The sequence below is a fragment of the Euprymna scolopes genome, chromosome 45 (genome assembly GCF_053919585.1).
Source record: "Euprymna scolopes isolate OS-2025 chromosome 45, ASM5391958v1, whole genome shotgun sequence".
In the NCBI taxonomy this organism is placed as follows: domain Eukaryota; kingdom Metazoa; phylum Mollusca; class Cephalopoda; order Sepiida; family Sepiolidae; genus Euprymna; species Euprymna scolopes.
The window spans coordinates 59,552,376-59,624,464 of NC_136526.1; the positions used below are offsets into that span (position 1 = coordinate 59,552,376).

Consider the following 72,089-nt stretch of genomic DNA (forward strand, 5'->3'; position numbering starts at 1 on the left):
CTTTTCCATTTTATGTTATCTGTGCTGGTTCATGTTCCCAGATGGCCTCTCTTTGTTTTATTTTACTTCAGTTGAAGTTCTCAGAAATCAAGGGGCCCACAACCTGGGGCTAACACTTGAACTCTATTTGAGATACATAGATACTCGAATGTTCCATTAAAGTTCTTTATCTCTCAAATACAGAGTTAGTAAAGAAGTTGAGAACATAGAATTAACCATTTTTATGCATTGTATTATATCTTTCATTTTGGTTTCTTGGTCTTACTGGATTCCAGGACAAGAATTTATCTAGTCTGGTTGAGTATCCAGCTTCGTGCTGTTACTTGGGGTAACAATCACTCGGAGAAGGTGCACGATTCCTCAAAAAAGCTAATGTGGCTTCGCCATATGTAGGAGATCTTATTTGGGCAGCAAATACTATGTGATTTTTAACATTTGGTCAGAGTTTACTTCTATGGAAAAAGTATCCTCATGCCAGGTTGTTCTGACAAACCCCTGTACAGAGAGACCTTAGACACTCGAGAACAGTGTCTAGTAGGCATTCAAGTTCTCCCCAGTAGGCATTCAAGTTCTCCCCAGTAGGCAATGTGTTCGTACATGAATGACCAATTTTCACAAGAATATGGTTTCTCTCTTTTTTTTTTGTTTTATTTTACTTCAGTCAAAGTTCTCAGAAATCAAGGGGCCCACAACCTGGGGCTAACACTTGAACTCTATAGAAGATACATAGATATTTGAATATTCCATTTAAGTTCTTTATCTCTCAAACAATCTCTTTTTGTACGCATTCTAGTTCTCTCCAGTGTGTATTCGCATATGTCTCGTTACATTATAGTATAGTGAAAATGCTTTACCACAAACTTTACAAAAATAAGGTTTATGTCTGTGTGTGTTTGCATGTGTGATTTTACATCATGATGATTTGCAAATGTTTTGTCACAAACTTCACAAGAATAACGTTTCCCTTTTGTCACTGTTTGTATGTGCTCGTTAGTTTCAGAATGATTTGAAGATGCCATATCATACACTTTACATGTGTTATGTGTCAGCGTGTTAGTTTTTAAATTAGAAATTAAATTTAAATTAGAACTTGTTGAACATGCTCTCCCACCCTTTTCACAAAAATAAAGAATGAGGCTTATATATGTGTAAGCAACATTAAACCCGAGAGTTGGTTTAAAATGCTTTACCACATACTTTATAAATATATGTTTTTCTGGTGTGTGGTAATTAAGAATTGGTTGAACATGCTCTTCCAATATAATTTTTATAGCAAAATAGTAATTTGAAAACATTTCAAAGGAATTAGTTTTCTCAGTATTGTTTATCTTTTTAAACTTCTTATTGAAAATCTTCAGCTTAGATTTCTACAGGAATAACATTTGTTTTCAATGTCTCCAATTGTATTTTTAAATTAACATGCAACATTTTTAACAAGTTATGTTGCTCCAATATGTGTTTATCAAAATATGTTCTTCAGTTTGTGTTTCATTTCTGTAAGTTGATTCATCTATATTCTTTAATGGGAAATCAGTGATAAGCTCAGTTCAGAATAATAAAATATTCTTTCATGTTAATTATATGAATTATGTCAACTGTAATTTTAACCTGTAAAGAAAAAAGAAATAAAATTATACAAATTTTACATAAAAATAATTGATATGCAATAAATCAAACTAAAAACAAATAATTTTCTGATATCATTAAGGGATTATTAATATTCAATAACTTTTAATCGAAAACATTTAAGTGATTTTGTTGCTCATGAGACTTACAATATCTCAACAACATGTTCAATATTGAGTCAATCTAAAACTGGCAACGTCATAATGAAAACTTACATCCAAAGATTCTAATCTTTATAATATTCTACTTAGTCTGTAAATTATGATTTCCGTAATCAGATATAAAAAGTTTTCAATGGACAGAGTGTATTTGTGAGTAAGGAACTTCTAAAAGAATCACATTGATCAAAAACATGAACAATTTCATCCACAGATTCATCCCAGTTCAAAGCATAAAAATATGGACCACATTCAGCGTTTAGTAAGGTGTTCTAGCTTAATGTGTATTGCTATCATGAGATAATGATCACATCCTATTGCAGAATATAATCATTTTGACGAACAACTATCACGCCATCTTGAACCAATAAAGCAGTCTGGAGACACTGTCATATGTACTTCATGTTGGCAATTTGGTTCGAAGGGCGAGTTCTCTGCACCATTTTGTTTCATATCTGATACCTTTCTGCATCAAGTTATGTAATTTTGCGTCAAAGTGATTCATTTTGGTGGGTCAATTCCGTTCGACTTGGATGCCTCTTCTGCCCCAACAACTACACTTTTGTCAGCTCATTACTCAAGCTTCTGGTTTTTGTGTTCTGATATTTCTATCACCTTCCATTCCTGCCATTCCTACTGTGCTGAGGCGTCCAAGAGTTATTTGGCCCCCTCTCAACGTAGCACCCCCAGTTGGTTGATCGCACTTACACCTAAAACCACATCAACATTACCAACCAGACGATCCAACACCAGGGCTCGTTATCCAATAGGCACACCTTGCACCAGTACTTCTGCTATTGTCTCTCTCAGGCATTTCACCTCCTTGCCATCCATGGTCTTAATACTCCCGGTTTCGCTCCATGATCTAGCGACATTCTTCGTTACCAACGTCGTGGTGCAGCCTGAGTCAACAAGGGTCATAGCTCTCTTCCCATTGACCACTACCGGTAACTGAGGCAACGTTTCGTTGTGCGCCATTTTCACATAGAAGGGGGGGAACCACTGGCGCAATAGCTCCCCTTCACTCGTTTCCCTGGTCCCGTGCAGCAATGCAATAGCGGTTAATGTGCCCCACTTGTCCACATCTGTAGCAGATGACCCCCAGTCTCGGCTCTTTGTAGTCCTTAGCAAGTGAGGACCCTGACACCAGAAGCACTTAATGGCAGGCCTCCCCTTCTGTCGCCTCGCTGCCTGTCTCTCGTCATTCAAGTGGGCCCTCATGCACTTATTTTAACTCACAGCTGCAGCCACAATTGGGCCCTTGACATTCTTGACTAGGACTCTGGCTTGGACCAAGAGGTCGTCCACTTCCGTCGTATTGCTCTCAGTAATTCTCTGCATGTTCGCGGAGATTTCTTCTGTGAAGCCATTCACTAGGTATAGCTTTACCGTCATCTCCAGACTCCTCCCCACATAACCAGCCAATCCTGCCAGTCTTCTGATCTCTGCAGCAAAGACGTCAACAGACTCGCCTGTCCACCTCAAACTTGCAAGCGTGTCAAGTGCTTCAAATGGACTCTCGGCAAAAGCCAATTTCAGTCTTTGCTCCCCTGAGGCAAGGTCTCCCTTATATTCATTGCGCATTTGCTGGTAGATAGTGAGGGCTTCCCCCTCTTAGTAGAGCGGCAGCAGGGTGACCACGTCTTCGATTTTTTGCAACCTTGCCACCATCTTTAATTTTTCCAGCCACCCTCCCCAGTGAAGGGTCTCAACATCTGAGTTGAGTCTCCAGACAGCCATGTTAACCTGCTTGACTCGCCGAAATAGCTTCTAGCATTATAATCAGGATTCGGTTCTTTGTTTGGGAAGGAGTGGCCATCCTTTCCTTCTTTCTCAAAGAGCGATGCAGATACGCCCTGTGCGTTTCTTTTTTTCTTCTTCTTTTCTAACCATATACCCAACAAATACGTTTTTGATTCAATCCTATGCATGGGCGTACAAAACCGGAGCAAGCTGCACTAAGAGTGTCAGAAGTTGCCATTAAAAAGGAGTGATTAATTAGACTCGCTATCTTTCGAAGCTTATAACAACATAAATAATGTAATTTAAGCCTTTTTTCAATAAAAGGAGCAAATACCAAATTTTAAAATGATAAACGGTTTAATCGAAAAATATAATTTTTTAATCGGTTTTCTTTAAAAACAGATTTTACGAATTTCAACTTAATCTAAATCTATATATATATAAATGTAATTTTTGGTTCGTTCAAAGTCTATAGAACCATATTTCTACATTACCAATTTAATTGAAATTTTCAGAAAATCTATTTTTAACGTCAAAGAATGTTTGCATGTTATTAAAATAATTTAACATTGCGAATTATAATAATATTAAATTATAAATGAAAATATTTTTCGTAAGTGCGAGATTGTCCCCATTTCATTTCCGGTAGAAATGAGCTTTTCACTTATTGAGATAAGTATTATTTGTATTAATTTTTATGATACTCATGCAGAGAGTGATCCGTGCTGAAATAATAACGTTATTATTTTAAAAGCCATTCTTAACATTGGGAGGGGAGGATGTTTTGTACCTATTCTGTACTTTAACCTTACAATTGAATAAAAAAAAACATATCGTAAAACTTTAATTAACCGTGGAAATATGATTTAAAAAATAGCGCGGATCACTCTCTGCATTTTTTCCTTTCATTATTCTTAAAGAGTAAAACTTTTCTTATTCATGAAAAGAGTTAAGCCTGCGTAAATAAATAAATAAATAAATAAATAAATTTTTGTATACGTGACAAATTATCAATAAATGGTTTAGTTACTTTTTTAAAAAAATTATTTATGAAAAGAGTAAACGTAAATAGTCTTTGTAAAAGTAAGTGTGAAAGTGCCGTAGTTGTACTCCCATGCGTAATTTCTATACTTATAGGTTTTTGGGAATTTTTTTCACTGGATTATTATTTATTGGACACTAATTAAACAGATTATTAAAAAAATTTAAAAAAGAAATCATTATTTCGACATTTGAAAGTGGTGCTCACTTTTTAGTTACAACGTTCTGATAAATCAGTCACCCATTTTGTAACCAATAAAAACGCGGTATATCAAAACCATAGAAAGTAAAAATAATATGAGTCTCTACCGCATTAATAAGTCAAAGAAAAAAAAAATAGACATGACTTTTTTATTGTTTTTATGAAAATAAAGTTTCGAGTTTTAAACATTTTTTTTTTACTTATTTAGTTAAAGTCAGTTTGTGGGTGTTTTTTTTTTTTTTTTTTTTTAAATAATTTGTTTTTATGAAAGGTGTTTTTTTTGTTTTTTTTCAAAACTTGTTTTTTAAAAAAATTTTTTAAGTATTATAAATTTCACTAGCATGCTGGAGAAATGTTGGTGCTAATGCAGAGAGTGATCCGCGCTATTTTTTAAATCGTATTTCCACGTTTAATTAAAGTTTTATGATATGTTTTTTTATTCAATTGTAAGGTTAAAGTACAGAATAGGTACAAAACACCCTCCCCTCCCCATGTTAAGAATGGCTTTTAAAATAATAATATTATTATTTCAGCACGGATCACTCTCTGCATGAGTACCAAAATGGTATTTGGTATTTTTTTAGATTAGGTCCACCTCCACAATTTTCCTTTAAATGACGACATTTATAGGTTTTCGAGTATGCTGAAACGGAAATCGCATTGAAATTTTGCGGAAATCAGTAGTTATCAAGATATAAAAAGTTATATTATGCATTGTATTCTTTGGTGGCCATCTTTTTACGCGCACACGCGCCATAAACAAATGCATGCGCGTAAAAAATATGGCCGTTAAAGATTACAATGCATAATACAACTTTTTATATCTTGATAACTACTTATTTCTGCAAAATTTCAATGCGATTTTCGTATTCAGCATAGTCGAAAACTATTACAAGTCTATGGCGATTGCCGGGAGCTGGTGTCTTGTTGAAGTAGGAAGTGGGAAATACAGAAATAAAGATTGCTGAACTCACACAAGAATTGGAGAAAATTATGTATATTAAATTGAAAATATTACAAAGAAAAGGTTCTTGCAAAACTAATTGTGTTTGCGGCTTTAGAAGTCCAATAAAAAGTTCTTTATCGTCCAAAAGTCTTGGACGGCTCCCTGAAAAAGTTCAATCAAAATTCGGCGGCAAATTTAGGAGAGATTTTCCATAGTTGTTTATAGGCCGACGATTGATTCAAAAAGAGGGCGAATCTGTTTTTCCAGAATTCTGCTTATATTAAATGTTTGTTGATTGGCCAAGGAGCTTCATCCTAGCCAATCAAAATAGGGCTTTCAGAAAGGAGAAGTGGTCGACATGATTAGTTTGAACAAAGGGGGGTAACTACTTTTTTTTATAAGTCGTCATTTAAAAGAAAATTGAGGAGGTGGACCTAATCTAAAAATTTACCAATAATTTTCCATCCCGTACGCCTCCTGATACATTGCTTTGTCAACATGCGACCATTTTATATCTCTCGAAGACACTTCCGTATTTAGCAAAAAAAAAAAAAAAAAAAAATGGGTGACCGATTTACCAGAACGTGGTAACTAAAAAGTGAGTACCCCTTTCAAATGTTGAAATAATTTTTTTTTTTCAATTTTTTTTTTCGTAATCTGGTTAGTGTTCAATCAATAATAATCCAGTGAAAAAAATTTAAAACACCTATCAGTATAGAAATTTGCATGGGGGTGATGGTTGTATAACTCCGCCACGTAAGTAAATAAATAAAAAATGTTATGTGCACATGCGTTAGCCTTAACTAGGGGGGGACTAAGGGAACGACCATTAAATAATTCTGCGGGTCGCCATGGAAATCAACGCCCAATGAATACCAAAATAGTTTTCAATATATGAAGAATTTTTTTTTCGAAAAGTGGGTGATCACTTTTCCATGTAAATTAAACTTAAAATGAGCACCCACTTTCTGGCCACCCGGGGAAGGGGCATTTATTTTCGTATTTATTGGCTTAAAGGGTTTTTTGACAAGGCAGTTTGGTACATGAGTGCATATTTAACAGTTTTCCTTTATGCTCACGCGTAGCATAAACAAAGGCTACGTTTGTGAAATGGAAAATAGTCCCAGAGTTCAGGGGTTATTACCATGCAAAAGAAATCAAACAAAAAACTTTTTAGCCAAGAAACACACAGAAAAATAAAAAAAAAACATAGCATCCATTTTTTTTCTATCGAATTCATTTGCTGTTTTTATTGAAATTTTCCATTAAGGGCCGTGCGTCTCACATTCGTATATAACAAAAAAAAATTTGTAGGCTTCGGTGTGCTAAAAACGAATCTGCAAACCGTTTCCGTTGCAAAAAAATAGTTTTTATGATATGAAGAAATTACTTTTTCGAAAAGTGGGCGATCACTTTTCCATGTAAATTTAACTTAAAATGAGCACTCACTTTCTAGCTACCTGAGAGAGGGGAGATTTTTTCTCATGTTTATTGGCTAAACAGCTTTCGTTTATGCTACGGCTGTGAAATGGGAAATAGTCCCAGAGTTCAGGGGTTATTACCAAGCAAAATAAATCAAACAAAAAACGTTTTAGCCAAGAAACACACAGAAAAATGCCCCTCTCTCAGGTGGCCAGAAAGTGGGTGCTCATTCTAAATTAAATTTACATTGAAAAGTGATCACCCACTTTTCGAAAAAGTAATTTCATGAATATCATGAAAACTTTCTTTTTGCTACGAAAACGGGTTGCAGATTCGTTTTTAGCACAGCAAAATCTACAACAAAATATTTCGTCATATACGAACGTGAAACGGGCCTTAAAGTAAAATAATACCGGATTTTTTGGAGCAGATTGGCCGTTTAATTGTACAAATATCCTTAAACCAGGTAATCACTAAAAGGGACTTTTAAAAATCGTCACCTGTATCGAGCAAAAGTTTAAAACCACCGATGATATGCCAGCCTACGTCATGATAACATATATTGAGTGAGTTCCTAACAGTATTTTGTATAGTTTTTTAGTTTAAACTCATTTACCCAAAATTTCCCCAAACTTAACGTGTTCGATACAGTCTGCCACCATTTGTATTTTTCAGATATACCGATAAACATTGAATGTTTTTGAACCGATTATACATTACATAAAAACACTAAAATCTTATCCAGTTATGTAGAATATTTACTTTTCTTGCCTTTGATAACATTTATTTGTTATATATTTATTTTTTGACAACTTTTTTGTATCTGTGTTTAGTAATATGAACCCTTTTCATTTAATGTAACGTATAGTCGGCTTGAAAAACAGTGTTTATCGGTGTATTTGAAAGCTACAAATGGTGGCGGACACTGTTGATTACTTTAAGTTAGAGAAAGTGAGTTAAAACTAAAAAACTATACAAAATATTGTCAGAAACCCACCGATTATGCCAGCCTATGTCATGGTAACATATATTTGTGGGGTTTCAGACACTGTTTTGTATAGTTTTTAGTTTTCAACTTACTTTCCCAAACTTAATGTATTCAACAGAGTTTGCGACCATTTGTTTTTCGAGCCGATTAAACATTTTACATTACATAAAAACACTAAACAATTATCCAGTTAGGTAGAAACGTAACTTACCTTACCTTTGCTTTCATTTATTTGTTTTTGGACAACTTTTTCGAATCTGTGTATAGTAACCTCCCCCCATCAACCAAATATTAATTACTAACTCACATTTTTGTATACAGAAAACGACAAAAAAAACCAAAAACATTTTGCGTTTCAACATTTTTTCTATGTTCGGCTTCATCCACTGATTGTTGGTCGAGTCCAAATCATGAATAATTGACAGAAACTCCTGAGGATCCAGATCAAATTTTGCGAAAGTACAATTTTTTTTCATTTTCGCTTTCTTTTTCACTTTTTTGAGTGGATTGCTGTACTAAGAATATAAGAAACATGCATTTTTCTCTTTTTATTAAATTTTTACATTACACCAAATTGAGCCACTGCAACGTGTGGAAGGGTACAGCTAGTATATATATATATAAATTAAAAAAAAATCACTTACCTATATAAAATACTAATCAATGGGTGCTTGCTGCCATTCTTCATTTATAAGAATTTGCCCATATTTATATTTTATATTCCATGTACTTTTTAAATAAAATAATTGTTTAAGCAACCCATGGGAAAACCGCTATTCTATAAGCGATTATCCGGTGTTAGTGAAGCAGAGTTCCTTGCTTACTTGCAGTTATAAAATACAGATGCCTAAAACATTCATAATTAATTATTTTAAAAATGTAAGAACAACACATATGCGTGAAAACTATGGGTCACCATACTTGAAAAATGATCGCATTTCACTTTTCAGTTTTTGCTGTTTAAACAAAATCTACTCGACCAATTTTCCATTTATCTTAAAGAAATACATGGGTTTTTATTTAATATATTTGATTTCTTCTTTATGGAGTGATTTTTTTTAATCTAAAAAAACATTGAATGAAGTAGAAAATATTGTTGTAGGTGTTTAATTTTTTCAGGAAAAAAGGTTTTAAACTTTTGAGTTTACAGTAAAATTTGCACAAAAATATTTTTTTTGTTTTAATTAGATTATTTTATTTATTGGTCTTTTATCTTGAATTTGTGATATATAAATCTGAGGTGAGAAAATTAATTTTCATTTTAGCAGACATTTCAAAATGGGGGTTGAATTAAAAAAAAACGTTTGTCTAGAATATTATATTCAGTTTATTGGAAAGAGCATAAAATTTCACATTAAACCTAAAAATATTGTAAAAATTGAACCAATAGAAAAGTGTTGATAGATTTTTAAATTAAAAAAAATTTAACTCGTAAAATTCATTTCATTACGTAGAAAAAAAATCCATGAGCCTACACAGGCAATTTGTAAACACTGTTTTTCTTTTAAATAAAAAAATCTATTATTTTTCAAAAAACGTTAATAGTTTATTTTTAAAGTATATTCCATAAAGAAATTAACCAAACAACTTAAACAGAAATTATGAGTTTTGCATATTTTATTTGCAGTTTTACGTTAAGGGTTTCAAAAATTCCCCAAAAATTCTGACACACCTAAAGCTACACCCATTCGTACAGATTTTGTATTCGATATAAAGCGATATATTATTCTGTTTACATATAAATTTCACAACAACCAGTTTGATAAGCGTCTTTACATAAGTTTTTTTTGCTAGAAATCTATGAGATATCAGGATTTCTTGCCAAAATGTTGATGGTTCTCATATTTTCTGAGTTAACGACTATACAATCCTTGATGATGTTATATTTCATGAAGCAATCCATTATATAAGCTTCCCCAGATGTTCAGGTTTGTCCTTTATTCGTATTATATATTTCCGAGATAGTTTTATATTTAGCCTGTTCTTATTGTCTTGCCCTATAAGTCACCAGATCAAATGTTTACAATGACATTATTTTGTAATCGATTTTGTCTTTAAAAAGAAACCTTTTTTAAGGACATATTTTAAACACTTCTGACTTAAGGTTACAAATACTACAATCTAAAAGGTTATGGGAAAAGTACATCCGAAAAATGTTATTTAAAAATTTGCATTTTTATTAAATTAGGCTTTTTACACATGATCAAAATTATAAGACCAAGGATATATATTGCTAGATTTATGGTAATTCTAATGCTTTTAATTCAGTTAGAGATTAGCAATCACTGTGTAAAGGTGTTACCATGCTTAAAGCAAGAAAATTAACCAAAGTTGAGTTCTCTCGAATTCAAGGATTCCATAAGCAAGGTTTTTCACAGCGAGTGATAGCAGCTTAGATAAATTGCAGTAAAACAGTTATTTGCAACTCTCTAAAGAACAATGAGAATTATGGAAAAATAAAAAATCCTTTGGTAGCTCCCCCCCCAATGTCTCCTGCATTGATTAGGAGAATCAGACGGGTTGTTATGAATGACAGAGCACTTTATTCTAATCAAATTAAGGCAGTTACAGATGCTGATTGCAGTCCACTAACCACCAGACAACACTTACAACAAAAAGGCATGTTAAATAAAAAGCGTAAACAAATTCCTCGATTGCCTCCACATCACAAAGTGGATCGTTTAAGACTTGGTCATGAATACCAAACCTGGGATGTTGAGAAGTAGAAGAAAGTTCTGTTTTCTGATGAGAAAAAATTCAATTTACATGGTCCTGGCGGCTTCCAGCGATATTTGCATGAGAAAAACATGCCTCTTGAAATTTTTTCCACACGTCCTAGTAGTGGAGGGTTCGTAATGGTATGGGGTGCCTTTTCTTACTGAGGGACGATGGAGCTCTAGGCGGTGCAGCGTCATCAGACAGCAGCTGGTTATGTTAGCCTTCTACAAAAAGCATCTTTGATAATGGAGGGTCATCGTTTGTGTGGGTATGAATGGTTATTAAAACAGGATAATGCTGCAATCTACACTACTAGAGTGACCTAAATCTTTCTACAATAAAAGTCCATATCTTGAGACATCATGCAGGGTAATCGGACTTGAATCCAATTGGAAATGTTTGGGGATAACAAGAGAGGTTTATCGAAATGGTAAACAATATTCACCAAAAAATGAAATTTTTTTTTTTTTTTTTACACAGTGATCACCACTCAGGGATAAGGGTTATTGCAAGTACATTAAGTTAGTGAGGAGATTTGCTGATATGTTTACTTAAGGGGGCGGTTCATTAGGAATTTGTTAACATTGGACTTGAAGACAACCAAGTTGTAGTCCGGAGGGAAGCAGGCAAACGGAACAGAATTCCACAGGCGTGCAGTTCTAAGAAAGAAGCTTTGTTCATGGAATCTGCGTTTTGATTTAGGCACAGATATAGAGTGGGGGAAATTTTTCACAGTGGATTCAGTTAGACGGGTGTTTTTCGTGAAAGATTGGTAAGGGGGGACCAGAGATTGGAGTTCAGACGAGCATCTGCCATGGAAATAACGATAAAACAAGGACAGGCTCGCAACGTCTCTTCTGTGGGAGAGAGGTTGCAGGGTAGAGAAAAGGGCATCCCCCACTAAGCCACGAAGTCTATTTTGTACTCTGTCAAGGCAGGATAGGCTGTTTTTAGCAGCTCCTGGTAAGCGATCTTCAGAAACTGGAGCAGGATCCCCCACACCTTAATAGAAACCCTTATTTATAGCATGCCCCAAAGGACTTTAGAAGTCATAAAAAGCAGTAGAGGAAGAACGTATTAAGTTTTACTATGGAATGCTTTTATACACTTTTTGTAGAATTTAATAGAATTTTTGTCTCTGGTGTTATAATTTGGATCATGTGTAAAAAGCCTAATTTAATAAAAATCTTAATTTTAAAAATAAATGTTTGGAATGTAGCTTTTCGTTTCCATAACATTTCAGTTTGTAGTATTGGTAACTTTCAGTCGGAAGAGTTTAAATCTATACTTAAAAAAGTTTTATTTTTATAAAAATATTTTTAAGTGATCTTAAATTTTTAATCAGCAGTGTGTCTGTATATGTGTAAAGCGGTCACATCTGGAAAATATATGTTCGACTGTATTGCAATATAAAGTTAGTGAAATATTATGATTGCTTCGAGGCATCAGTCTATAAAATTCATAATGTATGTATTCGCATATGAATGACCAATTGGTCTTTTCTTATAAAAGAAGAGCCACATATGTCACAAGAATATGGTTTCTAGCCAGTATGTATTCGCATATGTCTCAACATGTGTTGTTTCCGTGTAAAAGAAGTGCCACATACTTCACAAGAATATGGTTTCTCTCCAGTATGTGTTCGCATATGAATGACCAATGCGTCTTTTCTCATAAAAGAAGAGCCACATATGTCACAAGAATAAGGTTTCTCTCCAGTATGTGTTCGCATATGTATCAACATGTGTTGTTTCCGTGTAAAAGAAGAACCACATACTTCACAAGGATATGGTTTCTCTCCAGTATGTATTCGCATATGAATGACCAAGTCGTGTTTGTGTATAAAAGAAGAGCCACATACTTCACAAGAATATGGTTTCTCTCCAGTATGTGTTCGCATATGACTGACCAGATAGGGTTTCTTTTTAAAAGAAGTACCACACACTTCACAAGAATATGGTTTCTCTCCAGTATGTGTTCGCATATGGATGACCAAGTCATGTTTTCTTATAAAAGAAGAGCCACATACGTCACAAGAATATGGTTTCTCTCCAGTATGTGTTCGCATATGGATGACCAAGTAGTGTTTTCTTATAAAAGAAGAGCCACATACGTCACAAGAATATGGTTTCTCTCCAGTATGTGCTCGCATATGGATGACCAATTCGTGTTTTCTTATAAAAGAAGAGCCACATACTTCACAAGAATATGGTTTCTCTCCAGTATGTGTTCGCATATGAATGACCAATGTGCTTTTTTTTATGAAAGACATGCCGCATACGTCACAAGAATACGGTTTCTCTCCAGTATGTATTCGCATATGTACCAGCATGTGTTGTTTCTGTGTAAAAGAAGAGCCACATATTTCACAAGAATATGGTCTCTCTCCAGTATGTGTTCGCATATGAATGACCAAGTCGTGTTTGGTTATAAAAGAAGTGCCACATACTTCACAAGAATATGGTTTCTCTCCAGTATGTGTTCGCATATGAATGACCAGGTGGGATTTCTTTGTAAAAGATGAACAACATACTTCACAAGAATATGGTTTCTCTCCAGTATGTGTTCGCATATGAATGACCAGGTGGGATTTCTTTGTAAAAGATGAACAACATACTTCACAAGAATATGGTTTCTCTCCAGTATGTGTTCGCATATGTACCAAAAGGTTTTGTTTCCGTGTAAAAGAAGAGCCACACACGTCACAAGAATAAGGTTTCTCTCCAGTATGTGTTCGCATATGAATAACCAAGCTGCATTTTTTTGTAAATGAAGAGCCACACAATTCACAATATGGTTTCTGTCCAGTATATATTTGCATATGCATGGCTAAACATTCTTTACTTGTAAAGTAAGAGCCACATATTTTACAGGAATAACATTTTTCTCCAGTATTTGATTTAGTGTTCATTTTGTAAGTCACAATATTAACGATTGTTTTTAATAAGCTTCTTTATATTTTTTATTATTTTTTGTTGTTAAGAATTAACAGAATGATTAGGAAAAATTTCTGTTTTTTTATTTAAAATTTATATTTTTTCATGTTTAATTCAACATATATATTATATGTTTTTAAAATAATTTTTAATATAAGAATAGAAGAAATACTCATTTGTCATGATTTTTCCATGTATTTTCATAAAATTCTATTTTACAAAAGAAAAACTCGAATAGTTCTGAGGTATATGATTTCTCTTGTTTTCCGGCTTTTAACTTTGTGAAATTTTCATTGTATTGATTGCTGGATATTCTGCAAAATGAAATCAAAACACATTTCACTATTTTCAAGATTTTTAAATGGCTAAATTAGAGATGCACGTCTGCATGAAGAATATATAATTCACTATAATTTCTCTGATATATGATAAAACAAAAATATCTTTTTCACAGAAAAAATGGAAATATCTAAAATGCATGTAATCTGGCAATTCTTTTCCCATGCTATTTAAAACTTTTTCATATTCGTCATCAATTCATTAGTTCATAGATTTACTTGTACTAAATGTTTTTGTTGAAAATTATTTTTCATTTAAATCAAAATGAATGATTTTGAAGAAACAATGAAGACGTCTCACATTTATGTAACAGTTTAATCAAAATTAATAATGACATTAAGTGGAAGTTTAAAAATGTAATAAATCATCATTATTGATGAGAAATATCTTTGAATAATTTAATAAAATATTAAGACACATATGTTGCCATTGAAAATAAATAATTTGACTAGATTGTTTTTTAATTATGAATATATAAATTTAATGCTGCAACCAATTGTAAGAGACAAATCCTATTGGCATAGGGTCGTTTGTGTCATGTATTATGGCTATGGTATCTGTAATAAATATAGGATATTTTGCTTCTATAAAAACAATTGTAATTGAAAACTTATACAATAATTTAATAATGTGGACAAATATTAATCCATTATTGAATAGATTAAGGTCGCTAATCATGTGTGTTAGTTATGTTTGATGAAGAAAATTTACTGTTGGTCTCCATACATATGTTCATGGTTTGCAAATAGTAAAGTGAGAAATAATGGAGTTTTGCATTTAAACAAAAGTCGTATTTACAACATTCATTAGTAGCATTTACTGGAATGTAAAGGGGAAGACTTGCAGCCATATTTCTCTGCAAAGTAGAACATGTTGAAACACTATCGTTATTCTTAGTGCCTGTACACCATATTGAGCAAGAGAATATACTGGACTTGGACAACAAAATAAAACTGTTCAGATGATATCTCTTGGCATTGCAAAGCAGGCATATAGAGTTGGCAAGTGAAAGAAAGGTTATAAATTATAAAATAATTGCGAAAGGCCTGCTTAGCTTAGATTTTCTGATGAAAATAGAACAATTAAAAACAGATTCTCTTCCTCTAAGGGGAAATTTAATTTGCTGAATAAGCAGTTCTAGGATACAAGACACAAGAGATAAATCCAATTAAAGCGAGACAGAATTGTGGAGTGGCTTTTTACCATGAACTAAGCTCTGAGATCCTGTAATGACTACACACGCTGATGGCTGTCAGCAAAAAGCAAAAGTTGTTATTGACTTACTGTTGATGCATAAAATTTTTATACTGATTTTAGCACCAAAAAAATAACAAAAATTAGGCAGTGATCAAATACTGTGCTCCTTTATCTTTGTTCTGCCTACTTTAAGGGGCTTGTCAAAGATCAATTTGGATCCATCATATAGTTTAGAATGGCAATATGTATTACTTATCTCGGGTGGGATTAGCTATGAACATGATTCTACAAATTATGAGGGCTATTATGGGCATAGATTATAATGATAAATCAAGAAAGCAATATCGTAATATGCCTACGACATATATGTGTCACATATGAAACCAATATTTCTGAACACTTGTTACACTTTCAATTATTGCTTCAATAAAAGGTTTTTAGAGATTGGATGACTTTCTATTTCAAAATAGGATGTCAAAAATATTATTCTTAGACGGAAGGTGCATTTTCTCTTAAAACACTCAATATATATCATCCACTACTCTACAACTATCTAGTGGCATACTACACAAGTAACAATTACAAATATGAAGAATTCAGATTATATTATTATAAATAGATTTGCATTAAACAACAGAAACTTCAAAAATGTTATTGCAAGCTTGTGTGTCTACATACAAAATGTCGGGGAAGGAATTGTTGAACTTCATGAAAAACACTAGACATTTCATGATTATAGAATAAATATTGACGATTTAATGATTTTATATTATAAAACGAACACTACAGATTTACAGATTGTATGGCCTGTAGATGCGGCATTATAGTAAACTGACTGTCCTCCTGCAAAAGTTAAAACTATTTCAATAGAGCCACTTATTGACAATTGTAGTTTCTCTGACTTTATTTCTTATAGAATGAACTACTGAAATTTCATGAAATTCAGTACAGATTTCCGAGTTCAATAGGAAGATTCCTAAGTTCAAGATACCTCTAACATTCTTTAGGTGTAAGATCTTTCAAATGTTATGAAAATACACAAAAAATCAGAAATATTACATTATTGTTTTCTTTATCTTATTAAACTTCCACGATTGTATTCTTTATTTTAAAAATTATTATGGACAGAACATTCATAAAGCATGTTGTGTTCAAATTAATTGACTGTAAAATATTTATAATCGAAAATAAAATTCACACAAAATAATCATTAAAGAAATAATGAAAAACATGTTTACAAATAAAAATAATTACCTGTTATTTAAAAATATATTTGAACATTAAGTAGAATGTTTTCTTCTAAAGTCATAAAGCTATGCTTGAGGATTTCACCAATAGATATAGGCAGTTCAGATTTTATGGAATAGGCCTGAAACAAAAATAAATCAAATAGTTTTGGATTAATACAATCTAAAGACGTGAATCATTCTAATTTCTCATTGTTATTAATGTATTCAAAACATCTAAATTTTTATTGTTTTTTTAACACCAAAAAAATAAATCTTACATTGATGAGAACATTCAGAAAAGTTATGATCTTCAAAATATTTGTCCTCACTCATAATTTATAAATGAAAAAATTAAATAAACACAATTAAAATAATCATTAAAAAATAAAGAACATTAAACATATTAATGAAAAAATTAAATAAACGCAATTAAATCATTAAAAAATAAAGAACATTACACATATTACAAATAAAAATAACATCCAAAAACTATTTGAACATTAAGCATGTGGAGAGGTCGTATAGTAAACCCGCTCGAAAAATCAATCCAGCAAAAAGTACACATTAGGGCTGATTGTCAACTTTTTCAGATAATCGACATGGCACTGGTGATGATAGTTGGGATTTGATAAGAACATATACCAAAAATTAGATTCCTATCTTTAACAGAAAATTGAGCATCTAATTTTAAAAATCATATGGAAAAATGCTGAGAAATCCTTCATTTTCATAGCATTTTACACAACACTGACTTTGAAATTTTACTATTTTAAAACAATATTCAATTAAAATTGATATATTTATACGAAATAATTGACAGAAAAATAAATGCATGAATTATAACTTTAATTATGTATCACAACAAGCAAAATATTTCAACTTTTACTGCATTGATTAGACAAAAATTGTAAAAAAAAGCTAATTAGCAACTCTTTTAAATTGATACAAGTTACAGACCAGTGTATTTTAATTTTTATTAAACTTATAATAGAACTAAATTGTTCTGTGTATCTTAGGTTATCTTCTCCTTGAAAAATGTCACCAGCATACTCAAAAAGTAGCCTCTGGTCTTCACTTAAATTGTTTCTTCTGCTGTCAGGTAATGATGATTGGGAAGGGCACTAATGTTTTAGAATTCTACTTGAGGCAAATCTTGATAATTATTGGTACAAAGTTTCCCCAAAGAACCAGTACATGTTGTTAGGCTTCTTGTTGTTCCATCAATTAATTTAAAAAAATGCTCTAAATGGCAGTTCTTCTAGTGGAACCTGAAAATTTTAAAAGTTGCATGTTTAATAATAGAGCCAGAATATATAACAAATACTAATAAATTATTTTATTTTTCACAAAAAAGCATATAAATGCAGGTGAATCTATAGAATTAATTTTAACCTCTTGTAAGGAGGACCAATGCAGACTATGTGCCTTGCTTGACAATTTTCTGTCTGGTCCTTCACTGCAAAGTAATCACATCTGAAGACAGGACGTTTACAGCTACAAGAAGATATATCATACAGTTTGTCTAGCTCTTCTTTCATTCTTTTCAATTTGGTTGCTGCAAGAGCTTTTCTGTCAATCTGTTTGGCCCTCTTATAGCAAAATGTATTGACCTTCTGTCCTATATAACGTTTCCTATACAACGGCAATTGTGGATTAACTGCTTCCCAAATACTAATTATTTCCTTAGCAATAGAAATGCGAACTTAGGTCTCTATTATTTAAAAAAAAACATAATTTTCGTTAACAGTTAATATTTTAATAATAATATATTTTAATAATTGATTATCCTCACTCGTTTTATTTAAAAATGTAGTTTAAAACATATTCTAAAGAATAATTCCATTTTCTTAACAGCACGGATGTTTTGATGATGGGACGTTCTTGACAATTCACAGAAAAACTTTTAATAGCTTCAATTTTTCAACTCATTTCCTCAAGCAAAGATAAGAATTTTGAAAAAAGTATTTCGTGTAGGTCTTTTCTATGTCAAACCCCAACTATCATCAATATTGCATCACCGGTGTTCCAAAATCGACCTGCCTTAGTACCTATGTGAGTGTAAAAAAATAACAATAAAAAATAATCAACCCCTAAAAAAATGAAAAGAGCAGCAAGTACGCATGTGAGCAAAAAAAATATCCGCAGTAGCCAGACTTTAACCTGTAACACTCTGACCCATGGCGCATTTAGGACGTTATGGGCCTTCAAAATAATAACATTAAAACGTACATGGAGGTCCTGAAGTGTGAATGACTTTGCAATAACTTATATTCGTTTTCAGCACACCCGAAAAAACCTGTTTTAGGAAATACAAAATAGGAAATAAAAATGAGGCTTATACACTTTTGATACGATATTTTGGAGATAAAATTCAAGTGTCAGGATTTTTTATTAAATTGTTAGGTGGAAGCACAGAATAGTTACAAAACAACCTATCCTCTCCATAATGTTATTATTTCAGCAAGTGCACAAGTACCAAAAAACAAAAGCCAATAAAACCTTTCCATGTTTAGAAAATTGGGGATTAATTTACTGTTATGCTGTAACTAAAAAGTGAGAACCCCTATCAAATATCTAAATAATGACTTTTAAATGTAAAACAAAATAGAGGGGACAATTACTCTGTTTCTTTGTAAACCTCTGATAAAAATTGCAATAAGGAATTTGTTTTTAACAAAGTAGAAACTGTTATAAAAATTATTAATTAACGCCGATAAAAATGCTAAATAAATAATACAAAAATATTTTAATCCTGTTTAAATGTTAAAACTAAAAAAAATATTGTTGTTGGAAAATAAAGATCACCGTTACCTATACTTGAATGTAAAAACCATAGCTAATTAGGGAACTTCCAAATTCACCGCTCCATTGACCGTTATTTATACGAATTTAAAAAAAATGCTTGACTACATATGCATAGTCTTCTTCCCTTTGTTTCAAACTTTATTTTTATACAAAATAATTAATCGTTTTTTTCTAATTCTCACATATGTGGTTGAGGGATGGCTCGAATTGTAGTGTAAATGAAGACGTAAAGAAAAACCTCTTTATTGAACAAAATTCACAACTACTAAAGCAAGAGAGGAAGAACTCAATCGTGCAAAATCATGTTGCAAGAAACTGAATTTTCATATCGAATATTTTTTCTTTTTTTTTTAAACAGTAACACAAAACAATTTGCATTAGTGTTTCCTTTAAATGAAAATATAACAATCTCCCCCTCTTGTAAAAGAGACTGTAAATAGTTTTTTTTTTTATAAATCCAGTCGTTGGACTGGTCTGTGAATTCTGTTTGATCTGCGTGGAGGTAGTTCACTATTCGAAGGACCGGTGGTCCTCTGGGAAGGTTGGTTCTCAGGGCTCTGACTATTATAGTTAAATTTATTTTCTGTATAAGGTGTAGTACTAAGGGGACTTGTTTCGGTCAACTAGGTCAGGTCTGCATTTGCAATGTCAGGGTTGAATACTTTTAGCAGGATTTTGAGGTCTATCAAGCCTCTCCACACAATAATTTCGAGATTTAGTAGCAATAGGCTTGCAATCAGGGGTCAAGTTTCGAAACAATTTCATAGGAGAACAGCTGATCTTGGTTAGGGCGCAGATTTTTTAAATATTCTGAAGTCGCTCAAAAGAAATAGTGATACCCTGGTGTAGTCTTAAAAAAGGTATTCCATATAGAAATCAGGAAGCACGGTAAAGTCAATTTCTTTATACTCGCAACTATTGAAGGAAATATTCTCAGTGCAATGTTCAAATAGTTTGAGGGAAACAGTGAATGATGCCATGGAAATTACGGAATTACAATCTGAAGTAGACAGTTTCATTGTTTTAACAATACAAACACTGATAAAGTTATCAGAAATACTGGTGTATATGAGGGCAGTTCATTTTTTTCCTTTTAATTAAACAATTTTACTAATGGGAGGGCACCTATCACCACCTTTAGCATGGGCTACCATAATAGCAGAAGTAGAACGTGAATGTGTCGGCATAGTAGAACGGCAAACTTTGGAGAAATGACCAAGTTTACCACAGTTTCGACATACCTTATCACAGACAGGATAATGACAGCGATCATTCTTAAAGTGACGTCTCCCTCCACAGGTTTAACACTTGCCATGAGCAGGAAGGGCAGTAGAAAATTGTACAGAGTCACACTCAATATGAGAACCAATAGAATCAGCAATTTTAGTAATAGAGGCCTCGTCAGTAGGATCAGTACACATTGTTAGTAGTAGTAGTAGTAGTAGCAGTTGCTCCAATCGGGGAAGCATATGATTCAGTACAAAAGTGAGCTTGTTCAAGAGCTCTAGCACATTGAGTAACCTCTTTGAGAGTTTGTGTATCAGTTTAAAGTAGTCTAGCACGTATTACTGAGGACCAGAGACCACATATAAATGCATCACGGACAGATTCATCACTGTAAGTAGTAGCAGTAACATCTTCAAAGTAATAGTCAGTGGCAAGTCAATTCAAGACCTGAAGATATTGGTCGACAGGCTCGCTTTTTTGTTGCAGATGTCTAGCATGAACAACACTTGGAGACTTGTCATAAACACCTTTCAGTAATTCAACAGCGTGTTCAAATCCCAAACAACCCTCGATAACATCAGCAATGGTGAGACTGATGTTTAAATAAATAATTTCGAGTTTATCTGGGTTTAACAAAACAATAGCTGATAAATAATAATTAAAGTTACAATACCACAATCTCCAAAGCCTGAGGGTCCGCAGAAGATATGTCAAATTTGTCCAGACGAATGATCCTCTCCATGAGTGAAATAAATTGTTTAATAAATTGCAGTGCTATAAATAAATGAAGAGGTAAAGAAAAGAACTCGTGCAAAAGCATGTGGCAAAAAACTTAATTTGCATATCTAATTTTTTTTCCTTTTTTTAATGATTCTTTATAATATCCACTTGAGTTGACGACTTTGAAAAGACTGACATGAGAGGAAAACTAATTTACACATATTTACACAATATACAAAAACCTTAGAAAATTACTACTAGTCTATCGTGGAATGAGATGATAACATTTATTGCTGCTAAGACTAAGCTTCTTTCCTTTAACAATTATAAGAAAGCTTTTACTCCTTTTGGAACAAACCCTTTAAAGAAGGTGAACTCCATGTATCATGCTAGAAAAATACCGACACTTGCCAGGATTTTGTATCTCTATAAATACACGATTGGCAAATGAATCGGGGCTGGTGCATCTACAAGAATCCTTACAAGAATTTCCAATCTAATAAATTGCATATAATATCAACCAAACTTGGGCCCCATGACATGAATATCCCAACATACCAAATAGGGAGCAAAATCCTACTGTTAAGTGTATACGTCCCTAGATGCCTAAAATATTTTTTATACAATGGAGTCAACACTTATCAAGGCCCGGAGGCCACTGGAGGATAAGCTTAATGAGGTATGGTAGTCAATGGCAAAATATCATAGTAATCCTTAGTAAATTAAATGACTCATCAGGAATTTGTTCATATTGGACTTGAAGACAATCATATTGTAGTCAGGGGGAAAGCAGAAAAACAGAGTACAGACAAGCCCTTGCTTGGAGCCTCCTCAAGGAGAGAGCCTTTAATTTCAATTGATGACAAATAGGGATCAGACCGTTGATGATGTACAGATAGTAGCTTTATTTTAGATGCATTAAAATTAACCAGCCACCCATTTCCCCATTGCAACATTGACTGTTATGGCTAATAACATGCTACCCAAAAGATTTTTGTTTAAACTATCAACTTAACGTCAACAGCCAACATGAATTGGAATAGATTCTTTCAAAGAAGGTGGATTCCATCTACCATGCTAGAAAACTACTCATATTATCAGAATCCTATATCTCTATAAAGACAAGATTGGTAAAGTAAGGGTGTGTGGTTGATGTATCTACCACGTCTTTTCTTCATAGACAGAATCATAACAAGAATTTCCAATCTAATAAATTGCATATAAAATCAACCAAACTCCAACCCGTATCCCATCGTCATGTTGCATCCATTTGTCTGTTTTACAATTACTTTAATGAAAAGTGCTCTGACGAACTCATAACACTTGTGCCCCTTGACATGAATATCCCAATATACGAAATAGTCAGCCAAAACAAGGCACAGAGTCAACTCGAGGATAAGGGTTGATAAGTGTATGTTAGTCAATAGAAATCGTAGTAATCGTTAGCAGTTGAAATTTTGTAGATTGGATTACTTAAAGGGGTGGCTCATCAAGAACTTGTACACATTGGACTTGAAGACGACCATATTGTAGTCAGTTGGAAAGCAGGGAAACACAACAAAGTTCCACAAGATTGCAGTTTTAAGAAACAAGCTTTGCTCATGGAATTTACGTTTAGGTTTGAGCACGGATAAAGAGTGGAGGAAATTATTGATACAAGGGCCCAATAATATTTTTTGAACACTTTGAAAAAAGTATTTCAAGGTGGTTACTAGTGCCAAAAACTTTTTAGTACGTAGTGTAATCATGTTTTTAGTTTGCCTTTGATAATTTTAGTTTTTTGTGATTTTTGTGAAAATTTGTGCTGCACTATTTTTCAGACGTGACAAACAATCCTATTTTATTAAAAGCTATGTTCATGTATATGTTGCTGTATGCAAATTTTCTGCTTGTACACTTAGCTGTCATCATGAAAATTCTATTCTACTGGCAAACAATTAAGTCTAATGAGGTAAGTTTGGCAGGGAAGAAGCACGAAGATGGCCTCAGCATCAGAAGGATCGTGATGGATTTGAAGCTGTTGCAATCAACGGCTTAATACATGCTGAAGACAAATTCCGAGTGGAAAAAGAAGAGAGGATGGAAAAGATCAATTGGCAAGAAGACCGAAAGGAAAATGAAGAGGACTGTGACACGGCTTTTGACACCTGGAGAAAAAGTTACAGCAAGAAAAATTAAGGAGAAATGTGAATTGCATGTAAACGTCCGAACAGTAAAATGACGCTGCATAGGATTGGTTTGAAGTATGCAAAGGCTAAGAAAAAATTACACTAACAAAGAAACTCAAAGGAGCAAGACTGGAGAATGCTAAAAAGTGGTTAACAAAGCATGTTTTCTTTAAGAAGGTTATATTTACTGATAAGAAGCGTTTCAAGTGTGATGGGCTCGGTGGATAGTGAACTTGGTCAAGAAGGGGTAAGCCTGTTGTACTGAATAAACGACAGGTAGGAGAAGGAATTATGGGTTTCTGGGCTCTTGTGGTTTCAGTGTGAAAGTCAGGAAAATGGGAACCATAGCTTGGAGCTTAGACGAGCACTTGCCATGAAAATAAAGATAATGCAGAGACAAGCTTGTAATGTCTCTTCTGTGGGAAAGAGTTTGCAGGGAAGGGAATAGGGCATTCCTCACTAGGATACTAAGTCTATTTTGAACTTTGTCAAGGCAGGATAAAGTGGTTCTAGCAGCTCCTGATCAGATGTGGCAACCAATAGGAAATTATTCGGTTTTTTTTTTAAATAATAAACGTGGTTTTTCCTATATATTTTTATGCTTATTTGCTAGGCAAATGTCTTACCATTCTTGTAAAAATAAACTTTAATTAATTTTATTCTTTATAAAAAATAATTCATGAGTACACCAAATACAATTTTATCAAACAAAGTCACTTTCGTTTAAGAAAAAAAAAAAGAAGTCAACTTCAGACACGATGTATAATTTGGATTTTTAAAAAATAATAAACGTGGTTTTTCATATGTATTTTTATACTTATTCGCTAGGTAAATGTCTCAACATTCTTGTAAAAATAAACTTTATTCAATTTTATTCTTTAAAAAAATAATTCATGAGTACGCCAAACAGAGATTTATCAAAAAAATTAATTTTGTTTTAAAATTGAAAACATTGACTTCAACTCCATTGTTGGATATTAAAAATAATAAACACGGTTTTTAATATATAATTACATGTTTATTTGCGAGATAAAAGTGTAAAAATAAGCTGGGTTTTTTTTTTCTGTAAAAAGTTGTTTTTATGACGGAATGAAATTTGGCCCGTGGCGTACTTTTTGGCGAGCTGGCGTCCCAAAAAAGAATCACCGGTTAGGGATTATGTTAGAGTACGTAATAATATGTTAATGTTAGGTAATTGCAATGTTTTCAATATAAAAATAATTTTTCAAGGCACTTAAACAAAAAAAAAAAAAAAGAAAAACTTTAAAAACAAAAGTAAACAATAAAAACCCGATTAAAGTGATTTCTATAGTACCATTCTTCGTTTATATGCAATCATGGAATGTTGACTCATGTCTCTATTAAAACAAAGGCAATCATAATGATTTCGACGCGCCCCTGTAGTAAAACAAAGGGAATCATAATGTAATAAAAAAGAGCTTCAAAAGCAATTAAATTAATAAATACTTACTTTTTGTTTGGCAATCTGTTTTTAACAAAGAAACGATTATAAGATGAGTTAAAACGAGACGAGTTTGACGGGTGGAAGTCAAATTTTTAAGATGGCGACCGGAAAAGCAAGTTCGCAGAAAATTAAAAATTTTTTTCATTTTATTGTCATTTCATATTTTTGGGGTGTGTGTGTTAAAGTATAAAATATTCTTTCATTGTTAAAAAATATTTGCGATCACGCAAACTAACTTATTCGTGCCATTACCACACCATATGAAATACTCAATTATTTGGAATTTTTTACCTGGTTTCCACCTTAACATTTTCCTTTAAAATGACGATCTTTCCAGGTTTTTTGATATGCTGCAAAGTGCAAACGAATATTGCATTTAAACTTTCCGCAAATAAGTCTTTCAGATATTAAGCAATGGCATTTCTTATGTTATTGCTCGTGGTCATTTTGGTACGCGCGAGCACGCGCCAGTGAGTTAACACAATTCTGAGACACGAGCGCGAATAGTTTCAACGTGCGTGCGCATGCGTAACATCTCGAATGACAAATTGATTTTCCAAATTTTATTCGTTTTCAGCATACCTGAAAACCGATAGAAATTGTCATTTCAAAGGAAAATGTTAAAATGGAAACCACGTAAAATTTTACCTTTGTTTCAGATTTGCCTTGAAAAAGTTTCATCATTAAATATTATTCAATTATTTATTATTTTCTGACATTTTTAACGCCGTTAACACACAAAAAAATCTATACAATATGTACAATGCACACTGTTAAGTGTAAAGTTTTTTTGTAATTTTTTTTTTTTTCGTAGTAATGGGTGTAATCTTTTACGATATTTTTGGTTGGTTAATTGTTTTTGTTTTACGGCATATCAACCCTTTTCAGGTTATTTAATGCCGAATCTTGTGATTTTGAAGAACGATTTTTTAATAGAGTATATTGTTTTTTGTTTTTTTTTAAGTCAGATTCTATTTAACCCATAGTTGCGTCCCTAACAGGTACTACCACTCCGGGTCAGACTGGACCTGGGAGCAATGGCAATTAAACGGTGGCTCCACACTCCCCAAAGCCCGCAAGCTGCGTCCTCACCATCGGATATAGTTTAAGGTCATACCAAGAAGATTTTAATATGATTAAATATAATAATAATAATAAGAAGAAGAAGACGAAGAAGAAGAAGATTTTTTTTAAATAAAAATAATTTTAATTACACTATGAAAATAAATATAATTTAATTTTTATATTAAAATCTTGTAGTAAAATGATTTAAAAATTAAAATAAAATATAATTTAATTAAAATATAAAAGTAAATCTCATTACGTTTTACTATTAAAAGCTTGTAGTAAAATAATTTCAAAATAAAATATATATATAATTTTAATTAAAATATAAAAAATAAATATAATTTCATTTTACTATAACTTGTAGTAAAATAATTTCAAAATAATAAAAATAAATGTAAATTTCCATTAAAATATAAAAATAAATCTCATTTCATTTTACCATTAAAAACTTGTAGTAAAATCATTTCAAAATAAAAAATATAATTTTCCATTAAAATATAAAAATAAATATTATTTCATTTTACCATTAAAAACTTGTAGCAAAATCATTTCAAAATAAAAAATATATAATTTTCAATTGAAATATAAAAATAAATATACTTTCATTATACCATTAAAAACTCGTAGTAAAATCATTTCAAAATAAAAAAATATGATTTTCAAATAAAATATAAAAATAAATATCATTTCATTATAACATTAAAAACTTGTAGTAAAATCAGTTCAAAATAAAAAAAAATATATAATTTTCAATTAAAATATAAAAAATGATATTATTTCATTTTTTTTTAATATATAATTTTCCATTAAAATATAAAAATAAATATCATTTCATTTTACCATTAAAAACTTGTAGTAAAATCATTTCAAAATAAAAAAATATATAATTTTCAATTAAAATATAAAAATAAATATCATTTCATTTTACCATTAAAAACTTGTAGTAAAATCCTTTCAAAATAAAATATAAAAAATAAATATTTTATTTTACTATTAAAGTTTTAGAAAAATCATTTTATATTAAAAAATAAATATAATTTTCAATTAAAATATAAAACTTAATCTCATTTCATTTTACCATGAAACACTTGTAGTAAAATCATTAAAAAAAATATATTTTTTAATTAAAATATGAAAATAAATATCATTTCATTTTACTATTAAAAACTTGTAGTAAAGTAATTTTAAAATAAAAAAATATATAATTTCCTTTAAAGTATAAAAATAAATCCCATTTCATTTTTCAATTAAAAACTTGTAGTAAAATCATGTCAAAATAAAAAAGATATAATTTTTAATAAAAATATAAACATAGATATCATAGCATTTAACCGTTAAAAACTTGTAGTAAAATCATTTCAAAATAAAAAAATAAATGTAATTTTTTATTAAAATATTAAAATAAATCTTATTTCATTTTACTATTAACAACTTGTAGTAAAAACATTTCTTAACAAAAATATTAAATGTAATTTTCAATTAAAATATAAAAAAAATATCATTTCATTTTACCATTAAAAACTTGTAATAAAATCATTTCAAAATAAAATATATATACAATTTTTAAGTAAAATATAAAAATACATATCATTTAATTTTAATATTAAAAACGTGTAGTAAAATCATATCAAAATAAAAAATATATAATTTTCAATTAAAATATAAAATAAATCTTATTTAATTTTACTATTAAAAACTTGTAGTAAAATCATTTCAAAATAAAAAAAATAATTTAATTTTTTATTAAAATATAAAAATATATTTCATTTCATTTTACTAGTAAAAATCTTTGAACCACAGAAAAACCGATAAGTTAAAATAGAAAATCCTGTACGTTTACAAGGCCACAATTCGCCCATGAATGGAGTATTGTTGCCACATCTTGGCTGGTGCATCCACCACTAGTCTCTCCCTCTTAGATAAAGTCCAAAAACGAGTTGTCAATCTAATCGGTCCCACTTTAGCAACTAAACTCCAGCCCCTGTCCCATCGCCGCAATGTTGCATCACTGTGCCTTTTTTTTTTTACAAATATTTAATGGAATGTGTTCTGATGAACTCGTTTCACTTGTACCCCCTCAACGTATATATCCCCGACAAACCCACTTACTAATAAGATCTCCCCTTTCACTGTTGTCGTCCCATAATACCAAAAAAGCTTTCTATTCTAATAGTTTCTTCCCTCGAACAGCAAGACTTGGGAATTCCCTTCCTGCTACCTACTTACCTGGCTGTACTGATATGCAGACGTTTAAATGTAACATAAACAAATATATTGTAAATCATTCATAGAATTGGTCCCAAATAGTAGTCCTTACGTCCAAGTGGCGATATGCTTTGAAAGGGGTGACCATGAGTAAAAAAAATAAACAAATAAAATAAAAAATTCAAATAATTAAAAAAAGGAGCAGTTCAAAGAATTTTTGAGCATTTATTAATATTAGGCACCGCCAAAACTGGGGGGGGGGGGCAGGTCAGTACTTTTTAAAAATCTACCAAAAATCAGGTAATTATCCGATCAATACGAAATTTTCAGCGATTATTAGGAGAAAAATGAACTTTATAACAGTGTACTTATTTTTCATAAACGATATTTTTATATATATATATATATATATATATTTTTTTGCTTACAACCCCCCCTTGTTTTGAAGTGGGAACAAATATGCTTAAAATAATCATCTGAAACTGAACAAAACATATTGTGTTGTTGTAAGGGACAGAATTATAGACTAAATAAAAAAAAAAATTGTTTGCATACCTTACTTTGACGTCTGAATATCAGAACTTCGATTGTGTTTAATTATCCCGCTTTTGAGTTTTGAAGTGTGAAATTCGGTGAATATGTTAAGTAAAATAATTAATTTAAGTTAAGCAAAACAAAAAAAAAATTTTTAATATTTATACGAAAAAAGCCATTTTAAAATTTTTGATAAATAAATTAACAATTTTTTTAGCGAGCCAAATAATTCATGACCATTATTAAACAGGGCATGCTTTGAATAATCGATACAAAAAAAAATTCGATAAATATTGTGCCCTTTGTGTTAAAAATAGCATCATTTTTTTCGATCCCGTTTTAAAACGTTTGCCGCCTTTCGACTACGGTGGACCAAACGCGCTGAAATAATTTTTTTTATTCTGCTTTAAATTGCCCCCCCCCATTTTGGGGAGCCTGGCCCCCACACACATACACATTAAAAACCAAACTCATACGAATGGTCACCCATCTGGTACTGGCCAGCCTCAGCTTAATAATACATTGAAATTTTCGTCACTGAAAAATAAGTTTTTTTGGCCTGTTTGGTCTTCCATAGTTTTCTTATCATCAAAAGAAAACGTAAACAGAGTCGATCTGAACTCTACGTCGACGCGAAATATTTGGTTACCTATATGAATTAGTGGAATTATTTGAAATTCAGGTACTTATATTATAATATTTTTGCATATTCTCTTAGAAAATCATCCTAAATCTTAGTTAGACAATAAATAAATTAATTAATTATTTCAAAAAACCCCTTTTTTTAAATATTTAAGTACGTTTTTTGTGCAAGACAAAAAATGTCAATTGTTAACTTTTTGGGAAAATTTAACATTTAAAATTGAATTAAAAATAGTAGAAAAAGTTTTACATTCTTCTGTTTTCTATATGATAAAATTCAGGGTTTTATCTTTCTGGAAAAAAAAGTTACTCAGAAATAATGGGTTTTAATAAATGTAATTTAGTTTTAAAAAACAACAACAACTTGATTTTGCGGCCATTTTTGGCGGTGCCTAATAGACAACATATTTTTTAAAAAAATTAAACATTTCAAAGGTTCAGAATTTTTTTTTTTAATTCAACAATTCAAAGAATTTGAATTTTTATATTCAATAGTTAAACTATTAGAATTTTTTTAGAATAATACAGTTCTAAGAATTGGAATTGTTTAAAATAAAACAGCGCAAAAGATTATATTCTTTTTGGTTTTGCCGCCTTTATTCAAAAAGGTTAGATTTCACATTTACCCTGAACTCAGAACGAGGCTGGAATTACGGGCCTCATCTTTAGAAAATTAATCCATTTCAGGTGCACTAATTGAAAACCACTGTCATCTATCTAGCCAATTCTTAAAAAAACGTTTTATGGTGTTCATCGTGCAGCTGCAGCTGACTGCTTTGCAGAAATCCTTTGTAAACAATTACACATGGAACTTGAATTTAAATTGGTACGGCCAAAACCGAAGAAGGGAATAAATATTTGTTAACGACTACGTTAAAAAATATTTATTCCCTTTAAATATTTATTCCCTTTCTTTAAAAATCTATCCAAAAAATCAAATAATTATCCAATCAATACGAAATTTTCACCGATTTTTAAGTGAAAGAATGAAATTTATGATGGTGTACATTTTTTTTCATAATCGATATATATATATATACATATATATATATATATATATATATATATAGATGCAAGCTTGGGAGCACAGCGTTGCCTGGGTGTTTGGAGGTGTATGTTGAGCAAAAACAAAAAAGTGGTAATAAGAACGCAGGCTCGAACACGTACAGCAAAGGAGGAAAAGAACAAGAAAAAAACGTGATGTCTTTGCTGTTACGACTACCACCAAACTGGAAGTGACGTATGTTTAAATTAAAGCTAGACAATCGAAAAGAGAGGATGACTTTCGAAAATATCGGCGAAAAAAGCGACCCCTCCATGTAGAAAAGTGCTCAGTTGAAGGTGGAGAAATTAATGTTTTTAGCCCATCTTTCGATATTTGTCGTCCGAAAGGCTGAGCTTCAAAATGATACTGATCTTGTGAAAATCTGTCGCCTCTGTTGAAAGTTTTAGGCAAATACATACATACATTTATATCTTGGTAGCTCAATATTTCGACCCAAACAGGTTAAAAGCTTGCCCTATCTCTGGATACCTTTTATGTAAAATTCAAATGTTTAGACCAGAAATTGTCTGAGTAATTTGGTAGAGACCGCAGCGGTCAGTTTTTTTTTTTTTAACTTTGACCCCTATTATGGCCACTTAACATTTATGTTTGGGGGCTCAAATCAAGTGATGAAGTTAGATGCATGCCCAAAGAACCTATATCTAAAATTTCAAGTGTTTAGCCCCAAAATTTCCGGAGGAGTTTGGTAGAGTTCTCAAAGGTCAAATCGTTGAACTTCTACCCCTTAACAGCCAAATTTCTGTCCGAAAACTGATTAAAAAGATTTTGTCAAATCTCAATACTCTGTATATCAAATTTCGAGTCTGAAGACTGAACATTGACAGAGTTATTGTGTAGGAAAATGTACACAGATAGACACACACACACAGGCAGACACTTTTACACACACACACACACACACACACACATATATATATTGCCAGAAATTTAATTTCTTTCCTCCTTCATCTCTTTCTTTCCTTCCCTTTCTTGTTTTTTTTTCATGTTGCATTAAGAAGCTGCTGCTGATGACTAAAGATCACGCCATCCGCCATCCGCCATGACGTTTGATTAGCTAAGGGTTTTTACCGCCATTTTTGACAAGAAATTGAAGAGCGAACAACCAGTTTCAGATAAGAATTGGTGCACGTAACACGTCGTTACAAAAGTCTTGAGGAACTCAGACGATACCAGTTTTTAAAATGGAAATGCATTTCATTTTTCAGATGAACGAATAATGATGGTATGCTGGAGTGTTCAAGGAAGATGCTAGTTCCTTGGTAATGCAAAGGGAAAGAGAAAATCGATCTTTTTCAAGTTAGAATCTGATCCTGGAAAGTGACGCACGTGCGGCAATATAAATATCATCTACGAAGCAGTTGAGATGAAAGCTGAATTATGGTCGTCGTGGCGCTATAAAGGATATACCTACTTGTAGTGAAGTAGAAAAAAAAAGAAATAAAAAAATATATGAGACACAGCTGTTCCTTCCAAAACGTCGAGCTCTTCAACGTCCAAAAATAATTCACCATCACAAAAAGAATTCACCCTCACTTCTTCCAACCGTCGTTTCACTCTCTGCGCTCTTCACCCCTGCTTAAAAAAAAGTACCGTTTATATGCTGCCCATTTCTCCACTTATGCAAATTGACTATCAACCAGAGCCATCTAGTTTTCCACTTCTCCAAACAGCCAATTTGCAAAGGGGGACAACTCAAACCACACAGAGCCATCTAGTTTTCCATTTCTCCAAACAGCCAATTTGCAAAGGGGGACAACTCAAACCACACAGAGCCATCTAGTTTTCCATTTCTCCAAACAGCCAATTTGCAAAGGGGGACAACTCAAACCACACAGAGCCATCTAGTTTTCCATTTCTCCAAACAGCCAATTTGCAAAGGGGGACAACTCAAACCACACGCCCCCTTGATCTACACGATCATCACATGTCAACCCATCATGGAGTTGCTCAACCAACATGGCGGCCGTCTCTCTCGCTGCGATCTCCACAGAGCCTCTTCGTGAACGTCGCTACTTGGCTCGACGTCGTTGTCTTCCTCTGATGACACCACTACCGGCCGCATATCAAGGATGTGTCAAGGGATGCCGTCAATAGATACATTGTTTGGGGACTGGACACTTGTCAGAATGCCCCTCCTCCAGCATGTGGTACAGCGAGCATCAGGCGGTTTGATCCACACTTCCTCTCCCACTTGCACAGTCACTCGTTTCTCGCCTTCCTCCGCGGATACCTGTGCAGTTCGGGGATGCCGCCACTCATACTTGAAGACTGCCCTCTGCGGCACTGACTCCACTTTTTGCCCTGACTTTGGAGCCATATTTCACCAGAAGACAGCTTCTGGCGGCAAAAGCTGGCCCCTTTCAGCTATAGCCTTAATGGTCCTGTGATGCCGCTCCACAATTCCGTTTCCGCCTGGTCTATATGCAGCCCTGAAATAGCGCCGCACTCCCCACTTATCCAACACATTCTCCATGGCAGCTGAGTGAAAGGCAGTTCCATTATCCATTAGCACTTCCGTCACTGGACCCCTCTCCAAAAACACCTCTTCCAAGACCTTTGCAATTTCACCTGCATTTTCCGCCTTGATTTCCCTCCAAATGGCTACTCTTCCTGGTCCACAGTCGACCATTGACAGATACGGCCTCTGTCGATAGTGCATTACGTCTATCGCCAACCTGCTCACGTTCTCTGCCACCTGAACCTCACCAGCTTCGTGTCTACTCGGCGCAGGGTCGATTGATTGACACCGGCTGCATCTCTCAACCACTGTCCTAACGGCCTCCTTTGTGATTCTGGGGTCCACCTTCCTGGCCAAGAACAAGGTTCTATCCACTCCAAAATGGTGCATGTCATGCAAATCCTTCAGAGTGTCTTCATTCAAACAACATATTGCAACAGCCGCATCATTCGGCGCCTTTAGCCAGGTCTTCCGCACCCTCATCATCACATCTGCTCTGTTCTTCGCTGAAGGAACGATAGTGACCCTAAGTTGAAGATCAAATTCCCTAATCAGCTCCCTTAACATCATAAATCGATGCTTTACTAGCATCTCGGCAGCGCCTTTCGTCTTCACCCTCCTTTCTCCTGTAGCTTCGGACTGGATCCAAGAGAACACAGTGGCTGAGTCGGTTCTCACCTCAACATTCTGGAGCCCCTATTTCAAGGCTAAGTTGATGCCCTTCATAACCGCATCCAGTTCCGCCACATTTATGTGAGCCACGTCGTCCTTCTTCCGCAACCAAGCAGCATCTTCTGCAGTAACACCACCTATCTCCAAGGTGACCCCCACTGCTATACAGCTTGCATCACACCACACAACACCTTCTGCACTGTTGGGTACTTGCCAAACACCTCTCACTGGATCCTCCCTCTTCACATCTTCAATAATCTCTCTCATAATGTCCACCGTCTCTTTATCAACTTCATCCTCCCACTGCGCTCTACTAGCTCACCTTTTGATATAACTACATGTAGTCCGTAGCCATCCTGCAATAGGGTAATGGCCCACCAGTCTTCCGCATATTGAGAAGAGTTCTCGCCTGCTCAATTTTTCCGACACCTCCGGGATCTCATTTCCCCTCCGGAACACTAACCGTCCTATCTAGTCCTTTCTTAGTTGGAGCCCTAACACAGCTCCTCCCTCCAACGATTCCGGGCGTTTTGCAATTAGCCCAAAGCTGTTGAGGTGTTTTACTACGTCATCCGCAGTTGTTACCGTCTCATCCACCAAAATATCATCAATGTAGGAACTGGTGGCTCTTCTGACTGCGTCCTCCTTGCTTAGCACCGTTTTGAGGATCGCTGCCATGATTTTTGGTGCAGAATTCAGGCCAAAACCCAACCTAGTCAGGCAGTACGTTCGGCCCTTGTATCTGCCCAGCTGGTATATCCAGAATTCCTGTGAAATGTGGATCTGTAGGTATGCAGATTTTAAATCCACAATCGTCGCAGCATTCTGAATCTGCCTCCACTCTTGCATGGTCTCTCCGCACACGTCCATCACCTCGCCTCCCGTGTGACACGCAACATGTACGTTCAGCTCCCTGAAGTCCAGTACTGGCCGAACTTTTTGTTTTGTGGGCTGAACAACCGCCATTAACGGCAGCACACCTTCCACCTTCTCCATCCATGACTTAAAATCCCCTCTGAGATCCATCGGTCCACCTCCTTCTCAAATTCAACTCTTGTGCCTCCTCGCAACGTATGCTCGTAGCATTCCACTCTGTTGTTCAGTATGGGATGTTCTCCCTTCCATGCCCACTTGACTGTCCATTTCTCACCATCAAAGTGTGCAGAGAAATCTTGGTCCTCTATCGTGCAACTTTTGTCTAACCCGGCCGTTCCTGTGACACCTTTTTTCGAATTGCACACCTGCAGCCCCTTGATGTACTCCAAATCTCACGGAGTTCCTATATACCGTAACGCCCCCTAGTGGAGCAATTGCGTCCATCCCTAGCATCACATCGACACCCGTGACAATTTTATTAATAACAATCGCCTGGATTGTTAGTGACATCCCACGTACCATCAACCGAACGATACTTGTGCCATTGCACTTCACCTCTCTGCCGTCAACTGCCGTAATGCTGCTTGCTCCATTGCATGTGTCAACCATGTCTTTGGTGACAATTGTTGAAGTACAGCCCGTGTCGACAAGGGCTTTTGCACTTCGTCCATTCAGGGTCACCTCTACTTGTGGTGACATACCCTGAAGCGTCTTCATCGAATAAGTGGGGTAGCCACCGGCGCAGTGGCTTCTCCCTGTTCGTTTCCCTGGGGACAGAATCTGCTGATGTGGCCGACTTCCCCACAGCGGTAACACGTGACTTCTGGCTTTGGCTACCTGCACTCCCTCACCATATGGGGCCCTTGGCATCGGTAGCATCTGCCAGAGAACCTGGGTCTCTGCCAAAGTCCTCTCTGCTTTGCGTCCTTCACAATTTCCTGCTGCAGTTTGCTTCATTGAGTGACAGCTACGATTCCCTGCTCACTCTCTTTTTTCCTGGCCAGCACCTTAGCCTGTGTAATCAACTCCGCCACCTCCATAGTATTTACACCGGGCAGTTGCTGCAGAGCTATAGAAATATGGTCCGGGAAGCCATTGATAAAGCCCATCTTAACCATATGTCGACGGCCTCGTCGATTGAATCCTGCTAGTCCCGTCAACCTCCTGATATTGTTGGCGTAAACATCGACAGGCTCTCCGGTCCACACCACACGGCTTAGTTTGCCATATGCCACAAACGGTCCTTCGGTAAATGCTTCCTTCAACTTTTCCTCAATGGCGTCAACAGACAGTCGATCCTCCTCCCGCATCTCCAGATATAGAGCCAGAGCATCACCATCAAGATACAGTGGTATCAAGCTGGCTACATCCGCGATCCCGCAACTTAGCGACAAGTTTAACCTTGGTCAGCCAGGTTATAACATCTTCCTCTCCAGAGAACGTCTTAAGCATTTAACTGCTGATCCTCTTTGCTTCCATAGTTCCCGCCGAAATAGCTTGTAGTGAAGTAGAAAAAAAGAAAAAATATATATGAGACACAGCTGTTCCTTCCAAAAGGTCGAGCTCTTCAACGTCAAAAATAATTCACCGTCACAAAAAGAATTCGCCGTCACTTCTTCCAACCGTCGTTTCACTCTCTGCGCTCTTCACCCCTGCTTAAAAAAAGTACCGTTTATATGCTGCCCATTTCTCCACTTATGCAAATTGACTATCAACCAGAGCCATCTAGTTTTCCACTTCTCCAAACAGCCAATTTGCAAAGGGGGACAACTCAAACCACACAGAGCCATCTAGTTTTCCATTTCTCCAAACAGCCAATTTGCAAAGGGGGACAACTCAAACCACACAGAGCCATCTAGTTTTCCATTTCTCCAAACAGCCAATTTGCAAAGGGGGACAACTCAAACCACACAGAGCCATCTAGTTTTCCATTTCTCCAAACAGCCAATTTGCAAAGGGGGACAACTCAAACCACACAGAGCCATCTAGTTTTCCATTTCTCCAAACAGCCAATTTGCAAAGGGGAACAACTCAAACCACACAGAGCCATCTAGTTTTCCATTTCTCCAAACAGCCAATTTGCAAAGGGGGACAACTCAAACCACACAGAGCCATCTAGTTTTCCATTTCTCCAAACAGCCAATTTGCAAAGGGGGACAACTCAAACCACACAGAGCCATCTAGTTTTCCATTTCTCCAAACAGCCAATTTGCAAAGGGGGACAACTCAAACCACACAGAGCCATCTAGTTTTCCATTTCTCCAAACAGCCAATTTGCAAAGGGGGACAACTCAAACCACACAGAGCCATCTAGTTTTCCATTTCTCCAAACAGCCAATTTGCAAAGGGGGACAACTCAAACCACACAGAGCCATCTAGTTTTCAATTTCTCCAAATAGCCAATTTGCAAAGGGGGACAACTCAAACCACACAGAGCCATCTAGTTTTCCATTTCTCCAAACAGCCAATTTGCAAAGGGGGACAACTCAAACCACACAGAGCCATCTAGTTTTCCATTTCTCCAAACAGCCAATTTGCAAAGGGGGACAACTCAAACCACACAGAGCCATCTAGTTTTCCATTTCTCCAAACAGCCAATTTGCAAAGGGGGACAACTCAAACCACACAGAGCCATCTAGTTTTCCATTTCTCCAAACAGCCAATTTGCAAAGGGGGACAACTCAAACCACACAGAGCCATCTAGTTTTCCATTTCTCCAAACAGCCAATTTGCAAAGGGGGACAACTCAAACCACACAGAGCCATCTAGTTTTCCATTTCTCCAAACAGCCAATTTGCAAAGGGGGACAACTCAAACCACACAGAGCCATCTAGTTTTCCATTTCTCCAAACAGCCAATTTGCAAAGGGGGACAACTCAAACCACACAGAGCCATCTAGTTTTCCATTTCTCCAAACAGCCAATTTGCAAAGGGGGACAACTCAAACCACACTACTGAAGAGTTTTTGCAGACTAAGGATTTTACCTAATCAGTGCTTCTACTCGGATTAATTCCTTCATCGAAAATGAACTTTGAAAGAGTTAAAGGATTACGCGTCTTCGGAAAAGCCGAAGAGGATATATGTATATAAGATACACATTTAAAGAAAAAAAAGATGATTATTGAATGATAACCACGCAGTAAGTTTCTATACTTTTCAAAACCTCTGATTTCTGATTTCTCTCTCGTTTGTTAAATTAAGGACAATTCACAGTCGAACTGGTGAACATTTGAACTTGAGTTTATTTTGATAATTGAACTTTGCAGCTTTGCAATTTTCCTTTCTCCCAACTGTCTGTGATCTTTTCACCCCAATAAATGTTATTACTTTCATGTTCTTAAAGTGTCTCTTTGTTATTCATTTAAGTCCTGTTAATATTGCATGCTATTTCTTTTGTATTTTCTTTAAAGCTTAATTGACGTGCGCGCGTATATTTGTGTGCGTGTATGTATGTGACAAGTAATATAGCTTGAGATGTGAACGTGTGTTTTTGTGTGAGACTAGAAAAGGTTGGGGAAGCCATATTAGTCCTGTATGGGGGAGGACGAGGAAGAATGTAGAAAACAAACAAAAGACAGCATACCTTCCAATTCTGAATTTGAGTGTTTTTAAGTTTTCATCTTTTGTGTTTTGGAGTTTATTCTTACTGTATACATAGATTCGAAAAGGTTGTCAAAAAACAAATATATAACAAATAAATGTTATCAAAGGCAAGATAAGTTACTTTTCTACCTAACTGGATATATTTTTTGTGTTTTTATTTTTGTGTGTTTATTGAGCTCGAAAAAACATATAAGGTTTACCGATATATTGGAAAATTTAAAATGGCGCCCTACTCTATCTCTGTTTGACACATTAAGTTTGGGAAAAGGAATTAAAAATAAAAATCTAGACAAAATACTGTTAAAAACCCACCGAATATATGTCAGCCTATGTCACGGTAGCATATATTAAGCGAGTTTCTAACAGTGTTTTGTCAATTTTTTCATTCTTAACTCTTTTTCCCAAACTTAGTGTGTCAAAGAGAGAGTCGGGCGCCATTTTTAACTTTCCAATACATTGGTAAACACTGTATGTTTTTCGAGCTAAATAATCATGTTACATCAAAGAAAAACATTAAACACATATCCAGTTAGGTAGAAAAGTAACTTATCTTGCCTTTGATAACATTTATTTGTTATGTATTTGTCTGTTGACAAGTTTTTCGAATCTATTTGTGCAGTAATACAAACACGTGTTTTGAATTGTGAAATTCGTTTAATATATTATAAATAATTATTTCTTTCAGAGTAGCAGAAGAAAAAATATTTTGATTTTTTTTTTTTACGAAAAACCAACCTTTAAATAATAATTTTAAAAATGCATCGTTTTCTTTTTGTAGATACATGCAAAATTAATAGCTTATGCTTAAAATATACGAATATTTGATTCCCTTTACTTGAAAGTTCACAAAAAATCAGCAAATTAATTAAATTTTCAGTATTTATCAAATAATGATCACGAAATATAATAAACCCATTATTATTTTTTAAATCATAGTAAAAATTTATTATTTTGTTTAAACAAAATAATTTTTACTTTACTTTAACAATAAAAAATAAATAATTTTAAACATTACGAAAAAAATGCCCCTAAAATCTGTATTAATGAATTCGATATAATTTGAAGAAAATCAATTTCTCAAACTACCGATATTGCCATTGAAGTAAGCATTTTTTTATTTATTTTTTTTCACACCAAAAGTTGTCATTTCAAAAACATCGCATCTTTTTTTTTTTTAGATTACATGTTTTTTTAATAAATCTGTAAGTTTCAGTCCAACATAATTCTGACATTATTTTTTTTAATATTAAACAGTTAAACTTCTATTGAAAATTATAGAAATAACACATTATTCTGCTTTTAATATGATAATTTCCTAACACCATAGATTCTACAAAAAATAGAAACGTATTTCGAGGACAAAATTACCTCCCTTGATTGACTCTCTTCTTTTTCTTTTAGTTGTCTTCAACGACCTGACTTGTGGGAAAGAAATTGGTTAAGAAAAAAACATTTTTTTTATTTTACATATCGAAATTTTCTTAATATCAAATAAAAAATGGAAAGAAGAAACTGGATAAAAAAAGTAAGTAATTTTATGACTTTTATTATTTGTTGTGTTAAAAAAATTGATCATAAATTTATCGAAAATATCGCATTATTTTGAATTTGAATATTTTATTTTATAACCTGAAAATTATATAAATTATTATATAAAAAAAAATGTTTAAATTGAGATCAGCATTTTTTACGGGGTTCAAATTAAAAAAAGAAAAAAAACATTTGCACAAATTCTACAATAGAGGTAAACAAAAGCGTCGATATTCTTTTGTTATGGCTTGTCTTTTCTGCTGGTAAGCCACACATTTTTTCTTTGAATGTATGGTGGACCAGTAGGTGTATCAGGAATTTGGGGGAATTTTTGACACTCCTAACACAAAACTACGAATAAAATGTAAAAAAACTTGTAATTTCTTTTTTTTTTTAAATGGGTTGTTTTTTTTTTTCTTTATGGAATATACTCCAAAATAAACTATTAAAGTTGTTAAAAAAATAATAGAAATATTATTTTTTTATAAAAAAAAAAAAAAACCCCAGTGTTTACAAAATGCCTACGCGCGTTCATGCAGCCATTTTTTTACGTAATGAAATCAATTGAATTTTACGAGTTAATTTTTTTTTAAATTTTAAACTTTAAAAATCTATCAAAATGTTTCTATTAGTTCAATTTTTATGATATTTTCAGGTTCAATATGAAATTTTATGCTCTTTCCAATAAACTGATTATAATATTCTAGACTAGCGTTGTTTTTTTAATTCACACATCATTTTTAAATGTCTATTCAAATGAAAATAATTAATTTCTCACCTCAAATTTATATATCCCAAATTGAAGATAAAACATCAATAAATAATCAAATAAAATAAACTAATTTAAAACAAAAAAGTAAGTAATTTTATGATTTTTATTATTTGTAATGCTAAAATTATTGAAAATATCACGTTATTTTAAATTTGAACATTTTATTTTATAACCTGAAAATTATATATATTATTATATAAAAAATATGTAAATCGAGATTAGACATTTTTACAGGGTTCAAATAAAAACAAAGAAACATTTGAACAAATTCTAGAATAGAGGTAAACAAAAGCGTCGATGTTCTTTTGTTATGGCTTGTCTTTTCTGCTGCTTAGCCACGCATTTTCTTCTTTGAATGTGTGATGGATCAGTATGTGTATCAGAATGTTTGGGGAATTTTTGACACCCTTAATACAAAACTGCGAATGAAATATAGAAAAATCGTAATTTCTCTTTTTAAAATCGGTTTTTATTTTCTTTATGGAATATACTCCAAAATAAACTATTAAAGTTGTTAAAAAAATAATAGAAATATTATTTTTTTATTTAAAAAACAGTGTTTACAAAGTGCCTGCGCGCGTTCATACAGCCATTTTTTTTAATGTAATGAAATCAATTGAATTTTACGAGTTAATTCTTTTTCAATTTTAAACTTTAAAAATCTATCAAAATGTTTCTATTGGTTCAATTTTTATGACATTTTCAGGTTCAGTGTGAAATTTTATGCTCTTTCCAATAAACCGAGTATAATAATCTAGGCAAGCGTTTTTTTTAAATTTCACCACCATTTTTAAATGTCTATTAAAATGAAAATAATTAATTTTCTCACCTCAAATTTATATATCACAAATTGAAGATAAAGGATCGATGAATAAAATAAACTAATTTAAAACAACAAAAAAGAACAGTTATTTGTAAATTTACTTGTAAAGTCCAAAGTTTAAAACCTTTTTTAAACCACGTTGAATTTTTTTGTTTTTTTAAGTGAAACTTTATAATCTTGTTATATTGACCAGAAAATTTCGTAGAATTACGACAATTTTTCTATTTCATTCGATGTTTTTTTTAGATATTTACAACAAAAAAAATCATTCGATAAAGAAGAAATAAATTATATTAAATCTAAAACACATGAGAACAGACCCAATAATAATCCACTTGTAGTCATGAGATTATTCATATCCTGTAGCCATCATATCTTATAGAAGCAGGTAAGATAATCCATATCATAACATAACCAATATGTATGAACGTGCTCGTCAATAAAGACGTAGAGTGAACCTCACCTATTTATCCCCATCTTAAGAGAAAAAGAAGTGGAGATTAAAAAAAATGCGTCATATTTATCAGTCAAGGGAAAACATCTCTGTAACATCTCGTTTATTCCTTCTTTTATATTTGATTAGTTTATGTTTTGTTTGTGTGATAACCAGGTGTTGCCATTCAACAATCATCGATTCAATGTTGTTTTTGTAGTTTTTATCTCATTGTTGTTATCCGTCACATTAGCAGTTTGTGTAGTTTTCATCCTCTTCATCTTTTTGTTATCATCCGTCAAATTAGCAGCTGCTGAGATATGTGCAAAGTAACAGCTTTGCACATTACCAAGTTTTAACTGATTACTGCGTGAGGCAATATTGAACCTGCTGTTGAGCAAGAAATTACTTGAGGTTTTCGATTATTAGATTTTTGGTTTGATTTATTGCATATTTTTTCAGAAAATTGTATAATTGTATTTCTTTTTCTTCACAGATAAGAGTTACAGTGGATAAATAAACTCATATAATTGACTTGTGATTCTGATGAATCAATATTCAGAAATGAAACAAAAACTAGAGAACATCTGTTGATGAACAGACATTGGATAAAAACAACTTATCGTAAAAAGTGTTGCATTTTCATTTAAAAATACAGTTGGAGACATTCAAAATAAATGTTATTCTTGAAAAAATCTTAGCTTAGCATTTTCAGTAAGAAGTTTAAAAAGATAAACATTACAGGGAATTTTTTTATCTTTTTGGAATGTTTGCAAATTACCTTTTTTCTATAAAATCTAATATTGGAGGAGCATCTTAATAGAGCTGAACGGGAAAAGATAACAAAATATCAGGACCTAAAAATGATCTAAAAACAAGATAATCTCTGAAAGAAAAAAAACATACCAGTTGTGACAGGTGCAACTGACCTAAAAATAGAATCTTCAGAAATGCTTAAGAACAATCATTTGAAGACCAAGCTTTAAGGAAATACAGATAGCGGCCATAAAGGGAACATGGTCTATTCTTGAAAGAGCCCTCGGATATAAATTGTAACAGAATCAATTGTTTGCCCCATGAGGGAGCCTCTTAATCTCTTCAACTAACAAAAGTAAAATAAATGAAAAATAAAAGAGAGAAACCTTTTTATTGTGACGTGTGTGGTAAAACATTAGCATGGAAAGCTAATGCTATCGCACACATGCGAACACACACTGGAGAGAAACCTTTTTATTGTGACGTGTGTGGTAAAACATTAGCATGGAAAGCTAATGCTATCACACACATGCGAACACACACTGGAGAGAAACCTTATTCATGTAGAACTTGTGGTAAAGCATTTGCACAAAAAAATAATGTAACAAGACACATGCGAACACACACTGATTTTAAAAAAAGAGAGAAACCTTTTTCTTGTGAAGTGTGTGGTAAAGCATTTTCCCAACAAACTGATGCAACAGTGCATATGCGAACACACACTGGAGAGAAACCTTTTTCTTGTGAAGTTTGTGGTAAAGCATTTGCACTAAAACATCATGTAAAGGAACACATGCGAACACACACTGGAGAGAAACCGTATTCATGTAAAATTTGTGGTAAAGCATTTGCTTGTCAAAATAATGTAACAGTACACATGCGAACACACACTGGAGAGAAACCTTTTTCTTGTGATGTGTGTGGTAAAGCGTTTACACATCAACATGATACAACGGTACACATGCGAACACACACTGGAGAGAAACCTTATTCATGTGAAATTTGTGGTAAAGCATTTACCCAACAAAATGATGCAACAGTGCACATGCGAACACACACTGGAGAGAAACCTTTTTCTTGTGAAGTTTGTGGTAAAGCATTTGCACTAAAACATGGTGTAAAGGAACACATGCGAACACACACTGGAGAGAAACCTTATTCATGTAAACTTTGTGGTAAAGCATTTGTATGTCAAAATAATGTAACAAGACACATGCGAACACACACTAGAACTTGAATGTCTACTAGACACTGTCCTCAAGTGTCTAAGGTCTCTCTCTGTACAGGGGTTTGTCAGAACAACCTGGCATGATGATACCTTTTCCATAGAATAAACCCTGACCAAATATTCAAAATCAAATATTATTCGCTGCCCAAATAAGATCTCCTCACGATGGCTAACCCACATTAGCTTTTACGGAGAATGGTGCACCTTCTCCAAGTGATGTTACCTCAAGTAATAGCACGAAGCTGGATACTCCACCAGACTAGATAAAGTCTTGTCCTGGAATCCAATAAGGCCAAGAGACCAAAATGAAAGATATCCTACAACATATAAAAATGGTTAATTAGGGAGAGGAAAATTATGTTCTCAATTTCTTTACTCAGTGTTTGAGAAATAAAGAACTTAAATGAGACATTCGAATATCTATGTATCTTATATAGATTTCAAGTGTTAGCCCCAGGTTGTGTCACCTTGATCTTTGAGAACTTCGACTGAAGTAAAATAAAACAAGAGAGAAACCTTTTTCTTGTGAAGTGTGTGGTAAAGCATTTGCCCAACAAACTGATGCAAAAGTTCACATGCAAACACACACGGGGGAGAAACCTTTTTCTTGTAAAGTGTGTGGTAAAACATTTGCACAAAAAATCATGTAACGAAGCACATGCAAACACACACTGGAGAGAGCAAGAATTTTAATGCATAAGGGGAGATCTTTAACGCCTACTGGAGAGGACTTGAATGCCTACTAGACACAACTTTCGAGTGTCGAGTAGGTTATGTCAGAACAACCTAGCATGAGGATACTTTTTCTTAGAAGTAAACCCTAACCAAATATTTCAATCACTTTTCCCAGCCGAAAATGATTTCCTTTCTATGGCTTTTACAAAGAATGGCGCACATTCTCTAATTGATGTTACTTCAAGTAAAAATGCAAAGCTGGATACTCCACCGGGCAAGATAAATTCTTGTCCCGGAATCTAGTAAGACCAAGAAACCAAAACAAAAGATATATTACAACACCTGAAAATGATTAATTGGGGAGAGGAAAATTATGTTCTCAATTTCTTTACTAACTCAGTGTTTGAGAGAAAGAAATTTAATGGAACATTCGAATATCTATGTATCTCATATAGAGTTCAAGTGTTAACCCCATGTAGTAAGTTCCATAGACCATAAGAAAGGAATACTACAACATATTTAAATAGTCAACTGGGGAGAGAGGAAAATTGTTTTCCTAACTTTTAATAACTTTGTAATTCATGGCAAAGCATTTGGTAGTCAAATCCAATGCTAAACTACATACGAAGCACATACTATTAAAATATTTGTAAAACAGGCATATGGTGCAATGGCGATGGGACAGAAGTTGGAGCTTTGTCGACAGTGTTGGATCTATTAGCTTTGAGACTTCTTTGAGAGACTAGCGGTAAATGCACCAGCCCAGATGTTACAATAATGTTTCATACTTGGACAAATGTTGGCTTTGTAAAGGGACAAGATACTCTCTGGTGGAGGTAATCTCTAGCACAATAGAGGGAACCCACCTTCTTTTACAGCAGCCTTTGCTATGTTCTTAATGTATTTGTTCTAGTTTATATTTCCTGTGAATGACAGGCCGAATATTTTGAAGAAAGAACTCTAAGATAGGATGTTATTACTCATAGATATCGGTGGTTGTGAAGGCTTCCTGTAATTGTAAATGAGATGAGCTTAATTTTAGTAGAATTAAATGTGACTGTCCATTTACGGCCCCAGTCCACTGCAGTCTAGAGGTAGTTTTCTAAGGATTCTTCCATTATCTAAGATTTGTGTATATCCGTTTTTCTGTTGTGCCTGTAATACATCATCGTCTCATTGGCAAATATACCCATCTTGGACACAATGTTATTAGAGAAGTCGTTATTAAATTTGAGGAACAATAATGACAAAGTATCGACCCTACATTAATATTACACTCTTTGGATGTACGTGTATTAAGAGCAACCTGGATGGTCCTCTTGTCTAAGAAGGGTCTAATTTTATTAATCTGTCCAGTTATACCATGTGATTTACTTTTTAATAGAACATTTTATGCCAGACTTTGTCGAAGGTATTGGATTTATCAACAGCTTCAACCCTGGGTCGCCCACCTTATCATTTAACTACATTGAAGACGACATAAACTAAAAGACTTATAATACGAGATAATGCGTTATTTTCGAAAAACCATCAATATATGCATTTCATTTCAACTTAAAAAGTTGACTTCTTTGTTTTCTTGTGATTATCTTAGACACAACGTGTGGTTCTGAGTGTTAAAATCTAACGGCACCATTTCATAAAAATAACGATTATGTTATAACTCTTCTATGATTCTATGTTTTCCTGGTTATTTCAACATGCATGTTCTTGGCTGTGGCTGTTTCACTCTTACAATGATTTCTTGCATCTAGAAATGTTGTCTATTTGTACTTGACTTATGACGATCGAATCAACAGAATGCATGCTATCATTGTAGAATGGCAATTGCACAATTTGTGGTGAACCATTGGGGAAAGCACGACTTGTTATAATACTTTCATGTAGGCACATGTGCTTCAATGCCAACTTTGTATAATTTGATTTCTCATTGGTATATTATTCAGCAGGAAAAAAGAGTCTATTTAGCATCTGATGTGTTAAATGAGGGCTTCTCAGTCATCCATTTTATAGTACACTGTCGTTTTGATAAATGGCTTTTAACCGTTGAATTAAAAATTTAGGATGATGTCTACTGATACTACTAAGTGATCCGTGTTACCAAGTGGACGATGTATAAGATTGAGAGTTATTAACACATTTTCACTTTCATAAATATACTAGTAGGCAATCCTGCATTGCCAGGTCGTAAAATACACATAAATATTATATTTTGATCATTGCAGATTTTTTATTTTTTATAAAAAAATATCGTACGTATTAAACGTAACGTTAAATTCTTTAAAGAAATGAAGTAAAAAATGGAAAGCAACAAAGACATGTGCAGGTGGGTTTTGTGTTTTTTAAAACAATTAAAAAATTTCTTGCAATTAAAAAATAATCGAGCTGAGGTCGAAACCAAAACCAAAATAAAGTGAGTCAAGTACGATAGCCATTAGTCCAGCTCGACAGGATGTTTAAATGTGTTTTCAAACCTACTTATCCTTAACATGAAGAAGCTTTCCTCTTTCTCGACTGCACATGAAGTCATGAAATACTTGACAAACATAAACATCCAACGACTTCCACCAATTTGCTAATTTTGATCTGTTAGATAAAAACTTAGTAAAACCAATGTTCATGTGTGAATATCCTATATTCTAAATTTAAAATCTGTAGATCAGACATCCGTTGAGTATATAGGTTGAAAGGTGTCCTCACACACACTCCTCACTTTTGTATATATATATATATATATATATATATATATATATTTATATATATATATATATATATATAGTCAGTTAATAAAATATGTTAAAAACCACTTTGAAATGAGTTAAAAACATTTAATCTGAAAAGAAAACACTAGATAAATGGATAGTCCTTAAAAAAATTTTTCTTTAACTTTATCGTTTTTCTACATACTTCTTAATACTTTATAATTTAATAATCCTTTATTTTAATTGTTTATCTCTTCTTTGCATGGCCGGTTATTTATCTGCGTTTTCTGCTTTATTCTTTAAACTTTCCTATCTATCTAATATATCAATCTACCCACACTTTCATATCTTGTATGTATATTTACTTATATTTTACTATATGCATTTACTTACTTTTTTTCTTGATTTTTCCTGAATTTGCAGATACCGGCCATCCTCTCCCCTTAAATAATTTTTATTTTATATTTTATTTTTCATTTGCTTATTTGTTTATTTATTCTTTCTTTATTATTTATTTTCTATTTATTTATTAATTTATTTATTTATTTATTTTCCATTTAGTGTCTTTTAACAATTCTTGCTGACATTTTTTTAAGTGATGACCTGTACATTTCAGTTGACCTATATTATTTTGCCCTATATATTTTTTCGCACCTTTAGTATTTTCTGTTTGGGTCATTTTGACATTTGTTTCTCATTATTTTATATTTTATATTTAACTTATCTTTTTTTCTCTCTCCTCTTTCTCTTCCCTGATCTTTCTTATTTATATTTATGTCTCGGAAGTAGAGTGAAAAGCATATCTTATTTTTCTTTTATTAATATTATTGGAATCTTTTCTTTTTTCCTTGTACACATTTTTGTGAATTATTCCATGGATTTCTGCCTTAGGATTATTATAGACCATCTTTTTCCAATTACGGGATTTCCTTGGATTTTACTTGTACAAATGGAAATTCTTTTAACTTTCTTGAAGTTATACATTTGGATTTTTTATCTTCCACCGGACTATCCATTCATGGGTAATCACCTTTTTCTTCAGCATATTCCCTTTGCTTCACTTTTTTTTTGTTTTCAAGTAATATCTTTGACTGACTTGTTGTTTCATCAAATACTTCTGCATGCAAAATCCGATCCCGCATTTTGCTAATTCCTACCCTCTGATGAGAAGAAAAGTATTTCTTCGAAACTCCGCGAATTTAGGACTATCCATTTATCTAGTGTTTCCTTTTCAGATTAAATATGTTTTTAACTCATTTCAAAATGTTTTTTTAACATTTTTTATTAACTGTTTGCTCATATTATAAGCTCTATTTCCTATTTGGTTTTATCGAGCTTTTATATCTGTCTAAGATAATTTTATAAATATTAATTCTTTAATATTTATGATATACTTTAATTTTACCATCTTGGATCATTTTGGTAAATTTAATTGTAATTTTTATTATATATATATATATATATATATATATATATATATATATATATATATATATATATTGAATTATTATAGATATATAAATATGAGTAAAATATCTGCATTCGATTACATTGTTGTGTAGAAATTTATGAAAATACGCTTCACATAAAGTTTTATATTTTACACCTAATTTACACCGTTGAGTATATAGGTTGAGAGTTGTCCTCACACACACACACACTCCTCACTTATATATATACATATATATATATACATATATATACATATATATATATACATATATATATACATATATATATATATACATATATATATACATATACTTATACATATATATATACATATATATACATATATATATATACATATATATATATACATATATATACATATATATATATACATATATATATACATATATATATATACATATATATACATATGTACATATATATATACATATATATATACATATATATATACATATATATATACATATATATATACATATATATATATATATATATATATATATATATATATATATATATATATATATATATATATATATTGAATTATTACACCTCAGACCATCATTCTCGGTTTTCTGGTCCATACTGTAGACTTAATCGATTAACACTTGTCTTCTTGGATATGTTGATGGATTGTATTATGTTGACTTCATAAAATTTGTACTGCATGTTTTTATCTTTATTTAATTATTCTGTATTGTTTTCTTTATATATTCCTTCCTCCCATTTTCGTAAACTTTTGTATATTTCTTCTACCTTTATTCTTTACTTTCTCTTCAGTATCTGTCATATAGACAGATTGTATTTTTTAATATTTTTTCATGTCAGTTTTTTCTATATATAACCGTGCTCTTATATTATGATGAAAAGAATTAAGCTTTGTAATAACATGATTAAAATAATTTTTATTAAATTTATTGTGTTTTTGTGTTTATTTATTTGGTTATCAAATAAACTTTATTTAACTTTTAACTATCATAAATTATATATATATATATATATATATATATATATAATTATTTTTTACTTTAATAATTAAATACCTACAGACACTAGTATTTCATCCTTTCAGGATTCTTCAGTGCAGGGTGTCACGATTACTACCAGTCGAACGATTCGAACCCCGCAACACGAGACATCTCTGGCTCGATTAGCGGAGGCCGTATCCATTCGGCTACTATTAACCGTGTGAAATAGCGTTGAATTTTAAACATTTTAATTTAAATGTTCATTACGTCAGGCAGACAGTGATCAAATCGTTATACGATGATCTACGCATAAGAGCTAAATTGACCGACTTTTTAAATTCAACTGAAAGTGCTCAACGATAAGAAACGAATTTCTTAAAGGGTCTGTCATAATTATTTTTTACTATAATAATTAAATACCTACAGACACTAGTGTTTCATCCTTTCGGGATTCTTCAGTGCAGGGTGTCACGATTACTACCAGTTGAACGATTCGAACCCCGCAACACGAGACATCTCTGGCTCGATTAGCGGAGGCCGTATCCGTTCGGCTACTATTAACCGTGTGAAATAGCGTTGAATTTTAAACATTTTAATTTAAATGTTCATTACGTCAGGCAGACAGTGATCAAATCGTTATACGGTGATCTACGCATAAGAGCTAAATTGACCGACTTTTTAAATTCAACTGAAAGTGCTCAACGATAAGAAACGAATTTCTTAAAGAGTCTGTCATAATTATTTTTTACTATAATAATTAAATACCTACAGACACTAGTGTTTCATCCTTTCGGGATTCTTCAGTGCAGGGTGTCACGATTACTACCAGTCGAACGATTCGAACCCCGCGACACGAGACATCTCTGGCTCGATTAGCGGAGGCCGTATCCATTCGGCTACTATTAACCGTGTGAAATAGCGTTGAATTTTAAACATTTTAATTTAAATGTTCATTTTCCCGGTCGAAAATACGGTTAAAGATGATATTTTGATTAATGCAGATTTCCTATTTATTATCATATTATATTGGACCCTATATATATATATATATATATATATATATATATATATATATATATATATATATATATATATATCAATACTTTAAAAAGTTTTTTCAAAAATGACTTATGCGCCACCACCAACAATCGAAACCAAAACGTTTAGATTACGATTTACTTTTTTCGTAGACGCTAATTCCTGAGCTATGAAGACATGTTTGCTGTATGGGTAAAATTTAAACATGAACCAATATTATTTTATGCAGGCATATATGTATTGCCGTCATTCGACCTTCACCTGGCAAATTCCATTAAAAGGAATTAATCAAAATGCCAGCAGGAATATAATTAGACTTAATAGTTAGCTAAAGATGATCATCCCATACAAAAAACAAAATTACAGCGAAATTAATAAAAATGACAGTATGATTATAATTAGACGTAATAGTTAACTAAAGACGATCCTCCCATACAACAACCGAAAAAAAAATTATAAGGAATTGATTAAAATGAACGCGTGAATATAATTACACTTAATAGTTAACTAAAGACGAGCATCCCAAACAAAAACCGAAAAAAATGATAGGGAATTAAAATGAATGTATAAGAATATGCAGGCTTTGAGTCGGCATTCACCAGTTCATAATTGGAATCCGTCGATTTTCGAGATGAAGGTTGCAAGTGCAGGAATATCTATAAGTCCAAAGTGGTAAAGTATCACTGGAACTGTTAAATATAAATTTAACGAGATCTCCAATTTACAGGAGGATTCCAAAGGGTCACATTTACATCTATATAAATTTAAAAGAGTTGAATAATTTCGGGAAAATAACATTTTATAAAGAACATGTTTAAGAAAAAATCAAATCATTTCAACGTGCACGTTTTTGCAACAAGTGTTCATTAGACAATCTTTGCTAATAAGTGTCTCGTAGAAAAGAGAAAAAGTTTTGATTACAGAGTTTCATGTATTTTTTACCCATGCATCCACTGAAAACGCCAAACACAAACCACAGAATCAATTTTGTCAAGTCCTGCCTACAGAGTCCACACACCAATTTTCCGGTCCCATACACATATTCCACCGCTTAGGATCGGGGCCAGATACTGCAAGAGTACCAAACAATTTTAATGAAAATAAGATATTGCAAAAAACGCATCTGTTTCAGAATATTTAGACATAACAGTCTCTGCAAATTAAAAATTTACCTTTTGGAACTTTTTTTTTTTTACTAATGCATTTCAGGTGCAACGACTTTAAACAACAGTCATAGACCACAAAATCCATCTTGTTCAAATCCTGCCTACAGAGATCACACACACCCATGCACATGTTCCACAGCTTTCTAACCATCTGGATCAAAATATCTGCGGGTTTTATGGACTGAAACAGCGGAACTGGCAAAAAAAAGCTTTAAAAGCCTGTTTGACTATTTTACTAACAAAATATCCTATTCTAAAAAGGAAAAAGAATCGTATTAAAGTTTTTTATCAGCAGCTGATTTTCTTTCCAATGAAAGGCATTTTCTATTGGCAAAGTTAAAAATTAAATTTTCCGTTAACCAGTTTCTTTCAAACAAGTCAAATATTGATAAAATTGAGAACGGATTCATAAGTGCTGATCATTTGACCGTAAATTTCGTTAAATTCAAACAAATATTGCCGACGGTTACTGACGACTCTATTTTTAATTTCTGTTTGTAAGGTTGACTGTTGTCGGGATTATTTCACCAACAAGAAGAGGGGGGGGTAAGAAAAGGAAGGAAGGGCTTGCAACGAAATGGTGACGTTGCTTACAAGCAGTCTTTTCTTTCCTTGTAAAGGTAACAATTAATGGTAACGTTTGCCGAATAACAGTAACGCGGTAATCAGTCTAAGACGCCAACCGACTCGCAAGCTAGGTTTTATTTAGTTTTTCGTCCCCGGCCTTGGCATTATCTACGGCCAAGGCCTCATTTGGTGTACGAAGAAGCGTAGGCACTAAGGCCAGTAAGGGGAAGTGGGGAAAAAAGGGGTCTTTTCTAGTCCTTAGCTAGACTTGCGTCAGATAGAAAGTACTTTATTATAAAACCTACTCTAGAGTTTCTATCACGCACTGTTCTGCCTAACATTCTTACCAGGCCCTACTTAAAATAACAGCTCCCTAGCTTACGGGATGGTAGACGACATTCACGCTGTGATAAAAAGAAAAAAATATAAAAAACATATAAAATTATGTACAAATAACTAAAAGGGAAAAATATGTACAAACTAAAGGGAATTTTTTTTTTATTTAATGGGGGCGAGATGATGGGGAGGGGGGCAAACTAGAATACACCCAAAAAGAAAAAAAAAGAAAAAAAATTAACAAAATGCCTATGGGGGCGGGTTAGTAAGGGGAACCTCCCTACCTATTTGCTGGTCTGTCGTGTGAAACGCCTACTGTCTTCCGGTCCTCTTCCCCCGGGGGGAAAAGAGGTGAAAGCAAGTAGGTCGTTCCCTAGAGGGGAGTGGAGGACATAGGGAATTGTATGAAAAATAAATTAGGGTTGGGGACAACAGGGATGGATGGCGTATTCCAAGATAAAGTACGTGATGGGCAAAAATAGGCCTGGGACAAAATAAAACAAGTGGACTTTTGGGCATCTTTGGAAGCTCTCCTAGTGACAATCTATCAAAAATAAAGAGCTATGGGAACAGGATCAACACGCATACTACCCTAGTCTAGGCCCTATAAAAAGCACAAGCTATCCACTCTTGGTGGTTACACGCCTATCTAACCTAAAACCTACGCAACTTATAAGGTAAACCTTATATTACTTGTCTTGATGGGGCTGGGTTCCGAGAAAAAAGAAACCTCAGCACCCTAGGACCAATACCACTAGGGCGGAAACACGAACTGAAATCTAGCGCCTCGTCGGATGCACAAACTAGTGTTGTACACTCATCTCCTATCAAAGTCCATGCGGTGCAATCTTTTCCAACCACATCTGATTTTCGTTTTAAGTTGATGCTTAAAACGAACGACCAGATCGTGATCAGAAACAGATTGCTCCCCATGGACAATGTCCAGACGTGAAACCCACGTCACTAACCTAGCCAGCGCTAGGATCGCTAGAAACACCACCTGTTTCTCCCTGTCAAACGGCGGATCCACATTGTCGACAACGTACGCCAAATCAAGTGGCACCGACTGCTCGGGGTCGATGCGAGCCGTTACCCCTTCGACATACTCCCAGAGACTCTGCACCCCGCTGCAAAAAAAGAACGCGTGTTCTCTCGTCTCCTCTTCATCTGCATCATTGCAGCGTGGGCACAGGGGATAATAGTAATCACTGTCCCTAGAATCCCTGGCTAGTTTGCCAAAGAGTGGCAGCGCGTCTCGGACTAGCCTCCACGTAATTGAAAACTCCGAATTATTTAAATGGCTAATGGCAGGCGCCCAACTCCACAGCGAGAGAACTTCCCCCCTCGACAGATGCAGCCGCTCCACCAGAAGGTTTTTTGCAGTCCCCACCACTAAATCCCTATATAGCCTCCACCTAGGCCGTGCAAGGTCACTGGACCCCGGCAATGCCCTAAGGGCGGCTCGGCATTCGGTCAGGAAACACCTTTCCCCCGCCGGTCTTCTGCGACCTTCAGCGGCAGGGTCGGATATGAGCCATGGGAAAGCTTGCTCCACGACTGGTACCCAGGGCGTTTCCTCCAACAGTGTCCGACTCAGGAATGCCAATCTTTCTGCATGCTTGTGACTTTGCAGATCAGGCATCCCTAAGCCTCCCTCGCTAAGCTTCTGTGTACAGACCTGTCTGCGGACATGCAGCTTTCCTCCCTTCCAAAGAAGTTTGAAAAGGAGGCGCTCTAAAGCCTTACAACAGTTCGCAGGCAGGGGAAGAACAGATAAACGGTAAAGGATCAGCGGAAACACATACGTGGCACATGCCTCCGCGCGACCCTTCAAGGACAATTTCCTCCGAATCCAGGTCCTCACTGACGACTCGACCTTAGTCTGTACTTCCGACCAATTCTTGTCCAGCTGGAGGTTTGGCCTGAACCACACACCGAGGATCTTTACTGGGCCATCTGTCCAGCCGAACGCGCCTGGAAGCGGGTTTACCCCAGTCCAGGCGCCCAACCGCAGGCCAACGGACTTGCTGCGGTTGATCACGGCCCCTGTGACAACTTCATACTCAGCGATCGCCTCTATCACCGCTTTAATGTCGGTTCATCGTGCAACGAAAACGGTGACGTCATCGGCATACGCAGACACCCTGGCAACTTTGCTGCCAGGCAGAGCTATGCCGCGTAGAACTGGTCTCGCTGCCTCGTCCCTTAATTTGCGACGGAAGGGCTCCAACGCCAGGACATAAAGCAGAGGCGACAGTGGACAACCCTGCCGCACCGACTGGGAGACCCCAAAGGACTCCAACAACCTACCATTTACTTGCACCACCACCGCGGGATCACGATACAGGGCGGAGATCCACTTGCGGAAGTCCGGACCAAAGACGGCGGTTTCCACAACAGCCCTCAGGAACCCATGGTCCACCCTGTCGAACGCCTTGGACTGATCTAAATTGATCAGCGCGGCTTCAGTGTCGTCTTCTACCCCCTCTAAGATCGTGTGAATCAAGTGCAGATTGTTCTGAATCGATCGACCCTTCACAGTGTAGTTTTGATCCGGTTCGATCAAGTCGCCGATAACAACCTGCAGTCGGTTCGCAAGAACGCGGGACAAAATCTTGAAATCTGCGTTAAGCAGAGTGATGGGTCTATAGTCGTCTAGATTCCCCCCTCCATGTTGGTTCCCCTTCTTCAGAAGCGTAACCACTCCTTTGGTTACCTGCCTCGGGATCGAGTCCTGGGCAAACCAGTGGTTAAACACGCCCGTAAGAAGGGGCACAAACATGGGCGACAGCCTCAAGAACAGTTTGTAAGGTAAACCATCGAGTCCCGGAGACTTGTTGCGGCCAACATGCTTCAACGCAGTAATGACCTCACGCTCCGTAACCATCCCCTCGCAGCTAGCCGCTCGGGCCGCAGTAAGGCGGGGCGAGCCAGCTAAATAGCTGCCAAACTCCTGGCCGCAGAGTCTGGGTTGTTTGGTGAAGCGCTCCTCCAAATGTTGCTGAAACCCATTGCAGATCTCCCGTGTCGACACGAGAGAGCGCCCTCCCAGGTTATTCACCTCCCGAATGTACCCATCCGAGCCGCGTCTTAGGGCGGCCCCACGCTCAACAGCGTCAACGTTCACGCCTTCGTTGGAGACTCTTTGTAACCTAGCCCTAACTACTTGACCTTCATAACGCTCGCTAGCCAAGCGCTGAAGGTCCCCCTTAACTAGAGCTAGTTCTAGGGAATCCCCCCTGCCTCCGCCCGGGTCAATCTATCCTCTAAGTGCCTTTTGGTCCGAGTCTTAATTAACGCGAGGCGTTGGCTGTATTGGACACAAAAGCGCCTAATAGTAGCCTTAAGATAACCCACCATCTACTCCCGGTAACCGCCCCTACTAACTCCCTCTGAATTAGTAATGTCAGCTGCTCCCGGAAGTCGACCGACTCCAATAAGGAGACGTTCATCTTCCAGTAGCAAGCTAACCTAGGCCTATTTCCTAGTTTTAAATGGGCCAACACGAGTTTGTGGTCCAAATAACCTAACCAGTGGAACGTGGGACAAAATAGGAAATCTATATCGCCCCTTCTAATTAACATCCTGTCCAAGTATGTACTTGGACCGGTGGCCGGGTTAGATTGCCACGTCCACATCTCCCTCCCGGGGTGATCCAGACGGAACCTATCGACCAGATCGCATGAGGCCATCAGGTCAGACAGGCTGCTTTCACACCCCCCGACCCTCTAACCCCCCGACCTTATCTATGCTGGGGTCCAGGATGGCATTCCAGTCCCCCATTAAAACTACCCGCTCCGGACCCGAGGAGAGAAACACCTCCATCCGCTGAAAAAAGGAAACCCTCTCACTGGCGATGTTAGGTGCATAAACTGCCACGATCCGAAACGCTCTGCTTTTAACGGCAACATCGACCACGACCAGCCTCCCATGAGCGTCCGCGTGGACAAGCGTAACCGTCGCAGACAGAGTGCGACTCACTAGTACAGAAACACCCCGGCCCCGGAGGCTGTCATATGCTGAGTAAACATCAAAATCGTTCACCAGCACATCGCAGTCCCTGGCCCCAACAAAGTGGGTGTCTTGTAAGGTGGCTACATCTACCTCAAGGGCCACGAGATCCCTCAGCACGCGAGCAGCCTTGCTTCGGGATCTCATGCCCCTCGCATTTAAACTAGATTTAAGCTCGTTTCCATGTTTCTACTACCTAGTAGTATTCGTCTACTAGGGGTCTAAAGTCCTCGGGGGTCAGGACGTCGAAGGCCTGACCGAGACTGCCTGTGAGCAGGTCGGACGTAAGCCGTCCGTCTCGAGCCAGGCCCCCCACGTCCAGGGGGACGTCATTTTTAGTGCCCTATAAAAGGAGGGGTGTACATAAATGGGGACCCTCCCTTCGCACTGGTTTGTGCTCTTACTAAGTGATAGGTGCTCCCCGTCCACTATTTTTAAGCCTGTGAATGCGGATTTGCCAGCCTCAATCATGCGCTACAGCGCCTTCGCTCTGCCCCCCCCTATTCACCCTAACAAAAGTAATTAGCGATGGGGCTTCGCGAAAATTTCTTGGGTCAGTGACCTCTTTGCCATCGATGGTTTTTAGGCTTTCTAACTCCTTGAGATATCTTTTCTGTCTTCCATTGAGGTCACTGACCACATGGCTCAAGTCGGCATTACAAATATTTCCCCCGGGCACGAAAGGGAATTTTTTTGACCTCTCCTCTCTCGGGGCCGCCGACTTTTCTTGTCCCTCCTGTTTCTCCTGTTTCTTACTATTTTCCGCTTTGTCGGAATCTACTGGAGTTTTTGCCAGATTTTCTTCGGTATTTTCCGCAGGAGCTTCCGTTTGCTCCATCGTAGAAATCAGAGTGGTGAATAGGGGAGGGGTAAGCTGAACTTCCTCTTGAGGGGGTTGAGGTTCCGGGAGTTCAGGATCCTTTTCTTGCTCTGTCTTTTCACGTTTCCCTCTTTGGCTCTCGCCACCTCCATCGCTCTCCGAGCCAGATGCGCTGACCCTGGCTTTTCTTTTAACAGCTGCTGCCGCACTTCTAATTGCGGCTTGTGGAGCCGGCTCAAACTTCTTTCTTTTTTGCCTACAACCGTACTCCATTTAGTGGAGTCTTGATCTTCCAGTTTCTTCTCCGCCTTCTTGGTCCCAACTTCGGTCTCCGGCTTTTTCCCTGCTTCTGCCACTTCTGTAGTTGTTTTCTTCTGAGGGCAGAACCTTGCCACGTGGCCTGTCTTCTGGCACTGCCAGCATTGTGGCCTTCTGCCCTCAACAATTACGATCATGGACCAGCCCTCACAGGTCAGCTGAGCGGGGATTTCATAAAACTGTTTTCGGTTGAGACGCATTCCAAGTTTATACTCTCCGGTCATTATGTTTCGGGGTCCCCTTACTGCCTCGATTTCTTCCACTTCTCCAAATTGGGACATTATTGCCCCCAGTTGTTCCTCAATTAGGAAGCAGAGGACCCCAGAAATTGTTACTTTTGTCCTTCTTTTGGAGAGGTATTCCGGCCTGATCTTTATGTCTCTCCACGTGAGGTCTCCTCTTGCCAGCTTTTCTGCATCTTCCTTCGTTGGCAAGAGGACCTCCCACATTGTGTTGAATCTCCTGACCGCATACTGGGCTGGAATTCGGAGCTCTCCCAGCAGCTCCATCATGCGGTCCTTAGGGACGCCCTTTAACCCTTTTCCCTTAGCGTCAAGCGTCAGGAGAGAGACTGACCTCTCCCTTATCGATTCTAGGGTTTCTGGGACTGCTCGGATGTTGTTGCCTTCTATTAATCCCTTGTACTTTGTCTCGAACAATTTCTTGTAATATTCCGGGGACTTAGTTGGTCTTTGTTTTGGTCCCCAGCTCAGCTGTTCTTTCGCTGTCTCTCCTGTGGGTATTGCTACTGCTACCTCCGCTACCGATCGTGTTGGCGGCGTCCTCTGTGCTTCCGGGATCGGGGAGTCGGACACTGCGAGGGCTGGCCATTCCTCCTTTCTTGCCGGCTCCACATGTTTGGTTCCCCCCACCCCCGGGGAGCACCCATCAACTACTATGATATCCATGGACTTTGTTCTTCGTGGCCCCTCGGCTGCAGGCTTCCGGGGGCTGCTCGTCACAGATTGCGATTGTTGCAGTGTCTGGGCTGACGTACCGGCATCCTCCAGTATCCACCAACGCTTCACCAGCCGCCTCCTCTTCTTCTTGTTTCCTCGTACATCCTCCTCGCATGGAGCTTGCTGCGCGATTTTGCTCCATGCGTTTACCACCTCTTCTCTGGTTGAGGCTCTTGAAGGCTTTGTGCTTATGGTATACACAACGGCGATGCCGGTGAAGGCTGTTGTATCGTCTGGACCAGGTGCTGCTTCGCTGGGATTGTCTATTGGGGTGGCAACACCCCGACGCCGGACAATGGAATGCCACCAGGTGTGGCATCCCCCACCAGAGGTAATGGGATATCGCCAAAAGAGATAACCCCAGGTAACGGCACTGGAGTGTCACCGAATGTGGCACTCCCCTTCAAATACGGCACTGGGACCCCACCGGGTGTGGTGTCCCCCCACGACGGCACTGGAGTGCCACCGGATGTGGCACTTCCCCTACACGGCACTACACCAGGGGCGTCCCCCATAGTGTAAGAGGCAGCGGCCTGCCTCCTTTTTTGTTGGCCCAGTGCCCTTCACCGACCCGCTGATTTGGAAGCTAGAGGGCCTTCGCCAAATGGCATGTCGGTAACCTCTAGTCCTGCCGGCTGCTTAAGTAGGATCCGGACACTGGACAGACCTGAAAAAAGAAAGAAAGCAAACAGTTAGTAATGCCTTAGGACCACTCTCCCAAAGAAAGGGGTCAGTCCTTTTAGGCTAGACAAAAAAAAAAAAAAAAAAAAAGAAACCCTTAAATGGCCAAAAAGATGGCCAAGTGGGCGCCGGCGTAGAGGACTTTGTCAGGTCTTAAGCTTAGTAACTGAAGAACAGATACTACACTTTGATCTTAACATCAGTGTGCCAGGTAATATTTAAATATTTAAATATTTATTTAAGAAGAAAAATCACAAATTTTACAGAATTTTAGGGTTAAAATTATATAAAACAGGCAACTTATTCTTTTTAAATGTGGCATGAGGCCAAAAAGGGTGTGGGGGGAAGATGGGTGTCGGGGGTCGTCCACTTGTCTATTCCCTATCACTAGTTGCAATCACCACAATACCGCATTCACTCTAGGAGTTGGATCTACTTAAAGCCCCAGATGACAATATGTACAATTTTTTTTTTTTTTTTAACAATAAAATTATATACAATGGCTTTTTTTTTTTTTTTACTTTATATTTACAATGAAATAATGACAAAATGGAAATTGTGATGTGTATGATATATGCGGATGAAATTGTGATGTGTATGATATATGCGGATGATGGGCGGGGATAATGAGAGCCTTAAAAACACCCCAAAATAAAGAAAAATAACAGTAATAAAAAATAAATGAACCAAATAAAACGTTAAACGGTGAATGTGTTAGTACTGACCCACCCTTACCTATTTGATTTTGAAATGCTTCCTGTTTTCCGGTATCGGCCGAAAACAAGGGAGCACTTCCTAAGAGGGAGTGGGCACAGCTACAGACAAAATAAAGGGGGGGAGGGATGTTCGGTGACCTCCAAGAAAAATAACATCGGGACGGGTTGGGACTAAAATAAATTAATCAGGACTGGGCTTCTTTGGAGGTATCCTAACACCTAAAAATAAAAATTGGGGACATGGAACTCATTTATACCAACTAGCTAAGGGACTGATCTACTACGGGATTATCTTGATCTGGTCTGGGGGTTGCTTTTACGGTCGGCGTGTGCCATGCCTAGGCAGGGAACACGTACTCAAGCTTGTTTCGTACAAACGCACATAAACTAGCGGTGTGAATCCACCTCCTACTAAACTGTGAGCGAGATAACCTCCTTCTATCGCATCTGATTTTGATTTTAAGTTGGTGTTTAAAATACAAAATTAGATCCCGATGAGAAGGTGGCTCCCCCCACGCCCTATCTCTATGCGTGAAACCCACACTACCAGTCTAGCTACGGCCAAGGTCGCTAGGAACACCATTCGTTCCTTCCTAGGCCACAAGGGATTTGCGTTGTAGACAACGGATGCTAAATCCAGGATCGTCACCTGATCGGGGACGATGCGAGCCGTGACCTCACTGACATACTCCCAGAATTCACGGAGCTTGGAACAAGTATAAAAAGCATGTTCTACGGTTTCTAAGCTATCTTCGTCGCACCGTGGACAAAAGGGACTAAATACCATACCAATTCTAAACAATATGTCATTGAGGGGTAGAGCGTTTCTAACCAATTGCCAGGTCAGGGAAAATTCGGAATTGTTAAGGTATCCCCGGCCTGGCGCCCAATTCCACAGAGAGCGAACCTCCCCCTCCGACAGCTGCAGCCGCTCCCCAAGCGGGTCCGAAGCGGTCCCCACCACTAATCCCCGATATAATGCCCTTCTAGGCTGTGCAAAGTCCAAGGACCCTGGCATCGCTCTAAGCGCATTTCGGCATTCGTTGAAGAATCTTGATTGCCCTCTCGGCCTTCTTTGGCATTCAATTAAATGATTGGGGATAAAGTCGGGAAAAGCTGCACCGACCGCGGGACCCCAATCAGACTCCTCAATCAGAGTTCTACCCAGGAACGCCAACCTTTCGGCATTTTTGTGGCTAGCCAGGTCAGGCATCCCCAGGCCCCCATCTTCAAGACGTTGAGTGCAGACCTGTCTACGGACAAGCGGCCGTCGCTCATTCCACAACAGTAAGAAGAGTGCACGCGTTAAGGCCGCCATGCGGACCGCAGGCAGAGGAAGTACAGCCAATCGGTAAAGGATCAGCGGAAACACATAACTGGCGCATGCCTCCGCCCTACCTTTAAGGGACAATCCCCTTCGAAGCCAAACCCTGACAGATGCTTCGACCTTGCTCTGTACTTCCGACCAGTTCTTATCTAGACATAGACCGGGTCCAAACCAAACACCCAGAATACGAACCGGGCCATCCGTCCAGACAAATGCGCCAGGCAAAGCATTCGAGCCCCGCCAAGCGGCCAACCTCAGGCCAACGGATTTGCTGAGATTGACTACGGCCCCTGTAACTTGTTCATAACGCTTGAGAGCCTTAATCACCGTAATAATATCAACGACGCTCGAAACAAATACGGTGACATCATCGGCAAACGCGGAAACCCTGGTTCGCGCACCGCCAGGAAGAGCAATTCCGCGCAGGGCCGGTCCAGCCACCCTGGTCCTCACTTTCCGTAGGAATGGTTCCAGCACAAGGACATACAGCAAGGGCGACAAAGGACACCCCTGTCGCACCGACCGAGAAACCGTGAACGGCGCCGACCGCACCCCGTTAGTGCCAGGTAATATTTAGTTTTTTGTCCCCGGCCTTGGCATTATCTACTGCCAAGGCCTCATTTGGGGTACGAAGAAGCTTAGGCACTAAAGCCAGTAAGGGGAGTGGGGAAAAAACGGGTCTTTTCTAGTCCTTAGCTAGACTTGCGTCAGATAGCAAGTACTTTATTATAAAACCTACACTAGAGTTTCTATCACGCACTGTTTCGCCTAACATTCTTACCAGGATCTACTTAAAATAACAGCTCCTCAGCTTACGGGATGGCAGGCGGCAATCATACTGAAGAAAAAAGCATAAAATACATATAACAATATTTACAAGTAACTAAAAGGAAAATGTATTTACAAACTAAAGGTTTTTTTTTTTTTTTTTTGTAATGGGGTGAGATGATGGGGAGGGGGGCAAACTAGAATACACCCAAAAAGAAAGAAAAAGAAAACAAATTAACAAAATGCCTATGGGAGCGGATTAGTAAGGGGACCCTCCCTTCCTAACGGCTGGTCTGTCATATGAAACGCCCACTGTCTTCCGGTCCTCTTCCCCCGAGGGGAAAGGGTGAAAGCAAGCAGGTCGTTCCCTAAAGGGGAGTGGACGAACTAGGGACATGTATGGAAAATAAATCAGGGTCGGGGATAATAGGGATGGTTACTTACCTATCTAGCCTTAAACCTACCCAATATTATAAGGTGAACCTTATATTACTTGTCTTGATTGGGCTGGGTTCCGAGAAAAAAGAAACCTCAGCACCCTAGGACCAATACCACTAGGGTGGAAACACGAACTGAAATCTAGCGCCTCGTCGGATGCACAAACTAGTGTTGTGTACCCATCTCCTATCAAAGTCCATGCGGTGCAATCTTTTCCAATCACATCTGATTCTCGTTTTAAGTTGATGCTTAAAACGAACGACCAGATCGTGATCAGAAACAGATTGCTCCCCATGGACAATGTCCAGACGTGAAACCCACGTCACTAACCTAGCCACCGCTAGGATCGCTAGAAACACCACCTGTTTCTCTCTGTCAAACGGCGGATCCACATTGTCGACCACGTACGCTAAATCAAGTGGCACCGACTGCTCGGGGTCGATGCGAGCCGTTACCCCTTCGACATACTCCCAGAGACTCTGCACCCCGCTGCAAAGAAAGAACACGTGTTCTCTCGTCTCCTCTTCATCTTCATCATTGCAGCGTGGGCACAGGGGATAATAGTAATTACTGTCCCTAAAATCCCTGGCTAGTTTGCCAAAGAGTGGCAGCGCGTCTCGGACTAGCCTCCACGTAATCGAAAACTCCAAATTATTTAAATGGCTACTGACAGGTGCCCAACTCCACAGCGAGAGAACTTCCCCCCTCGACAGATGTAGCCGCTCCACCAGAAGGTTTTTTGCAGTCCCCACCACTAAATCCCTATATAGCCTCCACCTAGGCCGTGCAAGGTCACTGGACCCCGGCAATGCCCTAAGGGCGGCTCGGCATTCGGTCAGGAAACACCTTTCCCCCGCCGGTCTTCTGCGACCTTCAGCGGCAGGGTCGGATATGAGCCATGGGAAAGCTTGCTCCACGACTGGTACCCAGGGCGTTTCCTCCAACAGTGTCCGACTCAGGAATGCCAATCTTTCTGCGTGCTTGTGACTTTGCAGATCAGGACTCCCTAAGCCTCCCTAACAAAGCTTCTGTGTACAGACCTGTCTGCGGACATACGGCTTTTTTCCCTTCCAAAGAAGTTTGAAAAGGAGGCGCTCTAAAGCCTTACAGCGGTCCGCAGGCAGGGGAAGAACAGATAAACGGTAAAGGATGAGCGGAAACCCTTAAACACTTAATTTGCAAAGGAAGGGCTCCAACGCCAGGACATAAAGCAGAGGCGACAGCGGACAACCCTGCCGCACCGACTGGGAGACCCCAAAGGACTCCGACAACCTACCATTTACTTGCACCACCACCGCGGGATCACAATACAGGGCGGAGATCCACTTGCGGAAGTCCGGACCAAAGCCGGCGGTTTCCACAACAGCCCTCAGGAACCCATGGTCCACCCTGTCGAACGCCTTGGACTGATCTAAATTGATCAGCGCGGCTTCAGTGTCGTCTTCTACCTCCTCTAAGATCGTGCGAATCAAGTGCAGATTGTTCTGAATCGATCGACCCTTCACAGCGTAGTTCTGATCCGGTTCGACCAAGTCGCCGATAACAACCTGCAGTCGGTTCGCAAGAACGCGGGACAAAATCTTGAAATCTGTGTTAAGCAGAGTGATGGGTCTATAGTCGTCTAGATTCCCCCCTCTATGTTGGTTGCCCTTCTTCAGAAGCGTGACCACTCCTTTGGTTACCTGCCTCGGGATCGAGTCCTGGGCAAACCAGTGGTTAAACACGCCCGTAAGAAGGGGCACAAACATGGGCGACAGCCTCAAGAACAGTTTGTAAGGTAAACCATCGAGCCCCGGAGATTTGTTGCAGCCAACATGCTTCAACGCAGTAATAACCTCACGCTCCGTAACCATTCCCTCGCAGCTAGCCGCTCGGGCCGCAGTAAGGCGGGGCAAGCCAGCTAAATAGCTGCCAAACTCCTGGCCGCGGAGTCTGGGTAGTTTGGTGAAGCGCTCCTCCAAATGTTGCTGAAACCCATTGCAGATCTCCCGTGTCGACACGAGAGAGCGCCCTCCCAGGTTATTCACCTCCCGAATGTACCCATCCGAGCCGCGTCTTAGGGCGGCCCCACGCTCAACAGCGTCAACGTTCACGGCTTCGTTGGAGACTCTTTGTAACCTAGCCCTAACTACTTGACCTTCATAACGCTCGCTAGCCAAGCGCTGAAGGTCCCCCTTAACTAGAGCTAGTTCTAGGGAATCCCCCCCTGCCACCGCCCGGGTCAATCTATCCTCTAAGTGCCTTTTGGTCCGAGCCCTAATTAACGCGAGGCGTTGGCTGTATTGGACACAAAAGCGCCGTATGGTGGCCTTAAGATTAACCCACCATCTACTCCCGGTAACCGTCCCTACTAACTCCCTCTGAATTAGTAATGTCAGCTGCTCCCGGAAGTCGACCGACTCCAATAAGGAGACGTTCATCTTCCAGTAGCAAGCTAACCTAGGCCTATTTCCTAGTTTTAAACGGGCCAACACGAGTTTGTGGTCCAAATAACCTAACCAGTTGAACGTGGGACAAGATAAGAAATCTATATCGCCCCTTCTAATTAACATCCTGTCCAAGTATGTACTTGGACCGGTGGCCGAGCTAGATTGCCACGTCCACATCTCCCTCCCGGGGTGATCCAGACGGAACCTATCGACCAGATCGCACGAGGCCATCAGGTCAGACAGGCTGCTTTCACACCCCCCGACCCTCTAACCCCCCCGACCTTATCTATGCTGGGGTCCAGGATGGCATTCCAGTCCCCCATTAAAACTACCCGCTCCGAACCCGAAGAGAGAAACACCTCCACCCGCCGAAAAAAGGAAACCCTCTCGCTGGCGATGTTAGGCACATAAACTGCCACGATCCAAAACGCGCCGCTTTTAACGGCAACATCGACCACGACCAGCCTCCCAGCGTTACTGTCGTAGACAGAGTGCGACTCACTAGTACAGAAACACCCCGGCCCCGGAGGCTGCCATATGCTAAGTAAACATCATAATCGTTTACCAGCACATCGCAGTCCCCGGCCCCAACAAAGTGGGTCTCTTGTAAGGTGGCTACATCTACCTCAAGGGCCACGAGATCCCTCAGCATGCGAACAGCCTTGCTTCGGGATCTCATGCCCCTCACATTTAAACTAGCTAGATTCAAGCTCGTTGCCATGCTTCCACTACCTAGTAGTATTCGCCTACCAGGGGTCTAAAGTCCTTGGGAGAGAGGACGTCGAAGGTCTGGCCCAGACTGCCATTCCTGGCCAGACCCCCCACGTCCAAGGGGAACGTCAGTTTAATTGCCCTATAGAAGGAGGGGTGAACGTAAATGGGGACCCGACCTTCACATTGTTTAGTAATTTTTGTCAGAGATGGGTGCTCCTCGTCAATGAGCCTGAAGCCCGGGAAAGTTGTTTTTCCTGCCTCCAGCATCCTCCATAATGCCTTTGCTCTCCCTCCTCTATTTGGCCGCACGAAGGTGATAAGATTCGGGGCGTCAGCGAAATTGCGAGGGTCCGTGACATCCTTTTTATCAACGGTGGTCAATTTCTCGAGCTGCCGGAGGTTCTTTTTCTGAGTACCGTTCAGATCTCCGACAGCGAGTTCAGCATCGCAAAGGCGCTCCCCAGGCCAAAAAGGATATTTTCTTGTTTTTTCCGTCCTGGAGGGCGCCTTTTCTTCCACAGATTTCCGCGCTGACGCCACTTCCTGGTCTTCCGGAGCTGTTCTCTCCGGCTCCGGAGTGTTGAATAGGGGAGGGGTAGGCTGAGCTTCTTCTTGGGTGTGAGATGCTGGAGGCTCAGCTGTTTGGTCTTCAATAGACTCAGGGGGAGTCTCATTGATGTCTTCTTCTAGAGGAAGCTCCTGTTCGGTCTCTTTCGGCGGCTCCTTCCTCTCTCTTTTCTCCTTGTTCTTGTGTTTCGGAGCATGCTCCTCTTCCTCCGACTCCGAGGAGCTTACTGGGAGCTTCCTCTTAGTAGTCGCCGCAACTGCCCTCGGTGTTGTGGGGGCCACCTCCTTCTTCTTGCCCTTTGCGGCGACTTTGCTCCATTCGTTCTCCCCCTTCGTCTTCGCCGGCTTCTGTCCTTCCTTGGGCTGGTCTAATTTTGGGCTTGTTGCTGCTGCTTCCTTTGTTGCAGGTGCATCCTTTCTTGTAGGACAGAAGCGGGGCATGTGTCCGGGCTTCAGGCAAAGCCAGCACAGCGGTCTTCTCCCCTCTACGATTACCGCCATGTTCCAGCCCTCACATGTCAGCTGGTCTACCCTGATGTAGATCTTGTAGGTCCCTGTGATGATGTTCCGGGGACCTTTGACTGGGTGTACACCTTCGACCTGCCCGAACTGCGACAATGTTGCGCCCAGCAGATCCTCCCCGATAAAGCACGGGACTCCCAGCATGGTGACTGTCACTCTTCTTCTGGATTAATATTCCGGTCTCAGGCGAATGTCTTTCCATGTGAGGTCTCCCTTTGCCCAACTAATCGCCACCTCCTTCGATGGCAAAAGGATATCCCACGTGGAATGGAATCTCTTAACCAAATACTGAGCCGGAATCTTGAGCTGACCGATGGTTTCTAACATTTTCTCCAGGGAAACCCCGATTAGCCCCTTTCCACCGGCGTCGAACGTTATAAAGGACAGCGTTCTTTCTTTTATGTCATCCAAAGTACCGGGCAGGGTCTTGATGGTATTTCCCTCGATGAGTTCCCGGTACTTGGTCTCTAGTAGCTCCTTGTAGAACTCCGGATTCTTGTTATTTCCGCTGTCCTTTTTGGCCCAGGCTCCCGACGTCTGGGGTTCCCCTGGCGTGCTGGTCCCGGCTGTCTGCAGTTGTGGTCTTTGGGCTGGCGTTATCGGGGAGTCGTCGCTTGTGAGGGCTGGCCACTCCGCCGTGCTGGCTGGTGTCTTTGGTATTGTCTTATTTGAGGAGCACCCATCTTCAACGATGACATCGAGATTTAGTTTTCCTTAACTCTCCGGTATCGGTTTTCTGGGGGCTGCTTGCTTCTGATTGTGTCTGTCTCGCATCGTCCAGGACCCACCATTTCTTAACGGGCTTCCTAGACTTGTGGGCAACCCTTCCGCCAGGTGCGCCCTGGACTACATTTTTCAAAGAATCCAGCTGCTCCATCGAACTCTCCATGCTGGAACTGGGGGTAGCAACCCCCGAAACCGACACCGGAGAGTCAGCGGGCGTGACACTCTCCCTTCTTAACGGCATGAGGATATCCCCGAAGGTGATATCCCCGAGTTTCGGCACTGGGGTGTCACCGAGTGTGACACCCCCCTTTCTCGGCACTGGGGTGTCACCGGGTGTGACACCCCCCTTCTCGTCACTGGAGTGCCACCGGATGTGGCACTCCCCCTCCTTGTCACAACACCAGGGGCGTCCCCCATGGTGCTAATGGCACGTCGGTAACCTCTAGTCCTGCCTGCTGCTTAAGTCGGATCCGGACACTGGACAGACCTGAAAGAGAAAGAAAACAGAACAGTTAATAGTGCCAAAAGGACCACTCTCCCAAAGAAAGGGGTCGGTCCTTTTAGGCTAGACAAAGAAAAAACCCTTAAGTGGCCAAAAAAGATGGCAAATGGGCGCCGGCGTAGAGGACTTTGTCAGGTCTTAAGCTTAGTAACTGAAGAACAGATGCTACACTTTGATCTTATTTATATATTTTATTGAAGAAGAAAAAACATTGAATCATACATAAAAGCATAAACAATATAAATTCAACACAACAAAATTAGGCACAAGGCCCTATAAGAAATTGGGAGGGGGAGGGTACAGGGTCTTTTTGACTATATAACAGATGAGACTTTGAAGTCTTACTCTTGACTGGCAAAATTTACCAAAATACCTCAATCACTCTGTGGATCTTAATCTAACTAATAACCCCAGCGTTCAATGTAAAATTTAACTATGTACAATTTGTATATTGATTTCTGTATGTTGTGTGTGCATTTTTTTTTGTGTGTGTGTATATGCATGTGTGAGAAAATAAAGTTCGATTTCATTCGTAAAATAAAGTTCTTGAATTAATTAGAATAAAATGTTCGTGGAGTGGGGAAAAACTAATAAAAATGTTCATTTCAAAAATAAGGGAAAAACTACTAATGTGTTGTTAGTAAGACCCCCCTGTACTATTCTATGTGGCTAGATCTCCCACTGTTTTCCGGGGAACCGAAAACAAGCAGGGCATCCCTAATGGGTTTGGGGGAAGTGGCCTTAATAGAGGTGGGAGAAAATACAGCAACGGATGGAGGAGGTAGGAAGGTGACCTCTGAGTAGGGGGATGACCGGGGGCATTAAAAAATGAGGAGCAGAGGGGTTGGGCAGACTCAGAGGTTCTCTAATACCAAAAAATAAAATCAGGGACAGGATCTCATTTGTACCACCAATCAAGAGTTACTTTACTGAACTTATGCTAACCTAGGCGGGATGGGTTCCGTAGGACCCAGAACATCAGTATGCCAGGTAACTATGAGTATGACTCGCAAGCTAGGTAACTAGCTTCTTAACTAATCACTAACGCGTAGTTAGACAACTCCGTTTATACATCCTAACTCTCAGTGGCGAGAATTCCAACGTGATTTCCAACGAGATTAGAATGTATATTTAACTTAGTAGGATATAGACACCCAGTTTCTTCGTAATGGCAAAACAGCAGTTCAGTGTCTTTTCTTCCCTCCGACCCCCCCCCCCCCGGTAAGTCAGATCAATTTCAATTCTTACACTGTTTCTCACCAATATTAATGACTAGCGGGGGTACCCGGCGTTGCCCGAGTGTTTGTTTCCGGGACGGGGGGGAGTTTTAAAAAATGTTATGGTAGGTAAGTAGGAAGGATCAAACCCGGAGTCATGAGTAAAAGTAGGAAAATGAAGTGTGAAAAAAAACCAAAAAAAAACCGACTACGGTAGGTCGGCGCGAACGTGAAAATATAATGTGAATTGTCCAGCACGCTAACCACTACGCCACAGAGCACTGCAGCTTAGTTTAGTGATTTTAAATAACTTCACATGAAAGAACTACAAAGCCAAACCGGCGTTCTCTTCTCAACTGTTCCTTGTGAACGATCCCCAAACGGTGTTAAGTGGTGGCAGGGGGAGGAAGAATTTATTAGAGAGAAAATATTTTACCACTTCCATTGATCTTAACCGATTTTGGCCGTGACTTCTCAGCAGAAAAAGTATAGAAATCTAAGATTATCGAGGAATTTGAGAAATAATAAGCCTATAACCACCTCAGATATTGTTCTGCCGTTTGTGCATATTATATTTGCATGAAATATCTTGATTTTTAATCCTATTAATGTTAAAATCAGACGGGAAAAAATGAGTTCATTTTATTTATATAGAGATTGCGTATGAAAAATAATAAAATAAAAAAAAAAAAATATTTTCTTTCTTTCCACCTCAGCATTCACCGTTAAATTCACGACTTTTGTTGGTTTTCGTGTATACTGAAAGCGAATATCACATTAAAGTTTGGGGCAGACAAATAGTTTTCTGGGTATTAATACCTTTACTATCAAATGAATTACATTATAGTTTTACTGGAGACCATGTTTTCTCCCCAACTAAATATACCAATGTGCGTGCGTGTTACAAAATACCACCTCCTTCTCAAATTAAGAATGGCGAACGTCACTGACATTTATTAAATAATACATCTGAAAAATATTTTAATGTGCAGACTATCCCATAATTTGTCATACTAAATAGTGCTGACTCAGAATATTTTTTATTTAAACTTTTGTAAAAAAAATTCTTCTTCATTATTGTAACGAGATTTGAAAATTGAAATGAAATTTCAAGTGAATTTGAACTTTTATGATAAAACTACTTCCTCAACTAAAAGTACGAATGCGCATGCGTGTTACAAAATGTGTGAGAAGTTTATTTCTCACATCTCAATTTCCTGCAGAGGCCAAAGAATCCACAAATATAAAAGCCATACATTTCAAACTCAAAATGTTATTCAAATGTAACAGTAATGAAAGATTTTGGTTCTGGTATTGTCCATTTGCAAAACGGTGGCCGATTTGCCCCCATACGTATGGAGCCTTTAGTTTGAATTCCTATTGTCAAAATGTTAGTTTGTTGTTCCTCGGAAGGATCCATAAATGTTCATGGTAAACTCGGCGGGAGTGAAGGCGCCTATAATTAATCATAATGTCAGCCCGTTGAGACTCAAGATTAATTGAGATAAAATCCAATATTTGGTAAATAAACATGCAGAACAGTTCTTGAATGTCATCCTCAACTTGGATAAATTCAGCAGTATAAGTAGTCTCTGCTTGTAGGGATGTGGTCCTTCGTTCACCAACTGTTTGGTGTTCATAAAGGAATTGTCTTAGCTCCCTCCAGTGGCAGCTTCTGGGTTTGAGTCTATCCCGATGCCGAGCTTTGTCTAGACTGAAAAAAAAAAGCATGATACAAAAGCGCGCCAAGTCAATCACCTAACACATTCAAATTTAAACAATGACAGCCGACTACTAATGCGTGGGCGGACAAACAAGAAAAGATGGCTACCGTATATGGAATTTCTCACAAATGCTCTCTTCTCCTTCTGTTAAGAATGATGAACGCCAGTGATACTTATTAAGTAATACATTGGAAAAATGTTTTGATATCCAGATAAATATTTATCTGCTCCAAATTTAAATGTGATATTCGTTTTCAGCATATCTTAAAATTCATAAAAGTTGTTATTTTAAAAGTAAATGTTAAGATGGAAATAAAGTAAAAATTTACAAAAAAAGTTTTCTTCAAAGAAATTCAACGAAAATCGAAAAATGAAAAATTGAATTTTAAATGAATTTGAACTTTTATATAAAAAAATGTTTATTGTTTATGAAAAAAGCGTCAAGGGACATAACTTGGATTTAACAATAAATTTATATGTGAAGTGAAGACCAAACTTTATAAAAAGTGTTTTTTTTTATATTCGATATGAATATATTTATACTTTTTTTGCATACAGAACGCACCCCCCTCCTCTTCATTTTTGGTCAGTCTTACCATTAAAAAAAAAAAGCCCCACTTGAATGGGAGAGGACGAGAAAAAATGTAGAAAAACAAACAAAAAACAAAAGCATAAAATCTCGAATTTTGAATTGGTTTAACTTTTCAACTTTTTTTGTTTTGAATTGTGATTATCTTTCAGATTAGCAGAAGAAAAAAAATATTAGTGTATTTTTATGAAAAACTCAACTTAAAAATTAAAATAAAGTAAATTTCATAGTTTTCTTTTGGTAGGAAAAAGTTTCATAGTTTTCTTTTGGTAGGTAGTGCAAAATAAATGACCGATGCTCAGAATGTATAAACATTTTGCCCCCCCCCCACCCCGCGCCCACTTTACTAAAAAATAAGAAAATTAAGTAACATCCAATGAGAGCACGCATTACAAATGTTTCTTATGTTATACATTAGTACATTAGGGGTCATTTCGAGTTAAAAGTTTATTTACTGCACCCATCTGAACTAGAGAAAATCATGGTTAAAATGTGTATGTCTCGTGTAAATAACTAACGATGAATATCTAATATGGCCG

The 72,089-nt window shown here is 37.1% G+C and overlaps 2 protein-coding genes across 2 annotated transcripts; one reads left to right on the forward strand and one right to left on the reverse strand.

Moving 5' to 3' along the window:
* Positions 1-9,755: 9,755 nt before the first annotated feature.
* Positions 9,756-25,422, reverse strand: LOC145269779 (uncharacterized). The gene is made up of 3 exons (XM_080125498.1): positions 24,937-25,422; positions 16,571-16,685; positions 9,756-14,094 (listed from the first exon to the last, which is right to left on the reverse strand). Exon 3 carries the CDS (start codon positions 13,753-13,755, stop codon positions 12,388-12,390), a length of 1,368 nt encoding a protein of 455 aa, XP_079981624.1. The 5' UTR covers positions 13,756-14,094; positions 16,571-16,685; positions 24,937-25,422; the 3' UTR covers positions 9,756-12,387.
* A 14,041-nt stretch (positions 25,423-39,463) lies between these two features.
* Positions 39,464-44,129, forward strand: LOC145269785 (uncharacterized). Its single transcript, XM_080125504.1, has 2 exons — positions 39,464-39,580; positions 42,110-44,129. The coding sequence occupies exon 2, from the start codon at positions 42,734-42,736 to the stop codon at positions 43,604-43,606; it is 873 nt and encodes a 290-aa protein (XP_079981630.1). The 5' UTR covers positions 39,464-39,580; positions 42,110-42,733; the 3' UTR covers positions 43,607-44,129.
* The last annotated feature ends 27,960 nt before the right edge of the window (positions 44,130-72,089 follow it).

Coding starts and splice junctions, on each gene's coding strand:
- LOC145269779 (XM_080125498.1), bottom strand. CDS start 13,755: ATGAACACTAAATCAAATACTGGAGAAAAATGTTATTCCTGTAAAATA.
- LOC145269785 (XM_080125504.1), top strand. CDS start 42,734: ATGAAAAATAAAAGAGAGAAACCTTTTTATTGTGACGTGTGTGGTAAA.